Source organism: Lycorma delicatula, chromosome 1 (genome assembly GCF_047948215.1).
Source record: "Lycorma delicatula isolate Av1 chromosome 1, ASM4794821v1, whole genome shotgun sequence".
Classification (NCBI taxonomy): Eukaryota; Metazoa; Arthropoda; class Insecta; order Hemiptera; family Fulgoridae; genus Lycorma; species Lycorma delicatula.
Window position 1 is genome coordinate 310,731,239 of NC_134455.1, and position 72,089 is coordinate 310,803,327.

Below are 72,089 nucleotides of genomic sequence, written 5' to 3' on the forward strand. Positions count from 1 at the left end.
AAAAAAAATATTAACACTTTATCAAAAGATTTAATTCTGATCAGAATTAATAGAAAAGTCTACCAAACCAGTTAACATTCATAAATATTCATTTTACACTGCTAACACAGGTTTTGGCACACAAAAGATTTCTAGTATAAAACATTGTTTAAAATGATTCTGAAAAAAAAAAAGATGAGTAACTGCTTACTATTACAAATGCATTAAGGATATATGCAGGATGATTCATTCAGTGATGTATCACTGACACAACAATATGACATCAACAATAACATGACATAACAGCAACATGACGCCAGATAGCAGTCTGCTTAGTCATATAATAAAAATGCCATTATCGCTCAAATATTCACTGTATTTCTAGGTATATATGCCTAGTGCGATTTCTTTCTGGTATTTTTTTTTATATGCCAAGGAAGTTTGTAAATCATCTGAATATGACGAATACATGCATTGGTGAAATAACATGTATGTGTGTGCATGGATTTTGATGTTTTAAGACAAGCAAAGAAGTTTGACTCGCTAGTTAAATAACATTATGAACAATATTTTGGCTGTAAGTGATGATCACATGAAGAACTAACCCCTTCATATCTGCTTTTCAACCTGTATAAACTTCTAACAGATGGACTAACAGTACTGACTACTTGACATATAACTTTTACAATAGCACTGGTGTGCTGTAAACCACAAGATCAATCATCGGACTCTTACTACTATATCATAAAGATAAAAGGATAAGTAGTAAAGCTAAACAAACAGTAAACTACTCAAATTTGTCATCTGTTATGAGGTCAGTATCTCACAGTAAGCACCTATTTATAACAAATCCTTCAATCCAACTGGAGAACATAATTTGGAAGATGAGGCAATAATGAAGTTTAAAGTGAGGAGCAAAGTGATCCTATATTTGAAGCAAGTATCCCCCTTACTGTGAACCTCATGTGATAATAACTCAAGGTGAATTAAAAAAGTTTGTTTAAATTTTGAAATTCTTAAAAAAAATCTGATTTGGACACCAAATGATTTCCTTGTATGCCTATTAAATTACATATACACATTTTTTGCAGCACTTCTTTAAAATTAATTAATTTGAACATGCAGTAGAATCCTCCAATTCTTTAATAAAGTGGACAGTTACACAATTGATAATATATTAATTTTTATTAAGATCAAATATTTTTACAATTATTATTTTAACAATTTTATCTGAAATATTAAAAGTCCCTTTATTACTGTTTAAAAAAATGTAAGTCTTATATCTATCTAAAAATATGTATTTAAAATTATTATGATATTACCATCAACAAAATGAACACAAAAATGAATAATCATACGTTTCACTAAATCTGATGTGGACACAACATGACTTACTTGTACGCCAATTAAATTATATGTACAATTTTTTTTTAAATGAAAAGTACATAAAATTTTATTTCATTCATTTCTGATGTTTTTTCATTATTATTTATCATAATTTTTTTTTACAATCAGAGGTTAATAATTATTAATAAATCATATATTTAAATTAAGAAAAGGAGTTAAGTCTGATTTGAATAGATATGCCTTCCCCTTATAAGATCCAAATACTTCATTAATTAAACTTTCATTTGGCTATAACTCTGGAACCAGTGAAAATAATGAGGGCTTAATGAGGGCTTATTACTGCAGTAAAAAAAAAGTCTGAAATCCAGATTTCTTTGGACACTTTTGGTTCAGTCAACTGCAATCAAAAGGAGAGATGCACAACTAGATGTTACAACAGTCCTAAATCCAAAATTTCAACATCATACTGCTAATCATTTTTGAGTTATACGAGATACATATGTACGTACAGACATCACGCTGAAACTAGTTAAAATGAATGGTCAAAATGGATATTTCCATTGAAATCTGATAACCAAAATTTTTTGTGATAAAAATTTTCCTTTACTTCATACAAGGAAGTAAAAATAGTCCAAGCTTTTGAGTTATTAAGAGTGACACTAAAGTCTATTTCGTTTAAAACTACCAGAAAATTCTTGGTAGTATACATGCAATAACCGAGTGGTCTATCATTAACTCATGAAAAATTAGTTTGAAAGCTGTATTTTTACACAGTAAGCATGAATACAATAATTTTAATTCAACCAAATAAGAAAAAGAGTTGAATGTTAATTTCTTTTCATTATTTCTGAAAAATATTATGTGAAATGTTCTGTAAAGGCAATATTCTGTAAATATAAAGAAAATATATAAAATATGCCAGAGAAAGTAAAGTAAAGAAAAGAAAATATTCTTTTCACAGTATACAAAACAAGAATTATTTTTTAGTTTAAAACTACATACCCTTGTTCATCCTGAATATTCATGAGTTTATGTTTATATAGCAAATTAAAGAGAATTTAAAAAATGTTATCATTTCTAAATTATATTTATTAATAATAATAATAATTCAAAATGCTTAATAACTAAACTTGCCCTTTTAAAGAATCTCAGAAAATACAAACTATCATATTTGGCTGCTTTGACCGCTAAATTTTATTATAGCTATTCACACAAATATTGATAAAAATTCATCTCATCTATAAGACATTTCAAGAAATATTATCTTTCTCTACTTTTTTACCTAATACTCGTATATAAAAGCTTATATTCATTCAAGTTTAGGATGATCATCTGATTTAATTTCATCTCTTTGTTGAACTTTTGTATTCACATATATTTCCTTTAATACATCTTGTACAGTAGATTTAGGAATACTATACTATGCCTTCAAACTACAGCAGTTGATTTATGGCTTCAGACTTAATATAAGATTTTTAAACACACTTCAGTAGAATTTTTTTTTTTGTCTTACCTTTTTCTTTGAACTTTTAAAATCATGAGACTGATGAACTTTTAAAATCATGGTTAACTGATATATTTTCTTTTCCCTGTTTAGCCTCCAGTAATTACCTTTCAGATAATACTTCAGAGAATGAATGATATGTATGAGTATAAATTAAGTGTAGTGTTGTACATTCTCAGTTCGACCACTCCTGAGATGTGTGGTTAGATGAAACCCAACCACCAAAGAACACCGGCATCCACAATCTAGTATTCAGATCCGTGTAAAAATAATTGACTTTACTAGGACTTGAACGCTGGAACTCTTGACTTCCGAATCAGTTGATTTGGGAAGACACGTTCACCACTAGACCAACGCAGTGGGTTGTTAACTGATGTACTGGAGTTACTTAACTGAACATTAGTCTAAACTTATGCTGAATAGTAATAAAAGACTTATCTTTTGTGAAGTACAAACTATCTTGTACTTCAAAAGATCAAAATAAAATTTAATAATAAACTAGTTTCACTTCATTACCTCCAAAGCAACCTTCCTAAATCCATTGAGCAGAATGTTATTTTTTTTCTTACTTTTTAACTTTCACTACACTACAAGATATTTCTCTGTCAGGTAGACTGTTTTTAGTCTAACAAATATCGTGTGGCGAGCAATCCAAACAGTGAGTTTAGCCTATACAGGATCTAATATAAGCAAACGTTTTGTTTTCAATTTGGAGGTTATAATTATTTTAATTTTCAGTTTTTTTTTAATTTATGTTTCCATATACCATATGGTTTCCATATAAGTTTTTTTACTCCTAGATAAGTTTTGTGATTTTAGTTATTAATTTCTTTATTCCTTTGGGATTTTAAAAATTAAATTTTTATTAATTTCAATTTTTCTGTTGAACTATAGAAAACATTTAAAAACTATTCATTGTCAAATGTCCTCTGTAATTTTTGAACCATAATGAATAAGACCATATACGACTATTTAACAACTGTAGTTTACACAATTAATTAACAGAAGTTTGTTTTGGTTAATTAGTACAGTGTGTAAAAAAGAATGTAGTCATTTAAAGTTATAGACTAATCATTTATTTTGAAACAAAACAGAATTTATATATAATTTTAATTCTACATAAAGTTTTATCTTCAGATGTTTCTTAAATGGTTTTATTATAAATAATTAATTTATTAATAGTAATAATAGATTTAATAATTAATTATATAAAATTTCTTAAATATTATATTATCATAACATATAAATAGCCTATAAGTTAAAATGGTTGGTGTCTTAATGTTTTTTCCAGCAATATTTCATATCCATTTTACTAAAAGAATCTTTAAAAAGAGAATTAATTTGCTTATACTAAGTTAATTGTAATAAGTAAAAATAATAACTTGTTAATTTTATTAATGATTTACAATATGAGGCTTGAAGACATAGTGTCAATCGAGCATAAGTTTTTCTGTATCATAAATCTGTAATAATTGAAACATTTAGGTTCATTTTTTGTAATGAAGTATTGAAAATGTATTATCGAAGTACCTCTGTGATAGATTAAACAGCAGGAAAAAACACTACACAATAAATTTTATTACTAAGTTGATTATGTGGCAATGAAAGAAATTAAATTACATTATCACACAAGAAAATAATTTATTTTTATCTAACTAGACAATAATTTTATTAAAAATAGAACTTTTGTAAGAAATGCGTTTTCAGTGTATGTTTTCAATATTTGAAAATTATTTTGTGTTCTTTCAAACTGATCAGTTTCTAGTTGAACACACAAAATTCTTTACTACACCTTTATTCCTTAGTAAAAGAATTTCACAGAAATAAAATCAATATATGTTTGATAATAAAATTAATAAGCTCTGATAATAATATGACAAACTCTGCAGACAATTTTAAACTTGAACAAGACACAGTGAAATTAATTTTCTTTATGTAATAATTTTGATGAAATTTCTTATGACATTTTTTGTGATTTTTAAATGAAATTCCATCATTTTTGAGTTTTTGATTATTCAAGGTAGAATCATTAAGCATTGTCTTAAATAAAAGGGGCATATTTGTTTATTTTTAGTTTATTTAAAATAAAATCATGAAATCTGATGTGAGATTTCAAACTTCGAAATTACTTTTCAGTCTTTCATTACCTCTAATTACAAAACATTAACAGATGACTAATTATCACATATTTATGAATAAATACATAAGATAATGATCACTTATTACCTATTTTTTCATGATTATAGAAGCATGTAAATTTATCAATAATAAATATACAAAAATATTTATATAAACCAACTAGGATCATTAAAACAATGCCTATTTTTTTCCATAATTGGTTTTTTATATTTAATTAATTAATTATTTGTGTTACAGCGATAAACTTATGCCATCAGTCTAATTTATTTTAATTTATAAAATGCAATACAGGATTTTAAAGATTTTTGTGAAACAAACAAGGTGAAAATGACATAATTTTTAAAATACTTTTGGTAGATACTATATCTTCATGTGAAAATTGGATTATTCAAAGCATTTTTTGTTTCAATAGAAATGACATTTTATTGCACTTGATAGAAAATAATGGTAAATAAACTTAGTAACAAAGATTAATGACTAGTGCTGCTGTGGTTGTTGTCCACGATATTCAGGTTGCCCACCATAAGCAACGGCATGGCTTGAAGCAACTCCTCCAGGACCATGGCTAACACTATTTGCAACAACAGTTGTATGTAGAGGTGATTTTCTTGATGAGCTTGAATATCCATTAACACCTTCTTGAGAAGGTGGAAACATTCCCAACATAATGGGAAACCATGCATTAAATGAAGCTGCTGCATTACCACCTGTAAAATAATAATAAATATTAATCCTGATAAATAACCAATTTGTTTAGTGAAATTTAGTTGAATAGCCATAGAATTTATGATTTAATATTCTTCTTCCTCCATTTTGCCTCAGGCAATCATCTGACTTTGCATCATTGCCCTATTCAGTGTTCTATGACAAAATGTGACATTCACATTTTGTCGACTCAAATATAATGTAAGACTCAAATATAAGTCTTAAGTCTCAGCAAGCAATGTAACATTAGTTTAAAATAAGTGTTGCATTATAGCCTTTGATTATGAATTCCTAATATTAAGCATTAACTATTAAGTGAAGTTCATTATTAATTTATTTTATTTAATCTACATATCATTTTAGTAACCTTGAAAATTGATAAGATTATCAAGTAATTCATATTTGTGTAAATCTTGCAAAAGCTTTATCCATAAATTATTGGAGTATTGGAATTAGGGATGGAAATATTGAAGCTGTTCTTTCCCAGTCACTAACTGGCAAATTTATTTGAAAAAATGTTGCATTTATAGACTGTGTTCATGCAAATATATAAGAGTATACTTAATTTAATTTATTAATTAATTTTTAATTTATTTTTTAATTTTTATTTTTCCAATAACTTAATTTAATTTGCCATATATATTGTTATAGTGAATTAAATTAAATTTTATTATTGATAAATATGTTCTTTTATAAATCATATATTTCATGTTTAAATTTATTTTGTTTACACACGCAGCAATCTATTAATAATTTTGTTAGTGTAAGCAACATTAATTACATTAGTTTAGCAAAAACTGGAATTGAGATTGTTCAAAATTTTATTTAAGTTTTTAAACAAATAGATTTTTTATAATAAAAGAATAATATTAAAATATATTATTAATATTAATATGACATAAATTGTTAAAAATATTTTTTTTTTAATTTCCAAAAACTTAGAATATATTAAAAATTCAGCACTTAGTGAAAGACATCGTGCTATTTGAAGACATCATAGGAAACTACCATAATATTTAATCCTAGTAAATTAGAGTTAATCTTATTCTTTTTTTTACTTTTGCCACTATTGGCTGATGATAAATTACAGCTACCCACTTATGATTTTTTTTTTTTTTTTATGGTGAGAAATGAATTCTTTAGTAAGTGAAAAATGCCAAGCCTGTTGGAGGGATTCAAACCCAGAACCCACTGATGAAAGACAGAAATACTACCACTTTACAAAAAAGACTGCACCTAAGCACTGTACTACATGAAATTTTTAGGTTATTGTTCAAACTTCAATTTCTCTTAAATAGTTTAGCATACATAGTTAAAAGTATTCCAGCAAAGATTAATCCAGAATTAAAAGAAACGTTTGAAAGTTTTGAAACTGGTTTACATGCACATCATTGAATAAGTAAATTGATTAATAAACACATTTTCTACAGAACTGAACTTGAAATCCTGTATAAGAACAACTAAAAGTGTGAGTAGATTTTTTGCTTGTTCTAATCCTTATCACCAGTGAATATTATATAACCTCCCACAATAAAATATGTTAAATTTGTTCTGCATTCATTATTGAGGTGAAAAAATGAACCTTGTTATGTCAAATATATAAGAAAACTTGAAGCCCCGATCCACACTATGAAACGTTTATTAAATCCAAGTGGCATAAATATTTTGAGTCCTTTACATATAAAAATAGAATTATTATACTATTTACACTACTTGCAATAAAAATATTTTATAAGTGATTTACATGTATTAAATAAATAAAACAACAATAATCATTACTCTCAAATTTTGAGAGTACTTCCCTTTTTCTTATTGAACCTTTACTGTATTTACAATAATTAAGTAATGTGTTCAAAAAGCTAAAGAAAAATGATGTAATATGTTTGTGTAATGTTACTGATATATACTAATAATCTGATAATGTACAGTTAACTAATTTTTTTGTAAAATTAAATGTGAAATAGTAAAAACTCTTTAGAAAAAGGATGCCTTCACTGAAAATCATTTTGATGATATTGTTTACTATTAAGATTCATATTCAACTCATTCAACTTCAACTGTAATTCAACTCATTCCTCTTCAGATTCTTCTGATGAACAGAAAGAAAAATAATTAAGGAAACATAATTGTATCAGAAAATCTTCCTCAAAATTCTACATCAAAGACTGATATAGTATTTGTTAATGATTAAGATTTTGACACCTATTTCTGGTACAAGAAAACCCAACAACTGCTTACATTTTTCCTCTAATTGTGCTACTAGAGAGACAAAACTATCAGCCCTACCACCAGCCTTAACTAGATCACTAATCAGACTACTTTTTGGTACCCAGGTGGGCATACATGCCTGACTAGTTTGGCTTTCATCTTCGAAGGAGAAGACAGAAACATCGTCCACTCCCCTCCCAACTACCTCTTTATTTTAACCTTCCTTGGTTTTCCCTTAACATTCTCCAGACTTTACAATCAACATCTTCATCACAGCTTCCCTAAGTAAATAAGATAAGCTAAGCTAATTTATCTACTTACTTGCTGGTATCTACTATTTTGTTGGGCAAGCCCACAATTGTGATAACTACCTGCAGCAAGATATGGGCAGCTTAAGGCCTGATTGTTCTGTCACTCTTTGCACCTCTTAGTCGCTGCTGGATTGTTTATGCTAGTGCAAGCAATTACAAAAACACTGATTATGGCCCCACATTGAAAAGAGTGCAAGTAAAACTAGGGTGAATCCTTGCTTATTACAGGGCACCTACACCAGCAGTTGTTGTCATTTTATTGCCATGTGCCTTATACAACAAAAACTCGATTCCTTTACAAGGCCTCTATGAGGCAGATGCACGTCTAAATCAAACACCAGGTACAAGTAAAATCTCGGCAAAAATGGGTAAATGATGAACACTCTAAGCAGTATCATAGTAGCTATATTATTCTTAAGATTATTACTCATATCATTCATACCCTTTTGTACATTTTAGGTAATAAATAAAACTGCAATTTGGTGATATTTGTGATTTGTTTCTGAAAGTATTTATAATTTTAGAAAAAAATCAATGCATTGCAAAAATAGGTTCTGTAATTTGGTGTTCATTATTACATAAATATATGCTAACCTCTGTGGCAGATGGTAGCATCTCTCTTTCATTCAGAAAGTTCTAGTTCTAGAACTCGATAAAAGGATCTCTTCTAGAATCTCAGTCAGACTTGGCATTTTTTCTAAGTTACATATATCATAAAGTGACTATATTTCTACTTAAGTTGACTTATGTCTGTTGTTACCTTGAGAATAAATAAACAAATATATATATATATATATAAAATATTATATAGGAAATTTTGTTTTTACAAATTTTTCACATTACCAAAAAAAGAATTGGGTTTTTGTTTACATTAAACAAGTACTTTTCTGATGAATGTAGTAATGTACTGTTTCTATATAAAATTCTAATTTTTTTTACACAATCTTGATTGTTCATAGTGGCTTAATACCTTATATGACCTTATTTGTATGTTACCTTATATTTATGTAATTTGCATAATATAAAAATTTATGTCAAGAAAAGTAGAGATAGTAAGAACTAAATTTAAGGTAATGGATAACCATTTAATTTTCTTACTACAGAAAATGTTTATAATCAGATCTTTAATTTGAGAGGGTATTTTTACTTTGAATCTACAGACACAGTTAGAAATACTCAATATTTTAAAGTGTTTTTTTTTTTTAATTTATTAGTCTATTCCTAATTTTTAAATTTATTTATTAACTTTTTGTGTATAGGCTACTCTTTACATCAAAACATGTTATCAGCAAATGACTACTATTGAGTGATCTTGTTTGAACAATAAAACAAAATAATATATATAAATAATAATAATTATAAAATAACAAAAACTCAGTGTTATATTGCTTCTTATAATCTAAATTTCACAGTTGTTTCAAAATGAAGTTGTTACTGACTAAAAGGCCGTAAATCATTATAATACTGAAGAACTCTGTTAGTTATTAGGTTGCGGTTCATTATTTACAGCACAATGCTTTTGGGCATAAAATTTGTTCTTGAATAACTAATTTTAAATCTGGTATCATCAAATCAGTTAAAAACAATAATTTATAACTTTAATAATAGCTGTGAATTTATTGTAGTTATTAATCATAATGGGAGATACATAATAAAAGTATAAAAAGCAAAAATGAAACATATTTTCCCTTGTTATACTTGTTTTATTTTTCATAGAAGTGGTGATTGCAGGTAGAATTATTTAGTTCTACCTGCAATCACCACATAAATCAGAAAGTTTGTGTCAAGAGACACCACAAGAATAATGAAGAAAAATACTACAGGTCTAGTCAGTAGAAAAAAGTTACATAAGTAAAAACTAGAAACAAAAAAATGAGATAATTTGCATTAGCGAAATGATATACTTTGCTAGCTGTTTTATTTTTCAAGAGAGATGTAAAACAGTTTTTTTAGAAATGTGTGTACCAAGTTACTTCTGTTAATGAAACTACATTATAAAAAGAAATATTACTCTAAACAAATGCAGATCAGTAAACAATCTGCTATTTAAAAATATTTCTACTAATGGATGATGACTACATGATGAAAATTCATAATTAAAAATTGAAAAATTAAAACAATATATATATTATGTAATCAATACAGCTGTATTCTGTATGCAGTTACATATGTTTTATATAAATTCTGTACACAATATATGTATTCTGTTTGTAATATCTGAATAAGATACTATTCACTGAAACAGCTGTCATATTTAAATAAAATTTGTGAACATCAAAATATATTCTGTTTTCATTTTTAAATTTTTTATAGTAATAGTAATGGATGAGCACTTTCATAAAATGTGCTGAACTGTTATCTCAAAGTATTATTTGTTATATTAATTTAATTTTATTATTAATTATACTATTATATTTTGAATATTTGATCATATTTTTAAAATAATAAGATTAAAAAAACTTGCAACATAATGATTAAATGAATAATATGCTAGTAATAACAGTATCAGCTATGAATTGCACATTAATTCTAGTGAGAAGTAACTTTGTTTTATTGAACTAGTACAAAATTTTGTACATGTTTAAACATTTACAACATGGTACTGAGGAATGCATCTTAAATACTCTTACCGAGGTGGGTCGACTGTAAATATATTTTGACAATTTTTATTGACACAGAGGCAGCATTTCCTTCCTTGTGTTTGAGTTCTGTTCTCTGAGTCGGAACGCCGGAATGTTCCCATAGCTCTGCAGGCCATAATGCGACTATTTGTCTAACCGTACAGCCCTGTTTAAGGATGCGCACCTAGTTGTGGAAAAATCAGTCACCAGGGGAAGCCCGCAGGGTTCCTTTCTCGGCCCCTTGCTGTGGAACCTGGTATTCGACGGATTTCTGGGATTGATATTTCCAGAAGGAGTCACGGCTCAGGCCTTTGCCGATCACTGTTACCTGTTAGTTCGTGGTATTCACGACCACAGATAGAAGACTGAGCGCAAGCGACTTTGTCAACTGCAGAGGGCTGGATGGACATGCAAAATTTAAAGATTTCTGTGTCCAAGATGAAGTGTATGCTTCTCAAGGGTGCAGACAAATTATCATACAGTTGTAACCCCCTTATTAAGTATAAAGCGTGTGTAATCAGCGGAGTTAGAGTTCATAAGTACCTAGGTGTTTTGTTTGGTGAGAAGTTGCTGTTTAGCAACCACATTAGGCAAATAGCAGTGGATGCTGTCTCTGTGATGCACAAGCATAGGAGGATTGCTTGGAAGGGTTACGGGCTGTTGGGCCATCATTTGTACATGGTGTGCTGAGGTATCTTCTAAAGTATGACCTCTTATGCTGTGTCCTTTTGGGGCATAGGTTGGAAAGTATTCAAGCACTTATTCAAAATTTAAGGAATATGCAGCACAGAACCTTAATCATATGCACTGATGTGTTTAAAACAACTCCTACAAGGCTTGTACTGGAGTGGAACAGTGATCGCAATGCACCGGTTCTAAATTTCAAACAGTTGCCCATCTTCCACCTGCGGAGAAGGCTTTACAGCCTCACAATGGAAGCATGGCAGAAAAAATGGCACGCCACAAGTAAGGGTAGGTCCTTCTATAGATTTATACAGACCTTGGGGGGGATGGTATGCCTCTAGTTCATTTTTAAGGGCAATGAGAGCCCAAGTGCACTCCAACCATGCGAATTTGAACCAATATTTGTTTTGGTTCCACCTGGCAGTTGATGAGCTGTGCATCTGCAGTGAGGTCCAGTCAAACGAGCACATGATTTTCAACTGCCTAGCTCTTGGGGGGGCCAGAACTCAGGCCACCCTGGAATGTAGAGGGGAAAATTGGCCACTCATAAGCGGTGAGTCAATGTGGCTCATGCCACATTGTCAGACCGTGTAGAGTTCCTTGATGCTGTTGCTTTGTTCAACCAGCATCAGTAGTTTAAGGGATATAAGACTTCAACCGCCAGCCATAGGAAGCTACCCTCGAGAAATGGCTGGCCATTGGTCAAATATAGCTACAAGTGCTGTTATATGGTAGACAGGTACTTTCTGGCTTTCAGCAACCTAGGCGTGGCAGCAAATTGCTGTCCTTGACAGAAAAAATTTTAATTTATTGACACGTCATATATTTTAGTATGTAGATGGGGTACGCCTACCTATTTTAGTAATAAATGACAAGTGGGCAGTGGGACATGCAAGCGAGTGGTTTAGGGCATTGCATTTATTCCGCTCATGCAGTTAGGTAAGCTCTAGGAGCTAATTAGGATATTGGTCGCTAAACTGTTTTGAGGAACAGTAGCCGTTTGTGGTACAGACATTTGGTCTTATGCTTTAGGGCGACCGAATGGGGTGGTGGTGGAAGAAATGCCAGACAAACCAAACCAAACATGTTTAATCATTTTGTATATGTTTTAACTATGCAGCACTCTGCCTGCAAACAGTTATGATATTGCACAAATGGAGTTAAGTCAACTGGTCAAGGCAGAACTCATTCTTCAACCACAATATTTATGAAGTGTTATGTTACAGAACTTTATGGAAAGTGTGTTTATGTGTGTCATTTGGTACTATAAAAATATTTAAAAGGAGGAGATATGGGTCCTGGATAGCTGTGTGGCATTATCCATTTAAACAGGTAATTTATTTAATCAAATGATTACACTGACAGACAAAAAAAAATTTTTTTATGTGTTTTTAAATGTGATACCATTTCTTGAATTACTTTTTTGCATGCATTATAGATCTGTAAATACAATTTTTTATCACCCTTAGTTTTAAATAAATTACGCTTCAAAATTAAGGAAAAAAATCTGTAAAATCTGTTAAAATCTGTAAAATATATACTTTTGCATGGCCATACCTAGAATAATTTAGAAGAATTTTGGTTAGAATAATTTTGCTGATGCTTTTCTTTTATAAATAGCCTCAGGCACATCCCGAATTAATCTCCAACAGCAATTGGCCACCATGTTAATATTTAATTTCCCTTTATAGCGGCTTTCCATCACCGAAATGTCTTGGTGGAAACGTTCACCATGTTTGTCACTTACATCTCTGAGGTTGTCCAAGATAAAATCCAAATGTGAGTGGAGGAAATGTATTTTCAAAGACATATTACATCCCATAGCTCTGAATGAAGTAAGAAGTTGACTAACAATATCGCGGTAATTGTCGGATTTTTGTTTGCCAATAAAAGTTTTGCAAACGTCTTTAAATGAAGCACAAGCTGCACTTTATACATTATTTAACATCGAGTTAAATACATCATGTTTGACCAACTCTCTTATTTGAGGACCAACAAATATTCCTTCTTTAATTTTTCCTTCACTTACATTCGGAAATTTCTGCTTGAAGTACAAAAATCCAGGACTATCCTTCTTCATTGCTTTTACAAAATTTTTCATTAGACCTAGCTTGATATTGAGAGGGGGTAAAAATATTTGTTTGGATTCAACTAAGGCCTCATGAATAATATTTTTTCCTATTTGGAGCTAAGTTGTCTCATTTCTTCCACTTTTTGACAACATAATGTTTATCCCTAGCTTGGCTGTCCCATTCACAAAGAAAACACATGTACTTAGAATAGCCTGACTGCATGCCTAACAAAATAGCTCTATAACTTTCAAATCACCATATATGTTGCTGCTATGTATTTTATAATTTATTTTTTCAAGAACGTCTTTCATCACATTGTATGTCTCTTTCAAATTAATACCATAAGCGATTGGTATCGAATGATATTTGTTATTGTTGTGTAGTAGATCAACTTTTAAACTATACTTGGATGAATCTATAAAAAGACGCCAGTCCTCAGGTTTACGAACTTGTTCTAAGTGCAACATAAGCTCATCAATATTTGTGCAATAAACCAGATTATTTTCATTAATAAATTACTGAGAAAGTTCTCTTTGTCAGCTTCAACAACCCAAAATTTTTGTAGTTTTTTGAAGTAAATTCCAACCTTGCAGTCTTGATCCAAACAGTTCAGTTTGATTTTTTGATAAATATAAATCCCTAACCAAGTCATTTAATTCACCTCGTGATAAGATGTGGCTTATGGGAAGATAATTTAAATTTAAAATCAAAATCATTGTTGTCTTCTTCAGTACTGCCTGATTCTTCATCACTGCTTTCAAAACATACATTCACAGGCGGTTCAGGAAGTGGAATAATTTCACTGTGAGGTACAAGCCTGATTGCAGATTGCAATAAAGGATATTTTACAGTATGTTAAGATTTTTTTAAAATTGGGTTGTAGTGAAATATATAGTTTTTTATCTCTATTTTGTGCTTTTGTTGAGATCGCTGTTTCTTCAGGCCAGATGTTTTTAATAAAATCCATTCCACAATAATTAACAGAATTAAAATCAATTTACTTCTAAATCACTGATATAAAATTACCTCAATGACTGGGATATAATCATTTAGACAAGGAAATTTTGTTCTGATGAAATAAAGTTATGTGAGTCTGCTAAATAAGTATAATTAATTTTAAAACTTAATTCTATTTTCTGACGGAAAATATATCGGATATCATTGATCCAGATAAGAGAATAGAAGACACTCTTAATCTTGTCTTTATTAAGTAAGAAAAAATAGTGTCAGTGAGTCTAATACTTTTCAAAAATTTAAACAGTTTATTTATGTTTATTATTTTATTGCTCAGAATACCAACAATTCTATTTACTTGTTTAGATTTGCACCATAGTACCACATAATATAATCAATCAAAATGAATATGTAGTTACCTATTTAAATGCTGTGTAGTGGTATTAAGTTTTTAGATATTAATTAATTGGTATGGATAAGAGCTTAATTATGATATATTGCTAATGCTACCTGGATAAGAGCTATTACTACAAATTACCACATTTGGTTCATTTTATAACTTCACTTAACAACATGAGAAATCTTTTTGTTAAATTAGTCTGCTCCAAGCATGAAGGCAAACAATGATTTTTTTTAAATTTCTTTGTTATTGCAATTATTCTGCACTGCTGTTAAATATGAAATACAGTATTTTTATCATGTTGCAGTTTGTAGTGCCGATATTGTGATTAATGAAATACAGCATATAACAATAAAGCAGAATTCATTATAACTAATGACTGTGCATAAATGTGTTGTGATAGCGCTCAGTGGTATGTTTGATGGTTTGTTGAAGCAGACTGAACATGTAAGATTCCTGATCAACAAGAAAAAAAAATGGTTGAAAATAATCAATGTAAGAATAAATATCAAGTAGTTTAATATTTGTTTTCTTGAAGACACTCAAGTTGAAAATGTAACATTGGAAACTGCCATGAAGGAAATTTACACTGGAAATTTAGCTACATAGAGATCAAAAATAGAAAATTATTTGGACTCTAACATTGCAGAAGTGCTACATGAGAACATTTGAAAAAATAAAACAATAAAATATAAATATATAATACATGTAAAATCTTTAAATTCCTTAATTTGATTATGAAAAGCTTTTTACACACCATTCATGATAGAAATAAAAACAAGAATTTAATAGTTTTTGCCCAACCATTTTAAATACATTCCTTCAGTGAAAAAACAACTGTATCATAGAAAACAATTTACTGTCATGTCACAGTCTGGTCACTTCAAAAGAGTTATTTTTTCCTACTTAAAAACATTTTTCTAAGTTTTTGTTAACAAAGACTTGTAATTAACTTTCAATTACTTCAAATGAATTGTATCTATCTTACATGAAGTGTACTTATGCTGAGTTGTTTATTCAGTCCTTATAATAAATTATCTTACACTTGTCTTATTTCCATTGCTTATTGAACAAATTAGATTATTATTTATTTAGTTTTTCTTTTAATTTTGAAATTTATCAACCATTTCTTCACTTTTCCTACATTTACATTTAATTTCATCAGATCATAATTTTTAAAAAGATTAAATAAATTTTTGTGTATTGTTTCTAAGTTTGATTCAACTGTCTGATTTCTTTTAGTTTTTAAATGCATTTAAAAGAATAAAGATTATTTTTCAACTAGAATTTCAAATTATCATCATTTTTACATGGTCTGTGATAATTTCTTGGGTACACCTCAGTGTATTTGCTTTCTTAACATGGTTTACTGTTTATGAAGTTGCATTATTTTGGATCTGCTGTAGTTATTTTTCAAGTTAAGTAATTGATTTTTTGTCATTATCAATACTCTCACATAAGTAGTGTTTGACATATTTTAAACATTTTGTATTTGCATGAATGTATTTTATTTACAAATATGTATAATACACATCTTGAGATTTATTAATAACATTATACAAATTTAAACAAACTCATGAAATGGTATTACAATATAAAAATTATATTGTATTAATGTAATTATATAATTCCATTATAAAATTCATTTCCATTTTTTAACTAGTTTAAGAAACAATCAGCTGCTTTGGCACTAACATTTTTAACATTTATTATTCAGTAACATTTTATGAACCTGTAGTTATTTTTTCTTTTACTGTGGAAAATTATCTTGATGCCAGAACTAAAAAAACTTATGTCTAGTATCCTACATGCTGATTACAATTTTAAAATTATCGTTATTTCTAAAAGGTTTTAGATTTACATCCACAAGATTTTTTTAATATCTGAAAACAGTTTACTTTTAGAATTGACATGCAACCCCTCAACATATTTATAAGGTAGTCATTGTAATTTTTGAACATCTGAAAAAGAAAAAACAAAGCAAAAAAAATCTATAATATGTTATAAAATGAAGAGTTTTATCAATGTTGTATCTACATGTAAGATTCTTAAAAATTAAATAGAATAGAATCTTTGTCAAATTCTTTAATATCTGTTGTAACACCTTAGTTATTTCATGATTCTGGTTTTTACACTGCTGGCTTATATCCAACGTACTACATGTCCTTAAATAATAGATGTGTTTACCATTGAAATCAGTTTTTGTCTTCTACATGAAATCAATTGTTTGAGAAATCTTATATTTTGACTTTAATAATATCATGGAATGTCTTAACAGATAAAAAATTGATTCTAATGCTTGATAATTAAAGTTTTGAGAAACTTGCATTGCAGAAGTTAAAATGCCCCACTATTCTACTGTAATGATTTTCAATGCAGGATAACCACAAATCTTTCTGGTCAACAATAATCTTCAATTTTGCATAACTTTACCTACACATTATGGTGCTTGAGAAATGTTGAAGTTCATGAATAGGATGCTAAAGTTGCTAACCGTTATCAAAGTTTGTAAGTTTTATTTTGTCAATATTAAGAACTATTTGCATAATATCACTTACTTAGAACTTGATGTTCTAAGTAAATCAAATAGAAGTAAAATATTAGATTAGTAAAAGAAAATATTACATGGTCGGTATGTGTTTAAAATTGTTGACCACTGTTATATTTTTTGTATTTTGCATAAAATTCACATATGATAATAAATTTTTACTTTTATTAAGAATATAATATACATTTTTAAGTTCCTGATGATGGAATTCTTTTCCAAAAGCACTTAATTTAAGTGAAAAATGAAAGCTTACATGCTTTCATGCTTTCACCAATTCACATATGGAAATGGAATTCACATAAGTTACACATGGAATATTTTGACTTATCCATAAATAAGATAAAATAAAACATGTACTGCTATAAATTTTTACCTGAATTTCCATGGGAAACTGGTTCATCCTCATCTTCTTCTTCAGAGCTTTTATCTTTATGATAAGTAGGTTTCTTTTTTGGTTTCTTATTAAATGTGGGTCGCTGTTCTTCTCTATTAACTCCATTATTAGATGTGGGTCGCTGTTCTTCTCTATTAACTCCATGATCATGATCATGATCATTATGAGCTTCTTCTTTCCAGTCTTCACCAGCTTCTGGAGTAGTTTCTTCTTCAGTCGGTGGTTGTGTTTGGCGTGAACTCCAGCCTTGTTCTGGAAACTCTATCGGTCTACGATTACCACGACCCTTGTACCATTGTCCCCAGTCACCGCTACTGGCATATGCTGACATACTTCCATGAGGAAAATATCCGCTGAATGTCATTGCTCTTCCAGCATCTCTTCTAGTGCGTATAAACAATGCTCCTGGTATAGGTTCTGAAAGAAGAAAATTAACACATTTAGCAGACAGTTATTTAAATAATGCATTATCTCTATGTTGATTCATTTTTAAAATTATAAATAAAGAAATTACTAAAATTTTGTAAAAATTGGACTTTATTAAGTAGTTTTCTTTAGAATACACATTAGTACTATAATAAGGATACCAAACTGTGCACTAATAGGTTAATACATATATAAATTATAATGGATTTTGAAATACAGGTCACAGCAACATTGTGTCTCACAATGTATGTGAAACGTTTCACTATATGTAATAATATATATTATTTTACTGGAGTTAATCTTTTTAAAATTCATATTATTCCTCTGTACTGTTAAATTATATTTTAGATACTATTAATATAAACCATCTAGTACGGAATATTGAGATAAGACGTTTCTTACCTTAAAATGACCATGAAAGTACTTTCGTGGGATGCTGCATCCTGTCTTGATTGAAATATTTAATTAAACTGTATATTAGAAATTAAAAATATTAAAAAAATGAAAATTTAGTGTATTAATTTATTACATGAGTGCTGCAATAGGTTGCAGTTTTTATAAGACTCTCTCTCTCTCTCTCTCAAACACTGTCTTATGGTTTATCAAACTGAATTTTTTTTGTATTTATATGTATAATATTTTTCTAATATATTTAATTTTATATAATGTTTATTGTTTATTAGATGATCTTCCATATTAGATAATTTACTATTTTTGTAATTTCTATAATGTTCAAGAAACCTAGTTTTAAAGGATCTATTTGTTTTTCATATAAAAATACCATCAAAATCATTACATTTAATTTTATAAATTCCACACAGATTATGTGTTTATTAGGTTTGTAAGCTGGTTTAAATATTTTATTGTAAGTTTTAGTAATGATATGATAGTGTATATTTATACACAATAATATTAATTTCAATTTGATAAACTATCAAACAGTGTTTGAGGGAGACAGTCTTACATACACTGCAAGAGATAGCAGTACACATAAATTAATAAACAATTTTCATGATTTTTAATATTTTTACTTTTAATTTTTATTATGCAAAACAAAATTATTTCAGTCAAGACTAAGGATGTGGATACCACAAAAATAGTTTCATAGTTTCACACACACGCACGCATGCACACGAACATGCACACACGGCAGCATGCGCGCGCACACTTCAGAAAGAGTATTATAGTCATGATACCAAAGAAAGCAGGAAGAGATAAATGTGAAGAACACAGAACAATTAGCTTAACTAGCCATGCATCAAAAATCTTAACTAGAATTCTGTACAGAAGAATTGAGAGGAGAGTGGAAGAAGTGTTAGGAGAAGACCAATTTGGTTTCAGGAAAAGTATAGGGACAAGGGAAGCAATTTTAGGCATCAGATTGATAGTAGAAGGAAGATTAAAGAAAAACAAACAACATACTTGGCATTTATAGACTAGAAAAGTCATTCAATAACATAGACTGGAATAAAATATTCAGCATTTAAAAAAAAATAGGGTTCAAATACAGAGATAGAAGAACAATTGCTAACATTTGCAGGAACCAAAGAGCAACAGTAGTAATTGAAGAACATAAGAAAGAAGCCATAATAAGAAAGGGAGTCCAAAAGGTTGTTCCCTATAACCATTACTTTTTAATCTTTACATAGAACTAGCTGTTAATGATGTTAAAGAACAATTTAGATTCGGAGTAACAGTACAAGATGAAAAGATAAAGATGCTACGATTTGCTGATGATGTAGGAATTCTAGCTGATCATAAAAAGGATTTAGAAGGAAAATGAACGGCATGGATGAAGTCCTACACAAGAAATATTGCATGAAAATAAACAAGAATAAAACAAAAGTAATGGAATGTAGTAGAAATAATGAAGATGGACCACTGAATGTAAAAATAGTAAGAGAAAAGATTATGGAGGTAGAAGAATTTTGTTATTTGGGAAGTAGAACTACTAAACATGGATGAAGCAGGAGTGATATAAAATGCCGAATAGCACAGGCAAAATGAACCTTCAGTCAGAAATATAATTTGCTTACATCAAAAATTAATTTAAACATCAGGAAAAGATTTTTTGAAAGTATATGTTTGGGACATAGCTATATATGGAAGTGAATCTTGGACGATCAGAGTACTTGAGAAGAAAAGATTAGAAGCTTTTGAAATGTAGTGCTATAGGAAAATGTTAAAAATCATATGGGTGGATAAAGTGACAAATGAAGAGGTGTTGCAGCAAATCGATGAAAAAAGAGGCATTTGGAAAAATATAGTTAAAAGACGAGACAGACTTATAGGCCATATATTAAGGAATCCTGGAATAGTCACTTTAATATTGGAGGGACAGGTAGAAGGAAAAAATTGTGCAGGCAGGCAATGTTTGGAATATGTAAAATAAATTGTTAGGGATGTAAGATGTCGGGGGTGTACTGAAATGAAACGACTAGCACTAGATAGGGAATCTTGGAGAGCTGCATCAAACCGATCAAATGACTCAAGACAAAAAAAAATTGATGCGCACCCATAAATTTAATTTAATTTAATCAACAATTGGAAAAATTTTGTCATCAAAAGCAGCTGCATATGTAAATTTTACATTCAGTGTGAATTTTTATCCAAAATTTTATTATCAATTTCAAAGCCAGTAACTATTTTACTTCAAATAAACTTTATCAGGAAAGATTTTTTATAAAAAAAATTACATGCAAGAATTCACTGAAACGAGAAAATATTGTCATGTTAAAATGGATAATAAATGTGACAGGAGGACACCTATTTACATTAAAAAATATATATATAATAACTAATAAATAGTTAAGTAAAAATTAAATGTACTAAATTTATGAATTTAAATATTTATGTATTCATTGCCTAGTATTCCAATAGATGCAATAAAATATTAGTCTTTTATCAAGATTTGTGTGTAGTATTGTATATTTTACAGATCATGACAATAATAAATTAATATACAACTCAATCCATTTTAAGTTACAATCAAACTGACCCACTATTTGCTTGAAGAAAAATCATAAGAAAACTTTGTTCAGAACTGTGCATCAAACAATTTTTTGAAATATTTTATTTTATAAATATAGGTGCATTTCTTTAATTTCTAATAAGTGGAAAAAATAATAAAAATGGAAAAAAAATAAAATTAAGTGGACTTAAAGGAAAAAATACTTCGTGGTATTAATGGTAATTAATGGTATTAATTCAATTATCCTAGCATTTACTTGTATGATTCAAAATAAATTGTGATAGAAGTGTGACTAAAGGGACATCACAAAATTTACAGTAAGAAATAAAATTTGTTAAATTCATATTAATTGTAAATAGATGAAATAATATTTAAGTAAATATGAGAAGATATTAAATATCTAAAATAAATACAAAATAAATCAGAATATAGAAAGAAGGCTTTAGAACATTATTTGAGCACATATTTAAGTGCATACAAAACAGAGATGCAGAAAATTCTAGCTTTATTTAAAATAAATTATTGGAAATATCATTAAGCAATTAGAGAATTTATTAAAATGGTAAGAAAAGCATAATGTCACTTTCTAATAAGCCAAAGTAGTATGCTGAGTTTCATTAAAATAGTTCTATATTCTGGTTTTTATAGAGGTGGATATTTCTGTATCTAAGACATGAATTTTATTTCTAGCATTATTTAAAGGTTGTACATCTATATATGCAAAAGAACATGTTAAATTGGAGAAACAATTAAATTTACTACTTTTTTAATTTATAATTTTTTTAATTTTTTTGAAACTCGAGTATTTTTTTACACAATTGCCCAAAAAGGAGTATAATGTATTTAGGATGTATGTATGTTTGTTACACTGTAGCAGCTCAATGATTGAACTAATTTAGATGTATGACCCCGCGTTGTAATCCATACGTTACCGTTCAATATTATAGGCTATATAAATATGTATATTATATTTTAGCATGCGATTTAAAAGGAAAAAGAATAAAATCTTGAAACTGATTCTAAAGCTTGAAATATGGAAAAAAGTTCATACAAACATTTGTCTGAAAACGCTTTGTTATCAAATTACGAGTAGCGAAAAATTTCGTGAGGATTTCAGTTCCCCGCGTGAATTTTCAGTATAGGGTAAACTTGATGGTTTATGTTATTGACCTAAAAAATTGAATAAAACATGTCCCAGAACTGCATTTTCCGTAGTTTTCATGATATCCAACGTTTAACAGAACACTTTGATGAAAAACATTTTTTTTTAGGTTTAAAGTACAATATTTTTGTTAAACGATTAAGAAACACGTAAATTTTATTATCAAAACGTGTAGAAAATTTTATTTTGAAATAATTGATTTAATAAAGTCTATGAAAAAATTAAAAACAAAAATCAACTTTTATTTTTGACAAATTTAACCAGAAAAAGTTGCATGAATTTAAAAAAATTAAAAACAGCTGTTTTTATGTATGTTTCAACGCAGCGACTCAACGGCTAAGCTAATTTAGATACATGACGTCGCATTGGAATCCTTACGTTACTGAGAATGTCAGGCTGTGTATATATATATATATATATATATATACACACACACACACACACACACACACACACACACATATATATATATATATATATAAAACATGTTCAAATAAATTTAAAAAAAATTTATTATTTACAAAATTGTCACCCACACGCTTATTAATTATCCTATGTTAAAGAGCAATTTTCTTTTTCTTTTTGGCAGTCGGGTTTTTTAATTTTAAACATTTATCTCTTGTTAATTTATCATGTGATAACTTGATTTTTGGCTTGTGTAATCTTCAAGTAAATATTTACTTTACTTTTTACTTTTTCGTGTCCGAGCGATGAGACATAAAACCATTGCGACCAGTATTGTTCCACCGAAACACCAGAAGCATTTCCTTGCTACAGATCTTCTAGTGTGCATTTGGTTGGGCAGAAGGTGCATTTTAGGAGATGTTCAGAGTCCTGAATCTCACCGCACTCGCAGTTCAGGTCGTTAGGCTCTATTTGACGCCATCTAGCGCGGTTAACTCTGATTGGTGCAACCCCAGTTCGAAGCCGGTTTAAAGTCACCCACGTTTGACAGTCCAGGTCATGTCCTGGAGGTGTTGGAGCTCTTCTTGGGAACCAAGGAGGGGGCTCGATAGATGTAGAGTTCAAGTAAACATTTAAAAAAACAACTTCTAAATTTTTCGAAATTCGATCTGGAAGGGGTGAAGAAAGATAAGATATTGAACAATGATTGCAAATTTTCCATTTCCAACTGTACTAAACAAAATATTCAGCAGATTTGGGCTTGCATATACTCTTCAGAAAAATATATAAAAATTATTTTCGGCTTTTTGGAATTTAATTTTTTAAGGAGTGCGGTGACTCAACCAACACAGCATATATCATTTATTTGTATTAAGAATTAATAAGAAAATGATAAAAGTGCGTGATATTTGATGTCAGAGTAATTTCCATCAAGGAAATGGATATTGAAATTCACAAAAAATTCTAATTACAAAAATTCTGCTAAAGGTTTATTAATTATTTAGCACATGAGTAAAGCACAATAGAATATAAGTAATTCTTTATAGGTTTGATGGCTTTCAGAATTAAAAACTCTTAAGAGATGTAAAAAAGATAGAATTCAATTTCTAATAAAGTTTTGTTGCCGAGTTTTCGAAGATAAGTACGGTTTTACTTTCGGTCGCACGGTGGGAATAAACCGTTAAATATAGCCTACATTCAAACGTAATATCTTGTTTAAGGTGAGATCTTGTAAAAACAATTTTTTTTTTTTTTAATTTTTTCTGAAACATTTTAATTATCTGTAAATTTGTGTTTAGAATTATCAGCTTTATGTATATATTATATCATGTTATTTTAACATGAGATAATAATTGAGAAATAAATGCTGCTATCTTTCTCACCTGGGAAAGATTTGCTTTGATTGCATAGTCCGATGCCTTTTCTCCTAAAGGTAACTTCGTCATTAATCGCCAAGACCATAAATCAACGCTGACTTTGATTTAAGTAACTTAGGTGGAGATTTATTCCAATAAATTAATGGATATATTTTTTAGAAAAAATTTCGATCCACTTCGAATATTGGGAAAATATTGCTGACAGCCATAAAGGTAATGAGTTATCAGTAATAGATTTAGAAACAAATTCTGTTATAAATAATATGGTAAAATTATTTACATATTATTTAATATATGAATTAAATACGAAAACATAAATTAAACACGTGAATCATATTTTTTGTCCTAAATTACAAATATTATGTCAATAATTATATGAAAACAATAAATAAACAAGATCCGAACTGTAAAAAATAAAAATATTAATTGGAAAAAATAATTGAGTACATATTGAAGAACAAATTAAACAAGTCATAAATAAATATACAGCCTTATCTAATTATTATTTAAAGATTCATTAAGAGAGCATAATGCTTCTTTCTTTTGTAATGTATATCAAAATAAATATTTTATGTACTTTAACGAATAGGTTGATTTGCACAAATTTGTAAAACAATATTAATTTATACTTATACATAATCTAAAGATTATAAATAAATATGAATATGTCTCCTTTCAAAAAAATAAAAATCATACTTTTATATAACATTTAATAGCAACTATCTTCTTAACATGTAAATTTTCATAAAATATTTGATATTGAAAATTAAATTCGATAACATTGATTTACAATTACTTAAAATTATATTCAACTTAAATACATTAGTAGAAAATTAAAAGTCTCCGAAGGTATAGTTCTGGTGGAGATTATCATCAAATACTGATCTGATAAAATTTAAATGAAAACAATGAAGAGAGATTACTTGTGCTGAGAAATATAAATTACTGCAACGTTTTTGTGTATACGTGAAAAAAATAAAAATTTCCTTTTTCATCAGTGTTTCTCATAGTATACATTCTTTACACAAGACTATATATATATATATATATATATATATATACATGTATATAATTTGTACACTACTGAAATAGTGAATAATTATCATGTAATTTATCGTTGTTTAAAATTTACGTTTTTTTCTATTTAGGTTTTAAGCCAAGAATTATTATCTAATACAATAAATACCTTTTTAATTCCTGAACAAGTAGATACAGGGGATAATATTACAGTCTTTGTTTTCTATAATATTTTATAGAGAAAAATAATAAATATCGTAGTTTATAATTTGTGCGATTTCATTTAATATTTTTTTTTTATAAACCTAGATTTTAATAATATTTTTCATCATCTTGTTTTATCTCTAAAAAAAATAATTATCTATCTTGTGATGGAGTAGAAAAACAGTAGGGTTCCATATTGTAACCTATGAAAACCTATAATGAATGAGGTAGATCTTTAAAAGTATATAAAAGGCAATTATTTTCGTGGGTTTTTAAACTAATAAATTTAAATGAATTATGAACAAGAAGTAGTGTCAACTATATGCTGAAATTAATTTACCATTTGCCTTGAAGAGTTAATAATAAATCATGTTGACTTTCAAGTAACTATTAATTCATACAGGTTTTGTATTATTATTATTACTTTTTTTTTTTTTAACTTTTGTACTATGAATTTGTTTGTTTTTTGGTATATTATAATCGTTATTTTCGTTTTTATTATAAAATGTATGATCTATGTATTATTTATTTTTATATTTTATATTATAATATATAATCTGTAATATGCAAGAAGAGCCTAAATTTAGACGTATTAAAAGTTACCTTTACGTAATTTAAAAAAAAATTATTTAATCTTATAATAGTTAATTTTTTTACTGAAATTTATTTAATACAATTTTATAAATTAATCTCATATTTAATTAATTTTTTACTTTTGCTTTACTTTCTGACCTCATCTTAATTAAGTATTTGATAAAATTTTAATTATTTACTAAAATACATTTTTCATTGCATTTCTTTTGTGTTTTACTGTGTAAATAACTTGTATTCAAATTATGTTAATATGGGAACCTACCGATATGACATGTCTTAGCGGGAACCTATTTTGTGCAATTTTATGAAAATATATAAATAAATAATAATAATTTTTTTTTTATTATTATTATTCCAGGTATAGACAATCATCAATTAAAAAAAAAACCTAATAAAAAAATATATCGTTTTACTTTCTGATTAAGAATCGTTTATAAAATTATTCTTTCAGCTGAAATAAATAAAAAAAAAAAAACATTGGTTAGAAGTAATATTTAACAAAATTGGTAGAAAAGAAATTCATATAAAAGATAATTAAAAAAGGTAGGTAGCGAAAAGAAAAACAAATAAGGAAAGTTAGTGGTAAAATATTAAGTAAGAAAAATGTGACATACCAAAAGGATATTAAAAAAAAAAAATCTGAAGTAGGCACATGACTTCCTTTTACGCCTATTAAATTACATATACACATTTTTGAAATTACATAAAATTTTATTTCACTAATAACTTCTGATTTTTTCAGATTTTTGTAAAAAATTGTGTACAATAAGAGGTTAATAATTATTAATAAATCAATCTATTTTATTTAAAAAAAAAAAAAATCCATTAAAAAAGGTGATGAAGTTGGATTTCAATCGATGTTTCCCTTGTAAGATCCAAATAATTCGTTACTTAAACTTTAATTTGGCTAAACTCTGGAACCAGTGAAAGTAAGTACAATTTATGATATATCGTTGAAAAGTTTTTAATAGGGGCTTATTACTGTAGTTACGAAAAAGACTAAAATCCATTTTTTTTTTTGGATTTTGGGCTTTTTTGGATACTTTCGGCTCAGTCGATTGCAATTAAAAGGGGAGGTGCACAACTAGATGTTACATCAGTCCTAAATAAAAAATTCAATATCCTACGGCTAATCGTTTTTGAATTATGCAAGATACATACGTACGAACACACGTCACGCCGAAACTAGTCAAAATGAGTTCAGGAATGGTCAAAATGGATGTTTCCGTTGAAATCTAGAAACCGAAATTTTTCGCTATCATAATACTTCCTTTACTTTGTACAAGGAAGTAAAAAAAATCTCCTTGTACGCCTATTAAATTACATATATACATCTTTTACTGCACTTCAATCAAACTTATTTCATTTGAAAGTGAGATACTATCCTCCAATTCTTTGATGAAGAAGACCAATTATACAATTGCAATTTTTTTTTTTGCAATTTTTTTCAGCAATTATACAATTGCTGAAATATTAGTTTTTATTAATCAAATATTTTATACAATTATAAATTCGACAATCTTACATGAAATATTTGGATAGAGTAAAACTTTCTTTATTACTCGTTAACAGATCACTAATATCTAAATGTTTTAGATTTCTGGTGTGTCGTATATAAAACTTAATAATATTTAAACTACTCCATTTAGTGAACTCCTGTATACTGGTTACAAATGTTAATTTCGACCTTAAGCTGTAAAATATTCTGTTTTTATTATTGGATTATTTGGTGAGTAATCCAGAAAGATAATTTGAAGAAATATATCTCAAAGAAAACGGCAAGAAGATGAATATGAAGAGGAAGAAAGTGTTAAGAAAAATGGAAGAATAAAAAAATTAAGAGAAGATGATAAATACAAAGAAGAAGAAAGTTAAAACCGAAGAAAGAATAAAATGATTAAGAGAGGATGATGAATATAAACAGAAAAAATTTGAAAACTAGAGAACGTGTACACAAATTAAAATCAGAAGAATTATCAAACCAAAGAGCGATTAAATGATTTGCAACAAAAAACAAATAGACGAAATGATAAAATCAGAGGAGTAATGAACTAAAAGATAAGAATTTTTTGTAATTTATTAAAGATCGGTTTTGTATGCCTCCGTGTATATGTTTTTCTTGTGAGGGCTTATTTTTCAGTCACTCTGTAGTTAACTTTAATGTAGATAAAATTAAACAGAAATTCCAGAATAACTAAATAAAATTAAACTAGAAAATCCAAAAAATAATACGATCTTAAATTGTAATTTTCTATTAATATTAAATAATCAGATGCTTCACCAAACTTATTACATATACAGATATGTAATAATGCCTATTAAATTACATATACACATTTTAAAAAGTGCTTTTAAAAAAACACGTAAAATTTTATTTCACTAACAACTTCTGATTTTTTTCATATATATATTTTATTGTTATTATTGAATAATAGTTTATTGCGAAACGGTTTTTTTACAAACACGGGTTAATAATTATTTATAAATCAATAAATTTAAATTAAAAAAAAGTCAAAAAAATAAATTAAAAAATGTTAAAAAAAGGAAATGAAGTCTGATTCGAACCGATGTGCCTTCACTTCTAAGAAAAAAGTATTTCATTAATTAAAATTTTATTTGACTATGGACTTTGGAACCAATGAAAATTAGTACCACTTATGATATATCGTTGAAAAGCTTTCAATGAGGGCTTATTACTGCAGTTAAGAAAAAGTACAAAATTCAAATTCTTTTGGGTTTTGGGCTTTTTTTGTCACTTTTGGTCCAGTCGATTGCATTCAAAAGAGTAGGGGCACAAATAGATATTACAACAGTCCTAAATAGAAAATTTCAACTTCCTTCGGCTAATCGTTTTTGATTTATGCGAGATACATACGTACAGAAGTCACGCCGAAACTAGTCAAAATGAATTCAGGGATGGTCAAAATGGATATTTCCGTTGAAATCTGAAAACTTTTCACCATCACAATACCTCCATTACTTCTTACGAGGAAGTAAAAACAATGAATAGCATGAAGATGAGAATTGAGAAACAATGAGAGCTTTCTTGTGTGTTCAAAAATGAAGTCTATTAGTATAAAAATATAGATCTAGGCCCAGAAAAAAATTATATAAAACATTTTTATGAAATACGCCTTTTTATAGGTAATAATACATACCAAAAATAAGGTAGATATTTTGATAATTCTTAAAATAAATAGATCTTAAGACGATAAGGAAAGAAGAAAATTTTATGCTGAAAGTATTTATGTTAACACATTTATATTTCGTTATAAAAAGATGAGGTAGTTATGCGTAAACAAGTCAGAATTAAAATTTGTAAATAATTTAAGATACAGGTTGTAGCAAATTTTTTTAGCACAAACAAGAAGAAATGAGAGATCGTGTTATACCAAATAAATGATTGATGAAAGAAGAAAATAATTACTTAGTAAATGTTATCAATTATTTCCCTGTACAAAAAATTTGCAATTATTGATAATTACTAATGTGTAAGAAAATGGTTTTATTCAAGTTATTAATTAATATAATATTAAATAATCAGATGCTTCACCAAACTTATTACATATACAGATATGTAATAATGCCTATTAAATTACATATACACATTTTAAAAAGTGCTTTTAAAAAAACACGTAAAATTTTATTTCACTAACAACTTCTGATTTTTTTCATATATATATTTTATTGTTATTATTGAATAATAGTTTATTGCGAAACGGTTTTTTTACAAACACGGGTTAATAATTATTTATATAAAAAAACATTCGTTACTTATATATATATATTATATATATATATAAGTAATATATATATATATATATATATATATATATATATATATATAAATACATTTATATCAACCGTCTGTTTAAACAAACTGTTTCACGTCTAACAGAAATAATAAGTAATGAATTTAAAATATCCTAATCCGTAACTACGAATTGTATTAAACACAAACCAAAGTGCTTAAATTAATGATACACCGTGTAAAATTATATCAAAGTGATTAATAAGATGAATGAAAAATTTGATTTTTAAGTAAATTTTCCTCTGTCAGTATCATTGCATATAAAAATAATTATAACGAATAACAAACAACTCATTCTTCAGTGTTTTCATAGAAATATAAGGAAAAAATAGAGTTTAATGTAATTGAACAACAACAAATAATTGCTCATTGTCGAAGACATCCCCAACACTTTTTAAACTTCAAAATATTTGTTCTTGTACCCGTAATTCCGTCATAATAAAATTCAATTTAATTACTTATTTAAGTTTCATAAGGTTTAAGTAAGTAATTTGAATTAAATATTTTTTTCATAGATAAATGTTATTATAACTTAAATCCATATTAATGAATATCTTTCATTACAGAATTATTAAACTATTAAACATAAAAATAATGATTATTTATGAAACGTTAATCACTGAAATAATTTTTATGTAATGCCTTTATAATTAAGATTAAGTAGGGTAATCTATTTTATGTTTTACATTTTTTTTTTATATATCACTGCCAGGAATTGTAATTTAAAGTATTAGATGCTCAAATTCACTGAATACTCATATGATTAAAAGTTTAATACGATTAAAAAAATGAATAGATTTGAATATTATTACTGGGTGTTTTTATTACTTATTCTTAATTTTTAATATTTATTTGTACTAAAAAAAAATTAATTTGTTTTACAATATTAAATTTTATGAAAAATAAAATTTATTTTGTAATTTTTTTATACGATATTAAATAAGTGATAGAACGAATATAGGAATTTTTTTATTATTTACAATTAAAAAAAAATAAGTAAATAAAAATATATAGGTAGAATTTTTACCAGAAATAGATTCAGCTAACGTATAAAGACCAACAGAGAACAGAAGAACACAGGAGGTTGCTAAGAACACGAGACAATCGGTCGGATTCATGTCTGATGTTCGCGTGACTGAGAAACGATTGTGCGGGAGATGCCTTTATAATGTCTACTTGACTTATTTTGAGATGCAAACGGCAGATCAACTGTTGAATTAAGTCTCGATGCGAAGGGCTGGGGGTGCGTCGAATTGGACGTGATATTACTGCGGAAAAGTTGGCCGGGATCCGTGAGGCATGGCAGGACTGGACATCGCATTCTTGCATGACCAGTTAAACAATAATTACGCTGGTCAATTCTTTTCTAGTATACTGAACAATACCGTTTTATGTAATGAATTTAAAACGACATGTATTTGAATTTTGTTAACGAATGAATCATGATATAAAATCTAATGAAACTCATTAAACAAATACTATAATTGTTTCGTCAAATAATTCAGTATTTACTTTAATAATTATGCTAAAAGTACTTTACGAGCTAAATTAATTACATTGAAAATAACTGCTTTTATAATCATTAAAAAAAATTAAATAAATAAGGCACTGTAAAGCTTTTTTTAAATATAAAAATTTTCCTACACAAAAAAATATTTATTTTTTATGACCGTTTACTTCTTTTTAATTGATTTAAAAATTAAAATAAATTTTCTTCCTGTTGAATACTAACGGCTGTTTCATGTTACTGTTTTTGTACCTCTTTTCAATTGGAATAAAATATTGATAACTATCTTTAAATTAAAACTACAACTACAGGAAAATTAAAATATTTATGTCACTATATAAAGAGGCATTTTTCTCGTTTGTTCAAGATAACCGCGAAGACTATTGAACCAGTCATTACGAAATTTTAATCGCATCTTAATTTTGAGCCCGAAATATTCACCACAGCTCAAACGTCAACAATTTCACTGTTTTATAAATAAATCATAAATAGAAAAAAACATAAATAATGTAGAACTTATTGATTAAATTTAATGTAATCCTCTCACGGTAAAGTAGCACTTTGTAGATATTTACATCCTGAACTAAGAAGTTCCACTAGATTAAATCATACACATAATCGGTATAGATTCAATTTTCAATTTGGTGTTAACATTTTCATAATTCATAAATCGGCGAAGTCACAGATAGAAATAAAAACTTCTATGGCTGGTACAATTTATGATTCTAGAAGATGTGAATCTACATTAAGAGCGTTCTCAATTTGTAAGAAAAACGTACATATTCAGCTAAAAATCTAGTTCAACTTTCGAGAAACTGGAAATTGGTGAAGGAACTACAGAAAATTATATTGGTTACCGTAACTATCAATCAAAATAAATTAATATTGTTTGTACAGTCAGTGATTTAATTTCTGAAGTTTATCCTGATATTTCACATTCGTTGAATAAATCTTATCTTTGGTTGTGGAAAAGAGCAATAATTTTGCCAAGAAATATAACGGCAAAAGAAATAAATAACATTATTCTTGAAAACTTTGACGGTAATTTCGGTGAATATCTATCAATTTATATAAATTTAAGGACCATCATCAGTTTGTTATCCGCAAGAGTTTCTTAATGCTCTCAATCCATCAGGATTTCCACGTGATACACTGAAATTAAAAGTTGATTCTTCTGTTATATTTGTGCGTAACCTTCAATATGTATAATTGTATCAGACTACAGATCAGAGCGATGCGTAACAATATCATTGAAGCTATAATTCTTACTGGGCCAGCGACAGGAAACATCGCATTTATTACTCAAAACCCTCTGATTCCTACAGATCTGACATTTCAATTAAGTCTACAATACCCCATCAAAGTTTCTTTTGCTATTAATATTAACAAATCGCAAGGCCAAGTTTTTAATCACGTCGGAGTGGATTTCCATTCAGAGTGTTTCTCTCATGGTCAATTGTAAGTAGGATTTTCCAGAACTGGAAATCATAACAATTCTTGTTTTATTAGCAATGGGTTGGTAACAAAACAAGAAATATAATTTTACTCGACTTTTATAATTCTCTTTATTATTATGTTTTATGAAATTTTATTTTGCTGAGTTCTTATTCATCCAAAGTATCTATTTTATCCGGTAGGTTGTGGTTAGCGATAACCACAACTATTACCAATTTTTTAAGTTCTATACGTATGTAGCGTGAGAGTGAGAAGCCGAAACGGCGGATACTAAGATGTGCATATATATATATATATTAATTTTATTTATGTTAGGTATCAAAACCAAAATTGTTCATTTTATTTATATTTTTATTGGACTAAACTGAAAGAAGGTGAAGAAGAGGGGCAACAAGGATTAGAATGCTTAAAAATATTAGGAAGGTAAATATAAAGGTATTAATATATAAGGTAAATTATTTATTTCGACCACGTTTTTGCCCAAACACCGCCAATTTCTGCTGCCAGTTTGAATTTGCGCCACACATTTTCTTTCTGGATTTCTTAATGATCGTAAATTATAGTATAAAAAAAATTAACTTAAATATTCTAAAATATTTATTTCCTACTTTATAGATTTTTTTCTAAGTCGAATTTTTATCGAAATACAGGCTGATTTCTTTATGCTAATCTGATCTTTAAGTATTTATTGCTTAATTTATTTTTAATTATATTGCTTAAATATTTCTGCTCTTCAACTAGTAATTTCATTAATCTCTTTTTTATTTTTAACCTTTCTTTTTTCTTTAAGATTGCATTACATATATATTTCGATATCTTATTTTACACTCATATTTTCAGATCAGATTTATTTTATTAGTGACACCTTATCATTCAATATTATTTAATATAATTACTTAGCTTTGACAAAAAGAAAAACTCTGGGATTTTAACAATTTTATTTTTTCCCCTTCAAATGTAATTCCAATTTTTTTAAAAGTATTTTTTATTGTTTCTACAGTACAAAGCTTGAATGGAGGTGGACTTAATTTTAATTCTAACCATGTACTTGCATTATATTTTGGTGGTGTTATTGTGTGTTTAGTTTTAATTTTTGTTTTTACTCTTCCTCTCCTGCTGTGATGTCCTTTAAATTTGCTTCACATATATCTTCTCTGTCATTTATACTAAATCTGTGTCTCTATTCTTATTTTAACTAATTAATACAACTGTATTTAAATTTTTTAATGTGTTTTTAATGAAATAAAAACTTATAATAAATAAGAAAATTCCTTCTTATTGAATCAGGTATAAGTGATAAACTGGCTGGAAAATGTTATTGTTAAACCTATAATTATGTAACTATAAATAGGATTCTCCCTATATGAATCATAAGACCTTGCTGATTGTGAGGGGGCATAAGTGCTCAATGACACTGAGTAGGTGGATCGAAGGTGCAACCATATCGGAGAGGTATCTGTAGAAATTCAGACCAAGGAATGATTCCTGAAAGAAGGCAAAGGAGTAGTTACAACACAGCCATATCAACATCACTCAATCTTCTGAATACCGTGCAGCTGAAAGCAACAGAAGCAACTTTCTGTAGCTTTCTCCATTTTCTGTAACAGAGATGGAGGTGCCTTCCTCGGTAAAATATTCCGGAGGTAAACTTGTCCCCCATTCAGATCTCTGGGTGGGGACTCCCAAGGAAGGGGTCACCAGAAGATTAAAAAATAACATTCTACAAGTCGTAGTGTAAGTCTAAACAAAGGTTGGTAGATTAGAAAATTTAAAGAGGTAAATGGGTACGTTAAATATAGATGTAGTAGGAATTTGCAGTAGGAAACTGTAAGGTATCAGATTGCATCACAGTTAAGGTATGATTATATCATGGTTGATTTAGAATATATGATATTACTATCAGATATGATATAACTATCATTAACAATAACAGTTTGATTTTAATATCTGTTTGTTAAACCAGGAGTTTTCTTGTAATGATTTATAAATAAATCTTTATTTTGATTGGTACATAAAAACATTATATAGATCATGTCAGTATAAGATAAATTATAAATATAAAAACAGATTTTAAAATAAACAATAGATACGATTAAAATCGATATTAATTATTTTATATCAATTTTTCTTTCATTTTGTGACAAATTGTTTGACAGTTGAATATGTATATTTACTTGTATGTATTTAAAATAATAAGTTTTATAACAAATTATAATTGTGCTTGCTTGATATCTGTAATTTCTATGCCTTTTTTCTTAAATAATATTATAGTACAAGATCCAGCAGCTGATTTCTTCAGAATTTGTCAAAATGAAAGGAAAATTGATTGTAGCCTACAATTAATAAAATGACACTATGGAGATACAAAGGAGATGGCTGTGTAAAGGCATTGATAGGTGTTTGTTTACAAACCCATTGATGGTTGATGGCATCACAATCACTGGCACTCATTGTCTATGGTTGGTTATTCATTCAATTCCTTTGATGCAACAAAAGTGAGTGTCACAGTTAAAATTTATATTATAAAAATAAAGATAACCTTCCGAGTTGGTGTAGTGGTGAACTCATCACAAATCAGCTGATTTCTATGCTGATAGTTCTAAGGTTCAAATCCTAGTAAAGGCAGTTACTTTTATATGGATTTGAATGCTAGATCATGGATACTGATCTTATTTGGTGGTTGGGTTTTAGTTAACCATATATCTCAGGAATGGTAGACCTGAGACTCTACAAGATTACACTTTATTTACATTCATACATATCCTCTGAAATAATACCTTACTGTGGTTCCAGAGGCTAAACAGAAAAAAAAATAGCCTAAAGACTTCTGTTGTTATTCCCCTCCTTAAGAAAGATGTGGTACTTAATTTATAAAATTATAGGCTGATTTTGTTATTGTCCATATTTTCTAAAGTGTCAGAAATAATTATGAAAAATCAATTTTAACTTTTTTTGAAAAGCTAATAAACAAACAAGCTTAAGCTATCAACAAACTTTCAGTGTGGTTTATGGTAAAAATTATCTATTCACACAGCCATTTCCCACTTTTTGAAATTCCATATGTAACAAAAAGATTCAATTTTAAATTTTTTGTGACTCAGGTTAGCATTCGATTTACATTTTTTACTGATAAAAATACTTACCTAGCTATGGTACCAGGATAATATTTTTATTGCCCACATAGCAAAATTTCTGGGTGTTCTATAATGTACAAGTTCTTGCAAGATGAATTACTTTTGTTCAAACAAAATCATACCAATAACAAATCCAATAACGGATAGAATTTCCATGAGTATGGAAAACATTAAATAACTCTTCAACCACTAAACATAGAAAAATTAAATTTAGCAAATTTTGTATAAACATCTTTGATCATCTTTTTTCAGTAAAAGAAACCACACACCAAGCACCCTGGGAAACCCCCATGGGGTGCAATTAAAAATTTTATTAAGTCATTGCCCAATAAAACTATTAAGAACCAATTATTGCATATAATATTTCACTCACTCCCTGACAAGACATCAGTCTCGTCAGTAAATGATGATTTCCCTACTGAAAACACCTAATTTAATTATACTTATTATAGAAATTAGCAAGTGTTTGTGTTGTATTTAACAGATATTGGCAAAATGAAAAAAAAAAGCCAATCTTAATCCATCAAGCATTTTTTCACCTTATCAGACTATGCTGGAATATTTTTTACAGTTTTAATCAGAATTATAAGAAATCTAGCAGTAGTCAATTTATGTGATGTTTTTCACTGGTTTCTAGAAATAATATTATAAAATCTTAAAAATTTCTATTACTTTAATTTTGATTACAAGCTTTAACTAAAGCTATTTCCATCATTTTTCCAGGGTTCTAAAAGAATGGTATGCAAAATATTTTTGTATTTATAAAAAATAATCACTCGTTTTGAGAGATGAACAAAGACACGATTCAAATATTTGATGTACAAAATCAAAGTGCAGCAATTTACCTGCAAACAATATAGAATTTTATAATAAATAATATAATAAACCGTATCATATTATAAAATAAATATACTGTATCGATTAAAAAAAAACTTTGTATCTTACTCAACTGTTTATATGAGAAGGAACTGTTTTGAACAGATTTTCAGAGACAAACTTACAACTGCATTTATTAAATCCTATAATTGTTTATATATTTTTCTGACAACAATAACATTTAACGTTAGTTTAACATTATTGATTAAGTGAAGCACTAGTAGTGCTCCCATACAGAATTTGGTGGGTGAAATTTTCACCCACCAAATTGAATGATTTTATTATCTGTTTCACAGAGATTTGTCATCGTATTATAATTTTTATTGATAAATTTCAAATAACACAAAATCATTAACATAATTCTAAAAACACAAATTATTTCTTATTAAAAAGTTTACGTATCTACAGACCCACACTCTAACTCTAACAATAATTGTTTCAATTGTTATTAATGTAATTAGAAGTTTCATAATAATTTACTTAATTTTTCTTCACTCACTACTATCTTATACAAATTTTTCTTTACAAGTAATATTTGTTTACTGAAAAGTTATTAAAAGAATATTGACAACAAACAAAATATTGTTGCTATGGAAATGTGTAAAGTTGCTAAAAAATCTAAAAAAAAAACACATAAATCACTAGAAAATAGAAAACCTTAAAATAATGAAAACTAAAAACACCTTAAAAATACAAAAATTAAAATACAATTTAAAGTAACAGGTGAATAACTCCTCCAACATAAATATATCAACTTATCATAATGATACCGTGGGAAATAAGTTTCCTTTTTTTTTGATAAATAATGTGTTTTTAATGTTGTTTTATAATTCTGGATCCTGTTGACCAATTTTCTTCAACCTTGTAGACAAGTATTAACTTTGGGGGGAAGGAATGTACTACAATTTTTCAAAAATTGTAAAAAGGGAGGAGGTTTTTTTGGCCAATATAAAATTTCAAATCTTTACTAGGTACTCTAGCAAAAGGTTTTTCGAAGTTCTTTTTATCAAGATCTAACATTGCCAAAAAATTTCACCTAATATCCATCCTCCTCCAGTCATTTTTAATTAATTTTTTTAAAATTAATTTTAAATTTAAATCCTTCCTCAACCACCTTCCTCATTCGGCGTTACAACGCCAATTGAGCATTTATAATGATTTGTTCTCTGCACAAGTCTTCCCACCTGTCTGCTCTGAAGCCGTTGTCGTACCGGTTCTTAAACCTGGTAAGGAAGGACAAAGCAAGCTTCTCAAGCTACCGCCCTATCCCTTTACTAGCGTCTTATGCAAAGTGATGGAGAGAATGGTGAACCGCAGACTTGCTTGGTACTTGGAGAGACATGGCCTTTTGTCATCAGAACAGTGTGGTTTCCGACAAGGATGATCCTCCACTGACCATTTGGTGTCATTGGAGACGGCTATTCAACACGTTTTCCTATTACGTCGGCGCCTCATCGCTATCTTCTTTGATATCAAACAGGCGTTTGAATGGGGAGACCAAGGGGATATGCTGGTTTTTCTAGGGTTTTTTAATGACCGAAGTTTCTGTGTTCGTGTTGCATATTCTCTTTCGGGTAGCATCGTCTTGGGAGACTGGAGTGCCTCAAGGAAATGTATTAAGTGCCACCTTATTTTCTATAGCCTTCGACAGTATTACTAATTGTGTGCAGACATCTGATTCATGTTTTTTGTGAATCAGATGTCACAAAAACCTGTCAGAGCAGACAGGTGGAAAGACTTGTGCAGAGAACAAATCATTATAAATAATTTATCATTGTCATAAATGCTCAATTGGCGTTGTAACGCCATGAGGAAGGTGTGAATGAGGAAGGTGTGATAGCATACAGAGACGAATGTTGTCAAGTCCAGGGGATGTGTCACGTGAGTTTTTAAGTGCGTGTGACAACTCAGTGAAAGAGATTTATAAATAAACGAAGTTGTAATTTTGTAGGAGAGGGTGAACATTTTTGGCTAATTTTTTTTACAAATAATTAAGCTTAAGTCTATTAAAAAAATAAGAATTTAAATGTTAAATGCAATAGGTAAACTGTGAGAGGATTTAAATTTAAAATTAATTTAAAAAAAATTAATTAAAAATGACTGGAGGAGGATGAATATTAGGTGAAATTTTTTGGCAATTTATGATCTTGATAAAAAGAACTTCGATAAACCTTTTGCTAGAGTACCTAGTAAAGATTTGAAATTTTATATTGGCCAAAACAACCTCCTCCCTTTTTACAATTTTTGAAAAATTGTAGTACATTCCTTCCCCCCAAAGTTAATACTTGTGTACAAGGTTGAAGAAAATTGGTCAACAGGATCCAGAATTATAAAACAACATTAAAAACACATTATTTATCAAAAAAAAAGGAAACTTATTTCCCTCGGTATCATTATGATAAGTTGATATATTTATGTTGGAGGAGTTATTCACCTGTTACTTTAAATTGTATTTTAATTTTTGTATTTTTCATTATTTTAAGGTTTTCTATTTTCTAGTGATTTATGTTTTTTTTTTTTTAGATTTTTTAACAAATTTACACATTTCCATAGCAACAACATTTTGTTTGTTGTCAATATTCTTTTAATAACTTTTCAGTAAACAAATATTACTTGTAAAGAAAAATTTGTATAAGATAGTAGTGAGTGAAGAAAAATTAAGTAAATTATTATGAAACTTCTAATTACATTAATAGCAATTGAACAATTATTGTTAGAGTTAGAATGTGGGTCTGTAGATACGTAAACTTTTTAATAAGAAATAATTTGTGTTTTTAGAATTATGTTAATGATTATTTTGTGTTATTTGAAATTTATCAATAAAATTTTAATACGATGACAAATCTCTGTGAAACAGATAATAAAATCTTTCAATTTGAATGTTGAATGATTGTTAAAATTATGTTATGAAATCATTTGTTTAATGATTAGTATATTGACTTGTATTACAGAGGGCTATTAAAGCTTACCTGAAATGGCCTGTTTTTTTCAGTAAAATGATGTGTAAATGAGCCTAAAGGTTTGATGATGTTTTTCATATTGAAAAATAGTCATTTAATAATTACTTTCTTTTTACTTGTTACTCAATTTATTGTTATATAATATCTATAATCTCGATTTAATGTCTATAATCTTAAGCAGTAATCTAAGTTAACATTATTTCTAGAAACCAGTGAAAAATATCACATAAATTGATTACTGCTAGATACCTTATAAGTCTTATTAAAACTGTAAAAAATATTACAGCATGTCTGAAAACGTAGTTATTATGAAATGCTTGATGAATTAAGAATGGTTTTTTTTTATAACTGTTTAATTTTTAAAATATTCTAATTTTCACCTCTTCCAAAAAATAAAATAAGATTTTTTATTTAATCCTACAAAGAATGTATGGATAAGATAAGAGATAAATGATTTGTAGCGTGTGTGAAAATGCCATGGCTGACCGGGGTTCGAACACGGGACCTCCGGATAAAAGGCTGAGACGCTACCACTCGCGTCACGGAGGCCAGCATAAATTAACTACATGCATACGCCGGCCCGATGGCGCGAGTGGTTTCATTAGGAGGTCCCAGGTTCGAATCTCGGTCAGGCATGGCATTTTCACACGCTACAAAAATTGTCATTCATCTTATCCTCTGAAGTAATAACTAACGTGGTCCCGGAGGTTAAAAAAAAGCTGTATGTTTACGTGTTATAGATACAATTTTTTTAAACCGGATAATTTCACCCAAGACTTCAGCAAAACAAAAGTTAACAGGCTGAAGCAGCAGACTATCCCTTTTAAATAATAATTATTTATATTTAAAATTTTTAAATATAAAATTTAAAAAGTATAGAATATAATCGGTAAAAATAATTGCTGTATTTTAAGTTTTCGTGCCTGAAGGAGATACAAAAAGAGATTAAAAATATAAATAAATTGTAAATAATCTGAGAAAAGATTTTATTCCAATGCTCCCAAGCCTAAAAAGTTAGTGCCACCTTATTTTCTATAGCCTTTGACAGTATTACTAATTGTGTGGAGACATCCGATTCATGTTTTTTGTTTGCTGATGATTTTGCTAAACATGTTGCGTCTCGTTCTACACCCACGACATAGAGACTGCTACAGAACACTCTAACTCGCCTTGAAGTTTGGTCCAAGGTTACCGGCTTCACATTTTCACGTGAGAAAACAAGATGTGTAGTTTTTCTCGCCTGCGGGAACCTTTTATTCCGCAAGACTTTGTCGGGGAAGAGCTAATTGCTATCTTTTCTTCTGTCAGATTTTTAGGTTTATTTTTTGTTAGCCGCCTTACGTGGGTCAAACACATCAAAGAAATGAAAACTAGGTGTTCCAGACTTGTAGATATGCTGCGGGTCCTTAGCAATACCAACTGCGGTACTGATCGCATTGTATGTTGCGTTTTTACTATTCCTTGGTTCGTTCCGGTTTGTATTATGGATGTGTCGCCTACTCTTAAGCGCGTAATACCGTGCTTGAGATGCTAGATCCTGTACGTCATGCTGTCCATCGGCTTGCTAGAGGTGCTTTAAGATCACGTCCTGTCGCGAGCAATCTTGTCGACTGCGGTGAGCCGTCACTTTGGGATAGACGGAACCAAGTATTAGCATCTTATTTTAGCCGCCTTAAAGGACAGCCAAATCACCCGGCTTTTGACCCAGTTCTTGGAAATAAACTTTCGCAGGTCTGAGGACCGTCTACGTTCTACTGCACCAGAAGGTATTCGTACACCACGTTTACTGCATCTTATTGAGTGTGGCCGCACTCTCTATTTTTCCTATTTATTCGTGTTTATATCCTCCGTGGACAATCACCCACATACATTTTATATTTGACCTCGCGAAATTCAATAAAGAATCAACACCACCTATTTTATGGTAAAACATATTCTTTTCAAGGCAAACCCGGACGCAGTGGTATGCACCGATGGTTCGTTACAGAACGGTACCGATGGCTGCTTGTTTATTGTTAATGGCCGAACCTATATGTTTGGTCTAACTGGTATTACAAGTGGGCATTGTTATTCTCATGACTAACACCTTCAAACACAACTGTTGGAAGTAGCTTGTTCAGCATGGTTTTTACAACTGTAGTTTCATCAGTTTCTTCTACTATAATTTAACATTAGGACCTAGAACAACTTCAATATATATTTCTAATATGTAGTTGTTACTATCTGCTACAATATGTGCTGCTAGCTTGGGTTCATGATTGCACGATTAAAAAGGCAACTTAGGTATTCAGTTGTAAATGAAAGAAATAATAATGTATGGTACTCATGAATTTTGTAACTGACTTTTGACATGCACGTATGGTTTTATTATGCCACAAAACACAGTAAGTATAATGTAGTGTCATTAGATATTTGATGATACAAGAATTTGTTGGCCTTAGGAGAAATAAACAGCATCCTCTTCTGTTTGAGGCAAATCCCAAATTCCAAATTTTATATTCCAATTATTAGTGTACAAAACAAAAACTAGTAATAAACATATCAGTTGTCTTCTTTAATTAAAGGAGGCAACTAAACAACCATGAATTAGAGGCCAGTGAACTACACAGGCCATTTAATGTAACACCCTCAGGTTCAAATTACTGTGAATAAATAGCAATACAGGCAATAATAACTGGAATATTACTCTATCTTAACTATACTAGCACTACAAATTAGTTGATGGCTTTGTATACTTATATAAATTTACTTATACACTCATTATATATTAATAGAAAAAACTTATTGGGTCTGCCTAATTAAAAAGACACAAAATTCTTCTCCCTAGCTTCTTTTTTTTTGTATGTTCCTATAATATTCTAGGAATAAATAAAAAGCTTAGACTACTTGAAGACCTCTTTTTTACATCTTTAGAAGAAATTTTTATATTTTCTGTTCTTTTACTGTATGAAAAGACTTGCATTATTTGGTATTAATGGTGCTGTAGATTTGTGACATGCGTACAATTAGATACTACAGCGTAACCACATTTTCATAAAAAAATGATGCTTTCTTTTGTTGCAAATGTAAATCTTTATAAACACAACAACTTTAATCAGTCTGGTAACTGAAACTTCAGGCATTTATAATGTCTTCTTACTTTGTAACTAAAATAAAATCTTTTAAAATTACAATAATGTAGATAGTGTTTATACATTAAATCTAGCATTTTTGGGTTTTAACTAAATTTGTGACAATTTTTTTTTTTCAAGAAGTGGATATGAAGATGCCATCCAGAGGGTTAACGTATGTAAGAAAACCCTATATTACGAAATTAAGAATGCCAGAAGATCAAAGTGGAAAGCCCTGTGTGAAGAACTGGATATTGATCCTTGGGGACAGGCCTACCAGATCGTTATGTGACGATTTGGTAGGCGGATGCTGTGCTTTCTGAAGTGTAAGCCAGAGAAGAACTCAGAAGATTCTTTCCCTGTGAAGAGCGGACGACTGATTTACCTGTTGAGTTTGAAAGAAAATGTTAAACCATGTCAGAGTTTGTTAGGGCTGTTAATGACCTTAATAATAAGAAAATTCCGGGTCCTGACGGAGTGCCGGCTGGTGTTCTAACGCCTTATGCGCAAAACACCTGGCGATATCCTTGAGTATCTTAATAAAGTGTTGGAAAATGAGTTATTTCCTAAGTGTTAGGAGGAAGCTCGTTTAGTTTTTATTCCCAAGGGAAATCGTGAAGAGATTGGAGGAGTGCACAGACCTTTGTGCCTTTTAAATGTTGCTCGTTTATGAGATGATCTGCGTACGGGTGAGGGTATTCATAAACATCAATGTGGATTTTTCAGGGTCAATCGACTATCAAGGCAGTCGGGAAGGTGGTAGAGTGGGCCAAAACAGTAAGAAGAGGCACCTGGAGAACCAGGGGTATTCCGGCTCTAATATTGTTGGATGTCCGGAACGCTTTTGGTTTGACCTCATGGGTGAGCATTATGGATGCGCTGAGAAAAAAGGCGTTAGTGGGTACCTTATGTACCAGATTGTGCAATATTTACAAGATAGATAGGTCTCAGTTGAAACAATTGAAGGCAGGTTTAAACTTCAGCTGTTTGGGGGTTCCGCATAGCTCTGTCCTGAAGCCACTCCTGTGGATCATTGTTTTTGATGGGATACTGCGTATTCAATTCCCGCAACAGACAACAGCCACTACTCACGCCGATGATCTGGCGGTGATGGTCGTGGACAGTCTGAGGAAGAAGTCCAGGAAAGAGGTAACGAGACCTTAGCAACTATTGAGTCATAGCTTGGGCAGCGTGGTTTAGCTTTGTCTCCGGAAAAATGTCAACATTTAATGCTGACTAGAAAAAGGAAACTGCGTCCCATAAAGTTCGAGATAGGCGAACCCCGGATTCGGGGAGTGGAGACTGATAAATATTTGGGCGTTATTTTGGATAAACGTTGCTCATTCAGTGAACATGTAGTATAAGTTTGTAAACGTGCAGAGAGTATACTCGCGATGTTGAGACGACTTATGTCGGCCCAATTGGCACCAAGAGCTTCCAAAAGAACGACTGCTGTGACATCTATATTGTTTGCAACGCCTGTTTGGAAAAGCGTAATACGCATAAAACGGAGTATGAGCAGGCTCGTCAGTATACACAGAAGATCTGTGTAGGGAGTGGTTACAGGATACCGTACGATGTTGTACGAGGCCATATATGTGCTGGCAGGCGTTCCGCCAATAGAATTGTTGATCATGGAGCGGGAATGCAGGCATGATGGCATCTGTAAATCAGATGCGAGGTTAAATGCGATTGTGGCAAGACAGATGGCAGTAGAGAAACAAAACTGTATGGACCAAAAAATAATTCCAGATTTGCTGAAGTGAATAATAGGGTTTTCGGGGAGATGAATTTTTATCTCTCCCAGGTGTTGTCGGCACCTGCCTAAAGTCAGGTTGTGCTTTGAAGCATACCTACATCGATTTGGCAGGAGAGAAACGCCTATATGTCTCTTTTGCAGTGACGTTGATACAGTTGAACATACTGTGTTCCTACGCGTTCTCTTCGGATCTATTTTTACATTCAACCGCTTAACTGCAGTGGAATCTCTAATTGCCTGAATGGTCTCGGTATTGCCCGCTACTATAACTAATCCCTTATTGATTTCTTTGATGTTTCTGATTTTAAGACCTAACCCAAAGATTTTAAGACCCCAAAGGGCAACCTGGAGGTCTTTTTTCAGCTGACTGCTGGTCACAGACAAACCCTCCGCTCTGCTGACAAACGCTACCTCAGGTCTCTTGGACTGGCCGATTTTGCGTCTGCCCGTAACCACCTCAGCATACCTACACGGCTGCATTGGGGCCGGGGCCGGTTTCTGAACCGCAGTTACTTCCTTAGGCTTTGAGGCAAAACTCTCAAAACCCTCCACGAGAGCTGTGGAAGCCGCTCGGAAAAATTGTAGGCGAGGCAATAATCTCTCTTTGGTAGCTGAATTTGTACTCTTGGGGTTTGCTAGATATGAAAACAAGCTATCTAGTTCCGCCAAAACATCATGATCCAATGAGGCAGAACTGCCAGGCTTGCCTCCGGCTTGCAAAAACTCTTCAAAGAGTGAGTTCATACTCTCCCGGGTGGTCACCTCTGTATCCACTTCCGAAACCGTGCAAAACCATTGTTAACAGTTCTCAGACAGCAAGATTGTGAACCTGGAGAAGAGTGTACCTTCTCCAGGTTTACCACCAGCTCAAAAATAGCACTGAAAAAGAATTTATACAATGTAAATCTCTGCTCGTGAAAAGAGACCAGAGATTACTTTGAGGAAATCATGTTAGGTTGGATGTGAAGATGTCCGTTTGTGGCCTATGTGAAGGCAAAATTTGATTTTTATTTTACTGTTGAAAATATCTGCCGAGGAATTTACATCGGTAGCATCCCGAAGGTTTGGCTGATGACTGTGAAATTTAATCAGTTAGAGGGTCTAAAGACGACCTCCGGTAAAGCCCCTCAGGGATCGAAACGGCGGGGGTGTTGCGGCGACCGGTAACGTCACAAGGTGGGTGTCTTCCTGCTACGGGGTTGGGATGAGAGAGTGTAGCCCAATTCTTCAGTAGCATTCTCAGGACCAAAATGGATGACCTGGATAGTCGTGGAAATTATGTATCGGTCTTCTCAAGCTAGGATAGGAGGACTCGTCCTGATGTGTTAAACGATTCCGGGTCGAGTCCTGGTGGAAGTGAGGGTGGTTTTAGTCGGTAGTCTGCTGATGGTGATTGCATAATAACATCAATGGGAGCCCGACACTCCGTGCGTAAATTCATTTCCACCTTCTTCCACAAAAAAAAAAAATAAAAAGATATTATTTTATTATTTTTATCTATTTATTTATTTATTTTAAAGGTAAACATCCAAGTGGGTTAAATTGCCTAAATGAACCAACTGCACATCGCAAATACAAAAAAAGAATTCTGACCGCAAAATGTATGCTGCGCTGTTTGAGTAGCTACGTACGAAATGTTTACGTTCATCGTTTCCATAATATGCTGAACGCGAAAAGGTTTTTTCATAATAAATACAGTATTGAAAATAAGACGGAAAAGTAGCTCGTTTGGTTCAGTATACCCCTGAATTTATAGATGAATCACTGCATTTGACAAATTATGGTTTTGACTCAACGAAGAATTGGTAAAATGTACTATGATGTGGTAAAGTAATCAGAATTCTTCGAAAAAAAAGAGTACACTTTCCGCCTGTAAAAAGTTTAGCATCTAGAATATGAAGATCTTATTTTATGTTTATCGCTTGTACCAGTCTTCAAAAATTTGTAAAAATATCGAGGTTAAAATAAATCAATTTATTTTTTGGCGTACTTACTGACGAAGGAGGTTTTACAAGAAATGGAATAAGTAAATGACTGAAAAATTATTATTTGTTATTCATCCGGGAAGACCAAACGCCACAATTGAAATAAATATTTGTCGAAAGATTTCGCGAAAAAATCAGGCTGTATTACCATTTTAACTGAAACACTTAATTTATTTAACCTCGAAAAAATGAGGATATTCTGAATTCGATACCTATGTGGTTTTTACTATGTTCTAGCCTTAAAATGCTTCATCAAATGGGTCGATTTCGATTATTCTTTTTTTATTTTATAATGAAACTTTTTTTGTAGTCCCAGTTTAGAATTTGTTTTGCATAACCTTTGAGGAAGATTTTTTGAAATATAGACACATTGTCTAGATGATTTGAGGAGATGCTTATTTTTCTCGTCATGACTATTACGTATTGCTATCGTGTGCTGAACAAAAAACAACGTACATATTTATAATCTGATGCCTTTTACTGGTTCAAAATATTTTGAGTATTACAAAAAGTTTAGAAGATTAGTAGAGATTATTAGTGTAAAATTAGCACATTCGCTTCCACAGATCCTTACTTCGTGCTCAGTAGTAGTCTTTTTGTATCGTTTCTCTACATCGTTTTTCTTATTTTTAATAAAACACATTTTCTCGCCTTTGTGTTCCTTTTAAATTTTTTTTCGCAGAACGGCATTGTTGTAGGTCTGTTTAAATAAAAACAAAACCAAAAACCCTTATATACAATAGAATTTTAAAGAAATAGAACGACGTAAAAAAAACGAAGCAGTAAATAAAATTTCTGTTTAAAAATAATTCCTTAAATTATTACTTTAAAATTCGACGCCAGATTAAGGATTAGTAAGTAGTAGTTGATAACAGTTAATTTGTGGCGGGATTACCTCTAAAAGTCTAAGTCTGGTTCTAAAAGGACTTCTCCATATTGGAAATAAGTAGGTTAAATCTAAATATGTCATAAAAAATCCTTGCGTGACAGAAAGTTTTAAAAATAAGAATTCAGGGGAAAAAATATTATTAGATTCAAGCTTTTTCATTAACAATTTATGTTTACAGTATTCTGGGACAAAATATTTAATTATTTTGCAAATCTATGTAAGTTTTAACATTTTTTCAATAGTTTTTAAAATAGGTTTTTTTTATACTTTATCAATTTTAATTTCATATTCAAAATGATATTAATAGGGATTGACCGTCCCTGAGCACAGGTCGTAGCGCGCTTGTCTGTTACACCAAAGAACCCGGGTTCGATTCTGGTCTAGAGTATAGAAAATTCCCCTAAAATAGTTCCTAATTTCCTTTGTCATCCGTGACCAGATCACTAATTCGAACAATTTATTTGTAGAAAATGAACTCAGTTATTTTACTACATTTTATTCACAGGATGTATGATTAAAGTACTTAAAAATTGCATTTTTCTCGCATTACAATTTTTTATCTCTGAATGAAAAAAAAATTATTATATTACTTATAAAGTATACATATAAAAATAATAAATAAAAACTATTTCAAAAAAATAAATAAATAAAATGTATTTTATGAATTCTTCTCAAAACTTTGGTTATTTTTAAATCGGCGCCAAATTTTCCCTACACAACTACCGATAGTTGTTTGAATTTGTAGCCTAATTCTAAAAGTTGAAATTTAAGAAGTATTGAGTTTTCAGTATATATGTTACTCGGAGGTTTCAGAGTACAAATAGACCTAGTCCATTTTTTTATTACATGAGTAATATAAAACTGAATATTTATCAGGAATATAGTAGAACATAATACTCTTTTTTCCCATTTGTGGCAAAGATTTAATAATTCCAATAATTTCATAACACAGATCAGCTAAGTCTATTCCAGATAAGCTGCTAGTTTTGTTGATAAAGTTTATCTTTTTTAAAGTAATAAAATGTGGATGAATAATTTTGATCTTTCTAACAGACAGCTAGATAATGAACTATCAGATGGAAGTTAGCTTTCTAATTTTAACGACAACTTACGAGGGTAAGTCAATTATTATCCGCAATTTAGTTATATATTTGTTTTTGTTGATAGTACTGTCGTGTTGCGTAGTTGACGCATGCGTGGTTTAATTGTTATGCCTGTGCAGGTTTGATGCAACTAGGTTAGTTCCACTATCGCTGCCCTGCCGTTAACCATGGCTGCTCCGCTTATTGTTTGCAACTAAGAAGAGCAACGTTCAATGATCCGTTTTTTTGTGGTCGGAAGGTGTATCAAGGGCCGAAATTCATCGAAGACTTTCGGTACAGTACGGGAACAGTGTGTTGCCGCAACGGAGTGTCTAAGAAAGGATTGAAAAATTAAAAAATGTTCGCACAAGTGTTACGCACGACGAAGGAGCCGGACGACCGTTTACCGCCACAAATGAGAAAACCATTGAACGTGCACGTGACATGGTTTTCTTAGACAGATGAGTAACTATCGATGAAGTGGCACATCGTCTGCAAATTAGTCTCGGTTCTGCCTACGAAATCATTCACAACAGACTTGGGTTTCATAAAGTCTGTGCAAGATGGGTCCCAAAACAACTCACACAGTTGCATAAACAAACGCGCTTGGACATCTGCCAAAAACATTTGGATCTCTATGGTAACGAACGGGTCATCTTCTTAGACAGAATCATCACTGGTGACGAAACATGGATCCATCATTACGAGCCGAAGAGTAAACGGCAGAGTATGAAATGGAAACATCCAAATTTTCCCTGCAAAAAAAAGTTTAAGACCCAACCGTCCGCAGGAAAACTGATGCTTACGGTTTTTTGGGACTCACAAGGCCCAGTACTGGAACATTATGAGGAAAGGGGAACGACAATAAACAGTCCGCGTTATAGTGAGATGCTTACTGCCAAGCTGAAGCCTGCAATTCGAAGCAAACGCTGAAGACTGCTGTCGAAATGTGTTGTGTTGTTGCACGACAATGCCCGTCCACAAACTGCTGCCCACACTGCTGAAACGCTCCAGAAACTCAACTTTGAAGTACTGACTCATCCTCCGTATAGTCCTGATCTTGCCCCTTCTGACTACTACTTGTTTGGTCTACTTAAAGAGGCGTTAAGGGGCCGTCGATTTACCACGAACGAAACAGTGAAAGAAGCGGTGCATTCCTGGCTTGCAGCTCAACCGAAAACCTTCTTTTATGAGGGCATCAGGAAGCTTGTGCAGCGATGGACCAAATGCGTTGAAATGCAAGGGGACTATGTTGAAAAATGATGTATATGTAAGTTTTCTATTTGTTACCAACTACCATTGCGGATAATAATTGACTTACCCTCGTAGATAAGATGTTTATTGTACATAAATTTAATTTTTAGATTAAGTTTATTCTACAGAATGGCCACAAAGTCTTTTTCCATATAAAGAAATAAACATGAATTGTTTGTTATTCGTTTATTTGATATTTTTACACATAAAATTTATTTTAAAGTACATCTGTACGTGCTCCTCCATTGTCCGCACACAATTTTAACAGACACCAAGTGAGTTCAGACATTTTCTTCCATTTTAAAGAATCAGAATCATAAAGTTTTATTCATCAACATTTCTTAGTCATAAATCATACAGAAAAAACTGAAAGAAGGGGAAGAAGAGGGGCAACAAGGATTAGAATATTTAAAAATATTACGAAGAGAAATAAATATAATTAAATGGATGAAGATATAAAGATCAAGAAAAATGGAAAGGTGCGAATTTCTTGTTTTTATGATATGAAATATTTCACTAGTGCTAAATAGTATTCTACCCGGTTATGAATCATGGCTCATCCACCTGAAACATCAAAGATTTCAAGGCTCAACATCACACAGATAATTCAAAATTTCAAAACTTTCATTACAGGCGATACTTTCTTTGAAATGCAGTAACAGTGGGTTTCATTGGTGCACTAAATATGGAGATTCTATGTTCAACTCGTGGATGGAAATGTTTTTTCAGAATGGGAGTAGTTTTCTGTTTATTAATTAATCATTTGAAAAAAATAAATTACAAAAAAAAATGCACTTCAACTATAAATGCAAATCGTAGGCCTATAGTGTATTTAGTTTTATTTGTTAATTTTTTCATTGTATTTTCAGTAAATTCAATAATCCTACTAAGAGGTCTCTTCAAAATTTCGTGAGACCATTTTTTGTTGTAATTAAGGTTTTTTAGAGTTATAATCATTAGATTGAATAGTCAAATTTCAAAAGTATTTTTACCCCTAGAAATAATAAAAAAATATACTTATAAAATGGCCATAAGGATTGACATTTTATTGTTGTTTCAAGTTTATGTAAAACAATGAAGATTCAAAGGAGACATCAGAAGTTAATAAAATATTCTACGTACATCAAAATGAGTGTCGTAAAATTTCACAGATCGTTGACTTGTTCAATCTAACGTGAATGATTGTTTTTTACGACCGATGTCTACTATTCATGGTGGTCGTTTAAGTTGTTTTTAAAATCTCATCATATAAAATGATCAATAAATCACCGATTTAAAAAGGTAATTTGAAATTAAATTTGTTATTAGAAGAAAAATGTTTTTGATATAAAAAAGAAATTACTTCAACATTGTTTCGTATGATAGTAATTTTCAGAACGAGACCTATTGCCACTTATTTCCATTCTAAACATAAAACCTAAAACTTTCAAGAGTTTGCAATTTTTTGATGAATGTAAGCATAATTACAGATTGATAATACAGAATCTCTGTGATGCTGTATAACCCACGTTCAATTCGAGTTTGACAAAAAGGAAGACAAAATTATGTAGTTTGGGTTCGTGGCTTTATTTTGAGATTGGTCGGTCCGAAAATTGATAAGACAACATCCAAAATGTAAATGACTATATCTTTTCTTAACACTCTGACCCTGACAATGGTAGAAACTGGATTGTAGAAACACCGTTAAGATATGGAAAGGAAATTTTAAGCCCTATTACCGGTATTAATGTTTTTTTTTTTTTTTTTTTTAATTTTCCTTACGTAAAAATCAAATCAAATTATATATAGTACAGTTATTGTCAAAACTAAGCTCTCAGTAGGTCTAATTAATTTTTTTCAGGTGGTAAAAGTTTTTTGATGAAATTAAACCCACATATTTTAATAATTTTTTTTTAAATTCCCATTTAATATGCACATGCTAAATTACCACTCAATATAAAGAGTGTTCAAAAAGTGAAGCAAACTTATGGAAGAATGTTTCCTTCTTTTGTTAGAGGTTTAATTGAGAAAAGATGAGTTGCAAAATGCAACAGAGAATATTCACTATTTCCCAATACATTAGATGTGCCAGTTATGCCCAGACCCACAATGCCTTCACAAAAAAGTATGGTGTAGATGCACCAAACAAGTCCCCCATCAAGGTGCTGTACGAAAAGTTCCAAGAGACAGGGAATGTGGTAGATGCAGCCAAAAGTGGTCGACCGAAAGTGCTAACAGCAAAATAGTTGATCGACGAGCAAGCTGCGTATTCTGTTAATTCCAAGAAGTGTGTGCGACACCTGTCTAGCCAGTCTGGATTTTCCGTTGGTAGTGCGCAAGTTTTAAAGATGCATCCGCACAGAATTCGTGTTGTTCACGAGTTGTTATTTGCTGACACTGGAAAAGCGTAGCTTTCTATCAGTGGTTTATGTCATCTGTAACGTCAGATGAGGAAAAACTCAATGATTGGTTTTTCGGCCTAACAAGGCGTGGTTCCACCATCTTGGGTACTTGAATGCACAGAATTCACACATTTGGTGACGGAAAATTCATCTCAGCTGCACGAGTTTCCTCTGTACAAATAGAAAGTGGATGTTTGGTGTGCAACGTCACGTAGGCGAATCTTCATGACACACTTTCATGGTACAGTGAACAGTGAGCGCTACATACAGATAATGCAACAATTTGTAAACAATATACCTGCAAGCCGGCTAGAATACACGGAGTTTCAGCAGGACAATACTACGGCTCACACAACCAACACTATGACTTTCTTGGATCATTGTTTTCATGGACAAGCAATTTCGAAGGGGTTGTAACCCCCTTGGTCTTCTGATTTATCCCCTCCTGATCTTTTTAGGGATACTTTAAGGATGCTGCTTACAAAAATCATCCTCACAACATTCCCGAATTTCAGAGCGAAATTGAACGATGTGTCGCTGCAATCCCTCAACAAATGTTACATGTGTTTCAGAGTATACAATTATGTGAATTGCATAATGGAGGCTACTTTCAACAACTATTGTAACTTACTCATTTTCCCATAAGGTTGTGATACTTTTTGAACACTCTGATTATACGCAGGTAAAGCTCGGTAACAATTTTTTTTTTTTTAATTTTTTACTGCTTGATTGACGTATTTTACGTCTTCAATAATTTGCTTTGTAATCTATATTTTCTCTTGGTTTTGGCTTTTTTAAGTCTTACTTCGTTTTGCATTCCAGTTAAAATTAATCCTAATTTTCTTTGTACATTATATATTAACCTAGGTATGTATAATGGATTTGGAGTGAGTTTTTTCATAATTCTTATTAAAATTTCTTCACTTCAAAATGTTTAAAATATATCATTTTCAAATTTTACCGTAAATTCTTTCCACAACGCTTGTTTCGTAATCTAGCAAGGTTATCACCTGGATACACCTGTTTAAAAAATAAATATTGTAAATAAACGGGGGGGAAATTAACCGTATCACTTCTGTTACCTAAATATAAATAAATTTAGAATACGAAATTTTATTAAATCAAAAACCAATCAAAGACTTTAAAAATGACTATTCACAGTACGAATTGAATCTATCATCCAGGGAATAATAGAAATCAAAATACTAAGTATAAATATTATTAAAAATATTATTTAAAATCAATAATAAAACAATGGGTTAAATATATATTACCGTATATAAATAAACATTAAAAGAAAGTTCATCAGCTGGGAGTGTATAAAGCCCTCACTTGAATATAAAATTAAAATCACTCTAGCAGAAAGTTACATAGAATTCACTTGTTAGTCTAACCGACTTTAAAAATTTAAATTATTTATTTATTTCGAACACGATTTTGCCCAAAACACCGCCAATTTCTGCTGCCAGTTTGAATTTGCGCCACACTTTAAAAGTCCATGCACTTTTTCTTTCTGGATCTCTTCTTAATGATCGTAAATTATAGTATAAAAAATTTTACATAAATATTATTTTACAAATTTACTTATTTTACAAATCTTATACTTATTATCTTTTATTATTATACTTATACTTATCTTATACTTATTTTACAAATCTACTTTTCATTAATAGTCGAGTTTTTATCGAAATACAAGCTGATTTTTTATGCTAATATGATCTTTAAGTATTTATTGCTTAATTTATTTTTAATTATATTGCTTAAATATTACTGCTCTCCAACTGGTAATTTCATTAATCTCTGTTTTTTATATTTATCCTTTTCTTTTTTCTTTAAGATTGCATTACATATATATTTCGATATCTTATTTTACACTCATATTTATTTTCAAATCAGATTTATTTTATTAGTGACACCTTATCATTCAGTACTATTTAATATAATTTATTTAGCTTTGATTAAAAGAAAAACTGGATTTTAACAATTTTATTTTTCCCCTTTAATTGTAATTCCAATTTTTTAAAGTATTTTTTATTGTTTCTTCAGTATAAAGCTTGAATGGAGGTGGACTTAATTTTAATTCTAACCATGTACTTGCGTTATATTTTGGTGTTGTTATTGTGTGTTAGTTTTAATTTTTGTTTTTACTCACTTCTGCTGCTGTGATGTCCTTTAAATTTGCTTCACATATATCATCTCTGTCATTTATACTAAATCTGTGTTTCTATTCTTATTTTAACTAATTAATACAATTGTATTTAAATTTTTTAATGTGTTTTTAATGAAATAAAAACTTATAATAAATAAGAAAATTCCCTCTTATTGAATCAGGTATAAGAGATAAACTTGCTGGAAAATGTAATTGTTAAACCTATAATTATGTAACTATAAATAGGATTCTCCCTCTATGAATCATGAGATCTTGTCGATGGTGAGGGAACTTAAGTTCTCAATGACATTGAGTGGGAACTCAGGGAACTTAAGTTCTCAATGACACTGAGTAGGTGGATCGAAGGTGCAACCATATCGGAGAGGTATCTGTAGAGATTCAGACTAAGGAATGATTCCTGAAAGAGGGCAGCAGCTCTTTCAGTAGTTGTTAAGGGCACAGGTAAGGAATAGTTACAACAGCCATATCAGCATCACTCAATCTTCTTAGTACCATCCAGCTGAAAGCAACAGTTTTCTGTTGCTTTCAGCTGGATGGTACTAACAACTACAACAACTGTTTTTTTAACAAACCAAAAATCAGCTGTTTTTTACCAAGACAATGTAGCTTTTTCCATTTTCTGTAACAGAGATGGAGGTGGCTTCCTCAGTAAAATATTCCGGAGGTAAACTTGTTCCCCATTCAGATCTCTTGGTGGGGACTCCCAAAGAAAGGGTCACCAGAAGATTAAAAAATAACATTCTACGAGTCGGAGCATGGAATGTTAGAAGTCTAAAAAAAGGTTGGTAGGTTAGAAAATTTAAAGAGGGTAATGGGTAGGTTAAATATAGATGTAGTAGGAATTTACAGTAGGAAACTAAGGTATCAGATTGTATCACAGTTAAGGTATGATTATATCATGGTTGATTTAGAATATATGATATTACTATCAGATATGATATAACTATCATTAACAATAACAGTTTGATTTTAATATCTGTTTGTTAAACCAGGAGTTTTCCTGTAATAATGATTTATAAATAAATCTTTATTTTGATTGGTACATAAAATCATTATATAGATCATGTCAGTATAAGATAAATTATAAATATAAAGACAGAAGACAGATTTTAAAATAAACAATAGATATGATTAAAATCCATATTAATTATTTTATATCAATTTTTCTTTCATTTTGATTTTGATGGGACGGGTGAAACTGCAAGATATCAGATTATATCATAGTAAAGATATGATTATATCATGGTTGATTTAGAAATTAACTCGTTGACGGCAAAGCATGTCCAGGAGCCAACATTGATACCGGCCATAATTTACTGATAATGAAATATAGATTGGGGTTTAGAAACCTAAAGAAAAGGTGTCATACGAATCGGTGGAATTTAGAGAAGTTTGAGGAAGAGGAAGTAATGAAGATTTTTGAGAAGGACATCGCAAGCGGTCTGAGTACAAATGATAAGGTAGAAAATATAGAAGAAGAATGGGAGAATGGTAAAAAGGAAATTCTTAAATAAACAGAAGCAAACTTAGGGGGAACAAAGAGAACTGGTAGAAAACCTTAAATATCAGAGGATATTGCAGCTGATAGATAATTGTAGAAAGTATAAGAATGGTAGTGATGAAGATGGAAAAAGGAAGTATTGCAATTAAGTAATACTACAAATAGGAACTGCAAATTAGCAATAGAAAAGTGTTCAGAAGTGGAAAGAGAAATGATCATTGGTAAAATAGACAGAACATACAGGAAAATTAAGGAGAATTTTGTGGTATATAAGTTAAAATCTAATAATGTGTTAAATAAAGATGGTAAACCGATTTATAATACAAAATAAATAATATGTATTAATTTAAGTGGGTGGAATATATTAGTTGTACGGAGGAAATGAATTGGAAACTTGTGTTACAGAGGAAGAAGAGATAGTTGAGGAAGATGAAAAGCGAGATACAATATTGAAATTTGAATTTAATACAGCATTACAGGATTTGAATGGCAGAAAGGCTCCTGGAATAGATGGAATACCTGCAGAATTACGCATAGTGTAGGTAAGGAAGCGACTGATAGATTGTACAAACTGGTGTGTAATATTTACAAAAAAGGGGAACTCCCATCAGACTTCAAAAAGAATGTTATTTTCATGATACCAAAGAAAGCAGGAGCAGAAAAATGTGAAGAATACAGAACAATTAGTTTAACTACTCATGCATAAAAAATCTTTACTAGAATTCTGTACAGAAGAATTGAGAGGAGAGTGGAAGAAGTGATAGAAGAAGACCAATTTGGTTTTAGGAAAAGTATAGGGACAAGGAAGCAATTTTAGCACTCATATTAATAGTAGAAGGAAGATTAAAGAAAAACAAACCAACATATATGGTATTTACAGACTTAGAAAAGGAATTTGATAACATAGACTGGAATAAAATGTTCAGCATTTTAAAAGTTTAATGTTCAGATATAGAGAAAGAAGAACAATTGCTCACATTTACAGGAACCAAACTGCAACAGTAATAATCAAAGAGCATAAGAAAGAAGCAGTAATAAACAGGGAGTCAGACAAGGATATTCCCTATTCCTGCTACTTTTTAATCTTTACATAGAACTAGCAATTAATGATGTTAAAGAACAATTTAGATCCAGATTAATAGTGCAAGGTGAAACGATAAAGATGCTATGATTTGCTGATGATATAGTAATTCTAGCTGAGAATAAAAAAGATTTGAAAGAAACAATGGGAGGCATGGATGAAGTCCTTTGCAAGAACTACCACATCAAAAAAAAAAATAAAAAACAAGACAAAATGAACATAATGTAGTAGAAATAAACTAGATGGACCCCTGAATATAAAAATAGGATGAGAAAAAACTATGGTGGTAGAATTTTTATTATTTGGAAAGTAGAATTACTAAAGATGGATGAATCACGAGCAATATAAAATGCCAAATAGCACAGGCAAAACAAGCTTTCAGTCAGAAATATAATTTGCTTTCATAAAAAATTAATTTAAACATCAGGAAAGCATTTTAGAAAGTATATGTTTGGAGTGTAGCTTTATATGGAATTGAAACTTGCTTGATCGGAGTACCTGAGAAGAAAAGATTAGAAGCTTTTGAAATGCGGTGCTGTAAAAGAATGTTAAAAATCAGGTGGATGGATAAAGTGATAAATGAAGAGGTGTTGCAGGAAATTGATGAAGAAAAAAGCATTTGAAAAAATATAGCTAAAAGAACAGAACTTATAGGCCATATCTTAAGGCATCCTGGAATAGTTTGAATTGAAAGGACAAGTAAATGGGAAAAATTGTGCAGGCAGGCAACATTTGGAATATGAAAAACAGATTGTTAGGGATGTAGGATGTAGGGGGTAAACCGAAATTAAACAGCTGTCACTAGAATCTTGGAGAGCTGCATCAAACCATTCAAATGACAGACAAAAAAAAAAGTAGGATTAGATTAAACTGTATAATATATCAGGTTATTAAGATAGTAAATATTCTTACAATAATGTTTATTGTAATTATTAATTTATTCAATTAACATATTTATTTTTTAAGGCTTAAGTCTCTTATATTAAAATAAGTGATATTAAAGATTATCTTAAAATATTATCCTACCTCTACCTCCTATTTTAAAAGATAAGAACAATAAGATGAACAAAGGATAACTTTAAGCAAAAAAGAAAATAATCCTAGATCTTTAATAGTTCTTTTGCTTATTTCATTAAAACATTATAAAAATAGTAAAATGTAAAAACATTTTAAATTAAAATATCAAAGTTTAGAAATTCATTTTTAAATTATAATATAGGAAAAATTGACGTTAAACAAAAAAATCAATAAAAACACAAAAAACATCCACCATTAACGATAAAATAACACCAAACATCGATGGATGAAAACAAATCTTGTCAGTAAACAACAAAGTATTTATTCTTTGATTACGAGGCTATGCAAGAAACTGGAGAACATATACCAAATTTTGTGATTGTTAAAAACTACTATGAAAAGACTGGGAAATTTTATGGTAATGACTAATTTTGTAAATGGTTGATAAGTAAACTTGTAATGGATTATAATTAAACTTGTATAGTACATTATGGAAAAGGAAAGCACATTATGGAAATTGATGCACGATTTATTTTGAGATACTGTATAGAGGGGATTGTTTTAGACTTTTATTAAATACAAAGGAACAAAACTTATGATGATGACTCTATCTGACATGAAATTAAAATTATAGATAGCTCTAACTGTGATGCCTCAACTTTAGCATCTTCTCCAAAGATATAGTGGCTTACTGAAATGAAGAAAGGGTAATTTCCAAATTTCTTCAACACATGTGAAAACCAGAATTATGTTGGACCTATTCTTGTGGTTAATTATTATGGTGCAGATACTATGAAACCTAAAGAGTAGGTTTCATGCAAAAAGAGTAGAAGAAAATTATATCTTTGACTTTATGAAAGAACTAGAAGAATATTGTGACTCTGACGTAAATATTTTGAGAAGTGGCTGTCTGGAATTAAGAAATAGTTCTTGGAAATTGCTAACATTGACCCATTTCAGGCTGGTGTATGTATGGCTATTTATAGAGCAGAGTACCTGGAAAAAAACTGTAAATTAGCTGTTATACAACCAGACAGAAAAGAAAAATTTAGTAAGCAATCAGTCAGTTAGCTAAATACATTTACTGGAGTACAAAATTCACTAAATGAAGGAGAAGTTATTATATGTGGAGCTAATGTAGATGGTTTTAATAAAATAATGAATACTGTTTATCAGTATCACAGATGTTATTGGCATGGCTGTGTGAAAAGGTACAAACCAGATACTACAATCAATGTTAATAAGATGAGTATGAATGACTTGTTTGATAAGACTAGTGAGAGAACGAAACAGTTGAGAAAGTCTGGTTACAATGTCGAAGAGATTTTGAATGTGAATGGCTTCCTGTATACAAGAAAATAAAAGAAACAGATAAGGTTAAGATTGTAGAACCTTTATCCCTAGAGATGTATTCTTCAGTGAAGAACTAATGCAAGTAAATTGAAAGTAATAAGTAAGAAATTGAGATAAATACATTATGTAGTTTATAGCCTATGGTTCAATATTATGATTATTATCTGGTCGGTCATGCAGAAAAGATTTTTAACCTTAAGAGTTACAGTACTGAATGGTTTGATGTAGTTAAATGTAAAGTACTTCCTCGAAAAAAATTGTATCATCTGTACTTAGAAAAATTGTATCACCTATTAAAGGAGAAATGTTGTTCTTTCCTTTATATAGATAATTTATTATTAGAACTAATAGTGGTAGATGTTATCATGCAGATAGCAGTAGCGAGATCACAAGAACTTGGATGACCATAGAGATCAATAAGGCTTTAGAAAGAGGTTACAAGATATAAGAAGTGTACAAGGCTTGGTAATTTAAAAACAAATCAAACAAGTTGTTAAAAGGATACATAAGAGATTTTATGAAGATTAAACTTGAAACGTCACCTTGGCAGGCTGACTACAAAACAAAATAAGAATATATACCTGATATTAAAAATAAATTGGGAATAGAACTAGATATTGAAATAATTGAGCCAAATCCTGGTAAGAGAGCTGTGTCAAAGATTTGCCTGAATAGTTTACAGCGTAAGTTTGGGCAAAGATTAAATATGAATCAAACTATTCAGTTTTATTCATACATAAATACGTATGTGATGTATTGGAATTTTATAATATACTTTTAGATGACAGACTGGACAAAACAAAATTGAATTACTAAATAATAATATATATTTAGTACAAATAACATATAATTTGAAAGACCGTTTTATAGAAGATCCTAAAACTACTAATGTATTTGTAGCTGGTTTTGCAACAGCTAATGCGAAAATGAGATTGCATTTCCAATTTATGAAAAACATGGTGAGAATATAGAACATATAAAACATGGTGAGAATATAGACCTGGATAGACTTGGTGAGAATATAGATACTATGACACAGATTCATCAATATATGTTGATGATGGTAAAAATATAACCATCATGATGTTATGGTATAACTGGTTGTATGCTTGGTGAGTGGACAGATGAATTTGTTTTAACAGGCCCTAAATGTTATGCTTATGCAACTTCAAAAGGTAAGTGTGTGACTGAGATAAAAGGTTTAACTTTGAACTATAAAAACTCCAAAATACTGGATATGAATTTTATGTGCAAAATGGTTGAAAGAGAAACTGAATCTACAGCTGTAACTTATAATCAAATAAAGAGAGAAGTAAATGCTAAAAATCTAGTAAATAAAAAGATCACAAAGAAATTTCAGTTTGATTATAAAAAAAGGATGATTCTAGACAAGAAAGATGGAATAATTGATACATTACCTCGGGAGTACTAAAATTGGATTTTAATGGACTACGGTCCATTAAAATTATCAAGGAGGGTCTGGGGCCCCTCAAGAATTCAAAGTTGTGAACATTAAAGTCAGAAATTAAAGTAGCGATTGTTAATCATAAGAACTCACACTGGCAATTGTTTTAAGAGAAATTAAAGTCAAAAATAATTAAAAATCAGAAAACAAAATATGTTCCATTTTAATTACCATCCTTATTAATCATCATTAATTACATTATTATTAATTATTATCAGTATTAATTACCATTCTTACTACTCACACACGGGCATACGCATGAACAGTAACAGACGATAAACCGATCCGCATACAATGATAAAATGCAACTACATGAATGACAGACACATGAATCATAGTGTAAACGTGCGCGCTACACAGTAGAGTCGGGAGCAACAAAAAATAGACTACACTCTCTAATTCCAGTCCATATTGTCGATTGATGATATTTTGGCGATGATATGTTGGTTAATTTCGAATGTCGCATATTCGAAGGTCGGATAAGCGAAACTCTACTGTAATAATTATTAAAATTTTTTTTAATGATACTGCGGTATCTTATCAGATTACTCTACATTAAAAAAATGGAATTGCATAATTTTCTTGTAGAATATGTTTTACATCAAAGTGAACTGAAATAAAAAATTGTTCCAAATAAATTTGTTTTAAAAAATTAGCGATATTTTATGTTGAATTAATTTTATTGCCCTTAAAACGGTATGATTTACGTATAATCATAAGCCTTACAACTATTACCTCATTAAAACATCTTTAAAATCTGCGTGATCATATGTGATATTTAAAAAAAAGACATGTTCTTCTGAATAACAGAAAGCTATACCCCTTGATATATTCCACCAAATAAAAATTGACGTACTTTTTGTTTTTTATTAAATACAGTTATTTATTAGTAAAACGTTTAAAAATAAAACTAACAAAGTTTTTAAAATTTGATAATAAAAAGCTTAAAAATAAAATTAAATATCTGAAAAACAATATTTTTCCTTATTAATTATAAATGAAAAAAAAAAAAATGGTAATCTAGAGGTTAAAGTTACTGTAGATACTGAATTTTTATTGAATTCTGAGACTATTACACTAATAATTTACAAGCGGAGAATAATGATGTAAAAAAAATATAGTTTTCCTTATTACCTATCCTTGAACAGTTTGCCCTCACCAAACTCTTCAAACAAAGATTCGAATAATTTACTTCCTGCTTTTTATATTCAGTACCCGATTTCATTCTCTATCACGAAGACTTCCCTTAAGATGTTATCAGAATTTGGGTTGTCACTGCGGTTTCCATCTCTGATTAGAATATGCAATATCTTTTCGACTGTTTATAATCTTTATCTTGTTACAGTATAATTTAATGAAAGCTGAAACCGCAAAGAATCAACAACAACGACTTAAATATTAATTAAAAAAATTATTGATTACATCTTAATAATAATAATAATAATAATAATAATAATAATAATAATAATAATAATAAATACAAGGAAATGTATATTTAGAAAACTAAGAACATAATAAATTCTAAACTAGTAACCATTGATCTAGCTGAAGTCTATATAAATATTACGTTTATTTTACCTTATAGAACTGTTTTATTTCTCTGAATCGCTGGATGAGACTACTAATCATTTTAATTTAAAAATATAAACTTATACAACGGAAAACCTAACCAAATTTTATGATGGAATGATATTAAACACTTATTTCAAACGTTTACAAACATTTTTGCGACCATCCTCAGCGTGTTCCTTGTAAAATTAGATGGTATCCAGATTTTTAAATTTAAGAACATTTATCTCTGAGTTTTATTTATGTTATATTTTACTTTATGTTATATAAGTATATTTGTCTAAATTAATGTGGTCAATTTTGCTTAAAATTAGTTAAAAACAACAAATGAGGCGCAAATAAAACAAATCATTACATAAAATACACGACCACCAAATAAACACAATGCTCCTGAAATACATGAAAAAACTATTATGTATGGTCAAACAGGTCGTAATTTCAAACGAAGATGCAATGAAAACTTAAGTCTTCCATTGTAACATAAAATCAACGTTTGCTTACCATCTCACAGGCACAAATTTCTCGTACAAAATCCATCACTACAAACAACCTTTTTATTCTACACCAAAAAAGAATCGTCGCGACTTAACAAACTTTAATATTATGAAATAAAAACACACATAAAATTATAATGAGTAGACATATCAAAGATTCAAGAATTTTTCTACCACATTATAAATGTGTCCGTTTAATTAAAAAAAAATCTCTATCAGCAACATCAACTGACATCAGTATGAGAATTAGTTATTACTAAAGTTAGTCGGAAGTATGAAAAATGTTTGAAGTTTTAAAAACGTTTATTAAAAGATTTTGTTGTATATATCATAGAATTTTGTTTACTTTCAAATTAATATTATTCGGCGACTGTAAATACAAAAAACATGGAAGATCTTTTCGTTACATTCAACGGTACTTTTCGTGCAATTTATAAATCTATTAGGCTATGTCGTCATTTTTATATTTGTATTAATACGTTAAATTAATATAAAAACATATATTTAGAACAATGATGATTTTATAAACAGTATTGTACAATGCAATTCAAGGGTAGAAATTCGTACACATATAATGGTTTTGAATAAATGAAGTAGCTTAGATCTATTGTAAAGAGAGAAAACAAATATAAAACCTAGTATCTTCTAGTAGTATTAAAGAAAGTTTAGGATTGAAAGGTCGGTAATGGTACAGTGGTATAACTATAATGGAATCTTCTCCAACCGGTCTCATTCAACTGGTTTATGTAACAGCTCACAAACGTGCCTATCGATCGTACGTCGCTACGATTATTACTCGTACAGTGATATGTAGTTATAGTCTGCGGTTTAACTGAACTTCCATATATGTAAAATTAAATACTCTCTGTTACAATATCTTTTAAATAAAAAACTAATTGCAGTTTGATGATTAATATTAATTTTAATTACAATATGTTTTTAGCTTCAGATCTGACATAAAAAGCACTTCTGTGAAATATCTTTTTTACTTAGTAATTATGTAACTAAATCCTGCCTTTTATTTCATGAGGCTTCAGATTATACTCAGTCTATACTTTATTATTATCATTATAATAATAAAAATATTAATATTTTTATTGTTCTGTGTTACGTTGTTGTTATTGTTATGTTGATTTATTGTAACCAGTCTTTTAAATATTAAAATTATCTCAATAATTATTAGACTGTAAGTCGATTGCAATGACATATTTAGTAGTTGTGGTGGAAGAGTTAGCAGTAGGTTACCAGTAGTTTCTCTCTCGAAACAAAGGCGAAAGGCAGTATTTACATACACGTGTTCCACGAAGAGGTATACGCTTTTGATTTAGTATAACTCGCCCATTGTCCCACCGATTCTACTGAAACTTTACAAACATTTTAACAAAGATTCTAAAAATGTTCTGTGAAAATTTCATCATTGTAGGATTTATAGAAACAAAATGGCCGCTTTTAAATAAAAACGTCAAGTTCAGATAAACGACGTTTTTTATTCATTACGAAATACCTCATAAAAATGATCAAAAATAAATGATGCATTGTTAAACAGCTCTTGAAATTGAATAAAACAAGTTAATAATTAGTTATAACCATGACTAATTATTATCTAACTGTTTTTAATCATTTTTACCAGCTATTTTGTAATGAATAAAAAATGTAATTTATCTGAAATTGAAGGTTATTATGTCGCCATTTTGTTTCTATAAGTCCTAGAAGGTTTAAATGTTCACAGAACATTTTTAGAACCTACGTTAAAAGGTCTTTAAAGTTTCAATAGAATCGGTGGGGAAATGGGTGAGGGATACTACATCAAAAGCAAATACCTCTTCGTGGAACACATTGTATATCTAGTGCACGATAATTTTAAAAAAGTTTCCTTTTATTAATTTTTAGGGGTAAATAAAATTCTCTTTTACAGTGTTTTCATATAACCTTTGAAGTTGATTTTTAAAAAAAATAAAATTAAATTGATATGCAAAAGACGAAGTCTGAGCAGGACGTAGATTGTGAAACATTCAACATGATAAAAAAAGCTGAAAATACAGCTGAAGGACTTTCCCTTTACGCGGCTAAAACCGCGTTCCAAGTTGTGTCTTTACAAACACAACTTAATTTAAAATATTTATCATTTTATTTAAATATAATTTTTTTCCGTTTATTTAATAAAATGATTAACCAAAGCGAGCGCGCATACCGCAATTAATCCGCATGGGTGTGACGGTACTAGCGGCGACGGTCAGCACTATCGAAACTAATGTAATTTTACAAGTTACATAGAACAAGTTTCGCTTGTACGGTCGGCAGACTGGTGTAGCAGAGAACCTTAACACACCAACTACCGAGTGAACTGGCCGATCGAGTTCAATACCCAGCTACACCGAGTTACTTTTTTACACTTTAAATATTATTCGTTTATTTAATTCTACCGCTCACCTGTGACGTAACAACATAGCATCCGACTACAATTGTTGTACGTCAGTGCTACCAGCCTTTAAAATATTAACTACATAAAATAAAATAAACAATTAATATTTAAGAGTAAATATAATTTGGTTGGCAACCCTGTGAAATTTCAAATTTTCTGGTACAAGAGAACGAGGGAAAAGGTAATTTCCCACAGGAAAAAAGGGAAATTCCAAGACTGCAAACTGCGACACAGTTTTCCTTCCTACTGACGCGTTATGCCCACTTAGCCACTAGTTTAGAGCATTTTTTGGGGTGGAGGTGCAATTTCTTAAAACCATTCTTTTGTAAATATTGTTATTTTTTAATTGTTAAAGAACGTGCCTAAAAAAAATATGACCTTAATTAGGCAAAATCTCGAAATATTGAGAGTGACCTTGCTCTACAGCTTCACCCCGTTGATCTTCTAAGTTAAAAATATAATAGCATCAATATATAGAATATATGCCCCATAAAATATATGGCATCGATATTTGCCCCATATATAGAAGTAATCTGACCAAGTTTGGGTTTGGTCAAAATCGGGCCAGTAGTTCTAGAGATATAAGGTGATTTAGAGGCCAACACTGAACATACACACAGACATACGAATATTAACATTCGGAAAATTCCCATCTTTTTTTTTTTTTTTGGGTTCTTAGGTTTCAAAATGTCAAGGTCCGGTGAAAACCGCATATGCCCAGATTGGACAGATTACAATACTTTCCCTTCTAGAACTATAGCTCTGCTGTAGCTATCTAGAAGGGAAAGTAAAAGAAAAAAGTTTTATTGTGTAAGAAGAAAAGTATAAATAAGTGTATGATTAGCAAGATTAAAAAATAAGTGCTAACCCTAGTTTTCCGTGGATTAATCGTTTTAAGCCAAATAAGTAAAACATATAAACTGTAAAATAAAAATGAAAGCATAAATACATCTGGAAACTCTCTCAGTAAGTTTTGATATCTTAATTCTTTTAAAAGAATTTCTTCGTTTTAGGGAACCAAAACAAGCCATAGTTCCTTCATCAGTTGCACCGCAGCTAAAATAATTTGTTTACGAACCGTTACCAGTTAATTTCTTATAATGGAATGATTATATGCCACCAATTGAGATGCAAATTACAATTGAAAACGGTATAACTGTTCTTAATAATTACAAATATCTTATTCTAAATTTACGATGGACTATGAGAATTGAAATGATTTTCCGTTGCTGTCTTCTCTGAGCCGAATTTATGTTTGACAACAGCATGCAAAACCTTTGGATGTATCTTTGATACAGCCTTACAAGTGATAGTCTCACTCTGTTCATTATAAAGACTTGTTGTATAGGTAACATCATTACTCTTAGAGAAAGCAATTCTGATTGTTTTCGCTTTTATTTCTGATGGTTTACCTGCATCAGAAATTTTTAAACCAGTAAACAACGAGTAGTTTCTTAAACTATAAGCAATTGGATAAGCAGTTTTGCAACGAGTAAATTAATAAAAATAACCTTACTATACTTAGACTGGGACCAACAATTAGACTATCTAATTAAACTGGGAATATTAACCAATAAATTAACCTACCTCTTCTGCTGTGAAATAGTGAATCATTATAAATACAACTTCTATTCTGAGGAGGGTTTATTATAACAACATTTTTTTTTTTCATTTTTGTATTCGAATAATATGAGAACGCCTCTTCTAATTTGTCTTAATAACAGAATCTCGGCTACAAAGACGATAAAAGATAAGGATTACCATTATTTTTTCCATGTTTGCATAAAAGTTAACATTGGCTGGGCTTCAACAAAGATATCTTCTGAACATTAAATTAAAGAAGTGTGCTTTTTAGCATATTTAGATATAAAAATATTCGATTTATCACTTAATACATATTTATCACTTAAATTTCTGCTATTAGTGTACTTTTATTGATAACTAGATTTTTGTAACATATTTTTAAGCACAAAAGTAATATATTTACGGTAGTTTTTTAGTTTTGTATCACTTAAAAGCCATTTTTAAAGGAGTTAAAAATAAAGCGTGGACGTAATGTTAAAAATAGTTTCCTAAACTAAAGAGAGGTCCTAGAGTGCCTAAAACCCAATCTGTACTTCGATTTTGGTATTTTTCTAAAATTTTCTTCCCTGTTCATGCTGAAATAGAAATGGTTGAAGTAGGAAAAAGTACTTTCAGAACACTTTTGTTATACAACGATCGGTAAAATATTAAAATCCCAAGATATTCAAATTGTGAACGATGTGCTAAGTTAACAGTATATGTTGTTCACAGAAAAGTAGTCATTACGTATTTTTATTCTTACATTTAAAAATTGACAATAAAATAATGACTTATTATTAAGTTCTCTAAGTCCATTCTTCTACCTGATAATCAGTTGGAGGTGAAGTAGTTTTAATTACGGAAAGTTAAAACTTTTTCTGACTCGTGTTTCCTCAGTTACGACCTAGAAGATTTGAGAGGAAAACAGTTGCCCCTCCACTCATCCTTGCCAATTAAATTTGCTTATGCCATCTAGGCGTTGTTTAATAGTCGTTCATAGTACTAGTATAAATTCTACTCTTACATCAGGTAAAAAAATTATACCATACATACACAATAACGGTAATATATCAATAAAAAGTTCTGTGGAGGAATGTTTACTCGTTAAATACCAATAATTATTAAAATTCATATTTATTTTTACAGACGTTCTAACATGATAGAATTATTCACCAAATCAAATTGAATCGGCACCTTTTGAGGTTATGTTAAGTTGAGGGTCGCGGGGGTACCTGATTCTGCCAGGGCACGAGCTCATTCCGTATTCTACTACAGTATTTCCTGCAGCATATACGAAACATAATATTTCTGTAAGTTCTCAGTAATCGTATGAAACAATGCCAAAGGCCTAAGAATCGGCTCATGAAATCCATTCGCGAAGACGTGCTGCTTATGTTGTCATCATTTGTGCGGCTAAAGTTCCTGGATCTGGACGTTAGAAATTATGTTTACTTAACTTATCAAAAGAATTAATGAGATGTATTATTACATGAAATTTCATTTAATTAAGTAAGTATTTTAATTATGTGTATCAAATCTGTACCAATGAATGCTTTTCATTTCAAATCAATTCCGCCATTTTTTTTTCTTCCTTGAACGAAGTAAAGAAAGTATTGTAATCGCGAATAATTTCGGTTTTCAGATGTCAACGGAAATACCCATTTTGACTATCCTTGAATCCATTTTGACTAGTTTCGACGTGACTTCTGTACGTATGTATCTCGCAAAACTCAAAAACAATTACCCGTAGGATGTTGAAATTTTGGTTTTAGGACTGTTGTAACATCTATTTGTGCCCCTCCCCTTTTGAATGAAATCGACTGGACCAAAAGTGATGAAAAAAGCCCAAAATCCAATTTTTTGGATTTTGGAGTTTTTCTTAACTGCAGTAATAAGCCCTCATTTAGAGCTTTTCAACAATATATCATAAGTGATACTTATTTTCATTGTTTCCAAAGTTATAGCCAAATAACATTTTAATTAATGAAATATTTGGATCTTACAAGGCGAAGGCACATCAGTTCGAATACAACTTCATATATATTTATTTATTTATATTTTTTTTTAAATTTAAATATACTGATTTATTAATTAATCAGTATCGTAAATTTTTGTTTGAAAAAAAATTTACGATAAATAATAATTCAATAACAATAAAAAACGAATGAAAAAAATCAGAAGTTATTAATGAAATAAAATTTTATGTACTTTTTATTTTAATTCAAAAATTTTTACAGAGGTAAATAATTAATAAATCAATATATTTAAATTAAAAAAAGTTAAAAAATAATAATTGTATATGAAATCGGACTCGAACCGATGTGTGTGTGGTTACAGATCCGACGCGTTCTCACTTACACCAGATAACTATTTGAGCGACGTGAAACAAAATTAATATATAAACTAATATAAAATTCTGATACGGACACCACAAAAAAATGTGATGCAATATGGTGTCTACCGCAATGCAATTGTGTAACTGTGCATTTTATTAAAGAATTGGAGAATCGTATCTCACAAATGAAATAAGTTTAAATGAACTGCAGCAAAAAATGTTTATGTAATTTAATTTGCGTACAAGGAAGTCCATGTGGTGTTCACATCAGATTTTTTATTATAAAATTAGTCTTATTAAGTGAATTATTAAATAAATAATAAACCGTCTGAGTCTACAATCCAGTGTCAATATTAATTAGCTTTAAATTTGACAAAGAAAATACATAAATTTTGTGGTTTTTTGGATGACTGGCTACCGTAATTACAGATCAGTTGTTATTATTGCGCTCCTGTTAAATTGTTGATGTATTTCAATAGCTGGGTTTAAATACACATAATATCGTCATATGTTGCTCTTCAAGATTCAATTAACAGTATTGTATCTGGGTTTTTATCTTGACCAAGCCAATAGTTGAACTGTTTATCGGCTACAACTGTTAGAGGTAGCATATTTTTTAAATATCATAATATTTCAGACTACAGGATTTGTACTGCAGAATATTTGCACGATTTATATTGTGTAAAAAATTTGGAAATTATTACAATTAACATTTCTATTTTATAACTAACGTTTGTGTGTGCGCCCGCGCGCGTGTGTGTCTACATATATATATATATATATATATATATATATATATATATGCATTTTTTCCCCCATAAAAATTCTTAAGAGATTATTGCGAACTTTAAGCTAGATTATTAAAATGGGAAATTTGGAAGTTTGAAAAACTTTTCATAAGTAAATTTCAATTAAGGATGAGGATTTGAACCATTATAAGCTTCCATAGTTCAGTTATTGTTTTTATATATACGGGAACAATAAATATAGTTTGTCTGAGTATCCCTAAGATTTTAAGAAAAGTTTTTAATATAGTCCCAATACAACTACAGGTACAACATAATAATTTGAAAATTTTTCATTAACTTATAATTTTATTTTCTTCCTGTTAAAATACACGCACCACATAGTATCGCAATCCAAAAATTCATTGACCTTCCAAGGGTTTGAATGCTTGGCCTTGAATGCTTGTCTGGCGGTTACTGACCCATCTAACTACTTGAATTATTCATTTTTCATTCTAAAATTTATATCGTTGTAATAAACCTTTATTACATGTAATTTTTCTTGTCACAGGGTAGATAAGATTGTCGGCAAGATAAGGAACCTTTTGTATTTTATGATAGTTTTATGTAAAATTTGTGATTAGACATACGATTTTTTTTAAACTATTTTAAATTATAAATAGATTCAGCATTATATCAGTCAAAAGTAACTAAATTCTATACGTAGAAAAGACATACATCTAGTGAGAAAAAGTTGATCTTTAAAGCAAGGATTAGTCTTATTTAATAGTACATGATGTCACTTACAAAAAGTTTTAAAATACTTTTTTAAATTCTGAGGGAAATATATTTAGGTCTTATAAAATAGATTATTTAAGAAATGTTCTAGTTGAAAAAATAAATTATTTACCTGTACAACTACAACTACGTTAATATAATTAATTGTGTGCTTAAATATAACATACATATTGATAAGCGCTAGAATTAGTAACATTATTTAAAACAAAAAAATAAAAAAGTGATAAATTTTACTGATAGAAAATACCTAAGTTTTGTCGTATAGAATGAACCCTCACCACACACTTATAGTAAATTCCTTTCTCGGTGTGTAACAAAAAATACTATATTAAAAAAAATTGTAATAACACTAAATTAATTTAAACATTTTTAGAAGTGTTTACATATTAACTGCAGTAACTGTCTTGGTTGAAGGTAACCAAACATAAATTAACAAGTCACTTCCAATATTAGGTTGAAGGGAAAGTGAGGGATTGAGTGGTTTCCGTTGCCTTTTTCATCAATATGAATATACTGATGCGTATCAGCATGCAGGTTCCACCGAAATGCAAGTGGAATTCATCTATGTAACTGCATTATTCTCCTTTCATCTCGCGGACTGGCTATAAAATGAACTAAACGCCATTATTCTTACAATTGTTATTGTAGCTGATTTTTTTTTATAGTTATGACACCTCACACGCGTCATAACTATAAAAAAATTAAGATAAATAGTGTAAAGCAACAAACTACTACACTCCGTTCTAATTGTTTTATTTCATCGTAAAACAATGAGCTATACACACTCCTTCAACTTGTGTGAAAAGTAATAATTTTTCATTTGATACACTTATTAATATAAATGATATTTATTAATAATATTGTTATTTTTGCTAATAAAAAAAATATTTTGCCTGTAAATCAAATACAGCTTGTTTCAAATGTGACAAAATCATGGAACAAATTAATGCAATTACTTATCCGATTTAAATAACCGGTACAGCATCCAAAGAAAGAGGTGATAGGGGTGCAATATTTTCTCCACTACAACAGATTCGGATTGTAACTTTTCAATGCCTACTTGTTGTGAGTGTATTTATATAAAGCTGAAAGTTTGTCTATTTGGTTGTTTTCCCATCACGCGAGAACCAACCAACTGATTGTTCTTAAATAGCAAGCGAAGCAAGCTCTGCGTCCCTGGGTTTGGCCGCAGGAAGCCGCTGGGTCAGCTTTCAAGATTCGTCTGGGCATCCAGGGACGGAGCCCCAACCGGCTAATTCAGGGTGTCCCATATAAAACGCAACCCATCAACCACTCATCCATGAAATTTCAAAAGTCAAGCTTACTCCCCTACTCGTTACTGAAATGGACTCGTCCAACATCTGAACATCGC

At 29.9% G+C, this 72,089-nt stretch overlaps 1 protein-coding gene across 1 annotated transcript; it reads right to left on the reverse strand.

Moving 5' to 3' along the window:
• Positions 1-3,960: 3,960 nt before the first annotated feature.
• Positions 3,961-30,990, reverse strand: LOC142333927 (uncharacterized). Its single transcript, XM_075381551.1, has 3 exons — positions 30,860-30,990; positions 17,846-18,283; positions 3,961-5,676 (listed from the first exon to the last, which is right to left on the reverse strand). The coding sequence occupies exons 1-3, from the start codon at positions 30,948-30,950 to the stop codon at positions 5,447-5,449; spliced, it is 759 nt and encodes a 252-aa protein (XP_075237666.1). The 5' UTR covers positions 30,951-30,990; the 3' UTR covers positions 3,961-5,446.
• Positions 30,991-72,089: the final 41,099 nt, after the last annotated feature.

Bases quoted from the DNA above. Each gene is read 5' to 3' on its own strand.
- LOC142333927 (XM_075381551.1), bottom strand. From the start codon at position 30,950: ATGAATCCGACCGATTGTCTCGTGTTCTTAGCAACCTCCTGTGTTCTT. The intron at 18,284-30,859 runs GTAAAAATTCTA...TTCTTCTTTCAG, and splicing joins GTTAGCTGAATCTATTTCTG to AACCTATACCAGGAGCATTG. The intron at 5,677-17,845 runs GTAAAAATTTAT...ATTATTTTACAG, and splicing joins AGTTTCCCATGGAAATTCAG to GTGGTAATGCAGCAGCTTCA.